The sequence below is a fragment of the Tiliqua scincoides genome, chromosome 4 (genome assembly GCF_035046505.1).
Source record: "Tiliqua scincoides isolate rTilSci1 chromosome 4, rTilSci1.hap2, whole genome shotgun sequence".
Lineage (NCBI taxonomy): Eukaryota > Metazoa > Chordata > Lepidosauria > Squamata > Scincidae > Tiliqua > Tiliqua scincoides.
The window spans coordinates 81,115-150,956 of record NC_089824.1 but is presented as its reverse complement, the minus strand read 5'-3'; the positions used below and the strand labels follow the sequence as shown (position 1 = coordinate 150,956).

Here is a 69,842-nt window from a genome sequence, read left to right as displayed (position 1 = left end):
AGCACCCAAGACACAAGACTTGGCTCACTTGTCACACTTAAGTCCAACTTCCCAGCACTGGCATAGCTGTGCCAGTGGGGCATGTGCTGCATCTTGCAGTTGGTTGGTAGTCATGGAGGCCTTCTCAGGGTAAGGAAATAATTGTTCGCTTACCTTTGAACTGCACTGCCCTTACCTTGGTGCTGGAAAGTTGGTTAAGACTGCATCCTTAGAAACCCCAGAACATGCCCCCACAGGGCTGCCAGATGGATGCGGTAGGTGGGCCTGTAGCTTGGTGGCAGAGCTTTCCCTGGCAACGTCTCCAAGTGGAAGGGCTGGGAAAGACCCCTGACCCTGGTGAGCCGCTGCCAGTCAACCTAGGCAGCTTTGGATGGACCAAGGGTCTGAGTGACTCAGGGCAGGTGTAGCCCATGAGACAGGATGAAGCGTGGGCTGGACAAAGACCGCGATCACAGAACTGCGCAGCTCACCACCAAGTGGCAAGCTGGCCAAGCTCTGAGTGGTTGCTGGTGGCCTCTGCCTGCTGGACTCCCATGAACTGTGCAGAGCCAGGCAGAGTGGGTGGCTCTCGTGCCTGTTTCTGCTCAAGACTCGCCCCGTTGTCTGGCTGCCTCTTCCTGTTGGGTCTCCAGACAGGAAGGAACAGGCCTTTCTCAGGGTCCCGATTCTCCAGCTGCTGACTCCTGCTTGGTGGTTCAGCTGCTCAAGAGCTGATTCTTGAGCAGCCACTGCTGCTGCTTCTTGCTGGGGGGCCGAAGGAGGCATTGCTCCCCACTTGTTCTGTGGCGGCGGCACTGAACCACTGGGTCACAGAAGAGGTGTGGATCCTAACAAGGATATCGATGGCCAAACTGAAATGAATCCTGTGCAGGCTTTGAGAATTTCAAAGGGAGTGCAAGGGACTGTTCCACGGGGCACAAGTTTCCTTTTTGGCCAGTAGGCCACCAGCTGTCACTGGCACATCTCAGTGCAGCATATGCCACTGGGTCTGCCTGTGCATTTGTCACTGGAGTGGTCTTACTGGACTTACTGGAGTGGTCCTGGGACAACAGATCACACTTCTACAGTTGGTTGGCAGCCTTCAGTCTCGAAAGACTATGGTGTAAGCCTACAGCACCCAGTATTCCCAGGCGGTCTCCCATCCAAGTACTAACCAGGCCTGACCCTGCTTAGCTTCCGAGACCAGGCATGTGCAGGGCAACAGTAGCCAGGAGACCTGGGAGGACTGGCCCAGGATGATGCCTGCAGCATCCCCGAGAGGTGCTCGCTCAGTTTGATTTTGCCGCCCTGCCTTGGGATTTCTCTCGGGATGTATTTGGATGTTGTGCCGTGTCCAGAAAGAGGCAATCAAATTGAGGGTAGTGGGAGAGCACATGCAAAAGCTGCCAAGTGTTCCGTATTGAAAGATTGAGTTGCCTGGGCCTGGAGGTCCAGGCCGGTGGAAAGGGAAACAAGATGGCTGCCTGTAGTGGGGACTTTCGGAGAGACAGACCGGTGGATTGATCGAGCTGGAGCAAGTGGCAGCCAGGACACCGTCCATGGAGAGTGCTTGTTCTGGTGCCTTGCTGTCACACCCAGGGAGGGAAGCAGCTCCCTGTCTATCATAAGGACCGTTTCCACTACCTCTTGCTTTGTGGCTTGGCACATTTGTCCGTGTACAGACTGGCCTTGTCAGCCGGTTGCTTTTGCCACTGTTGTTTTCCTTTCTCTGCACCCTTGACTTTAGCCTTGCCTTTCAGTTCAGAAGCAAACCAAAGCATGATCAATGCAAAGAGAATGTGGAAGCACTCATCCCAAAAAGTGTGCTATCCTCAGATTGGGAAGAGTACCGAAAGGCCCCCCCCCCCCGGGCTTTGGAGAGTGGTGCACAATTAGACAGGAATGAAGCACAGAGAGAGCTGGCCAGTCAGACTGTTGCTGAGGGGTTTGGGCAAGGGCAGGCTGCAGCAGTGCAAGGGGAAAAGGTGGCTGGACAAGCCTGCTCTTCCCTGTTGCAAGGCCAGCTCGGCAGGACGGCACTCAGCACCTGCTGGTTGCAGAGCTCTTCCCTTTCCACTCTGCTGGATCTTGGGGAGACCAGAATTTGGATCAGGAGGAAGGAGGAGCCACAATGCTCTCAAGATGGGAACGCAAGGCGATGCCAGGTGCACACGGCCCCTGGGGATGCCCTGGCTCTTGGGATATTTATGTGGGAAGCCCAATCTCCTTGGATTGCTTTGGGGTAAGGTTCCAAACAAAAAGACACAGGTCCAATGACCCGTATCTACCATGGAGCAATGTGCACCACTGTGATAAAATTTCAGCCTTTAGTGTGTTTTAATGGCTGGACTACCTTTCTCCAGCCCCCCTCCCCATCCCTAGGAGGCAAGCACGAAACAGCTGCCCTGTCCTCACCCTCTGTGATTATTCAAAAGGGATTTAAAGGCACATATAGGGGGCCTTCTATCAAAGTAGTGTTTCTCAAACTGGGTTGGGACCCACTAGGTGGGTTGCGAGCCAATTTCAAGTGTGTCCCCATTCATTTCAGTATTTTATTTTTAATATATTAGACTTGATGCTACCATGGTATGTGACTGCATTTGGGGAAATGTTACAGATTGTACTTTTAACAGGCTACTATGTCTATTCTTTTAACACTGATAGTCAATGGGACTTACTCCTGGGTAAGTGTGGGTAGGATTGTTAAAACTTTTCTTGCTCGATGACGTGACTTCTGGTCATGACATCACTTCTGGTGGGTCCTGACATTCTCATTCTAATAATTAGGTCCCGGTTTTAAATGCATGAGAACCACTGAATGGGGAGGGGAAATATCATCACTGCATTGCCAAGGTCAAAATCCAGCCCCTGCTATAAAGGTGGGGTGAGTTGGGGGCTGTCACTCTGTATTTTTTTAAAAACTTAGCGCCAAAAGATCCAATTATGGGGGACTCCCCACTGAAACCACTGGAGGTGGGGCCACTTTTGTTCTGAACTTCCATGGTGTAAGACAGATCCAGTCCCTAAATTCAAAAATATACACCTGCCTGGCCTCCTGTGTCCTAAACAAGAATTTAAGTTTGTAATTCTATCCCTGTAAGACTTACAGTGTAAGCAGACCAAGGAGCAGAAGCTTCCTTTGAGTATCATTCTCTGGCTGGGCACATCTCTCTGGACAGTGCCCTTCTCCCTTTTTCTTAGTTTTGTGGCCCAAGTGGGAAGCTTGTGCATGTGTAGCAAATGCACATACGTTCTTACTCATGATGGACTCAATGACACCCCCCCATATGGAAGAAGGTTGTCAACCCCTGATATAGGGCTTGGCTATATGCAGCCTTAACCTCTCTGCTCCAGTTCTACCCCTGCCTCTGGGTCCTAGGCATATTTCTAATTTTGAAACATTTATGTATCATATTTCCACATTAAAATATGCACGGAATGGCTGACAGTAAACACACAGAGCAACACAAAATCTAGACTCTACAGAAACTGCCAAATCCAGCAGACTAAAACCATTGCAACAAATACAACGAATGTGGTCAGCAATAAAAACACTAATCAAGAATCCATCAGATGCTGGTGAAAGAGGTACATTTTAGGGAAGACCTAAAGCTGGACATTGGGGGGGCCGGAAGAGACTTCCATGGGCAAAGCACACCACGGGCACAGCACCATCACCAAACAGTACCTCATGTACATCGATGGCAAAGCCTACGGACCCAGGAGGTTCCTATGGGCGAAGACAGGCCTTCAGACCAGCTGTCCTCCTCCTCTGCCAATGTTGCTACCTGGTGACCTTTCTGGCAAATGCTAGTTGGCCCTTTCCACTATGGCCACTGGATAAACTGGACTTGTAAGTCCTGCAGATGAATTCTGAGGACCATGAACCGGCTAGTGATCTTGCTCTTACAACCTTAAAGTAAGGTGGATGTTGGTCTTGGAGAGGCTAGCCAGGGAAAGCCAGCCCTTCCTTCGCGATGACCTCTCCACTGGCTCCTCTAGCATAAATGCTGAGGCCAAAATCTCTCCAGTGAGGACATTCTCAGGGAGTCTGGTTCTGGTTTTCAGAGTCACAATCACCAAGGATGCAGTAAATTAAGTTGTCCTTTGACCTCCCCACTCAGGTGGTTGCCATAGTGATGGACACCTTCACGGATGTGGACCTGCTGAGTGAGGTGCTGGATGCTGCTGCCCGCCGAGTCCCTGTTTACATCCTGCTGGACGAGATGAATGCCCAGCTGTTCCTGGACATGGCAGCCAAATGCAGGGTGGACCTCAACTACATAGAGGTGAGTGCAGCAGTGGGGGAGTGGCTGTGGTATGGGGGGGACAAGGGGGTTGTGTCAAGTGCAGGATGGCCTTGCAGATTTTCCAGCTGATACCCTCAGATTTTCTGTGTGTCCCTTTCTGGGTCTTGGCATTGCACATGTGCCCCCCTGCTCTGAGGCTCAGGAGTGTCCGCCCTGCTTCCCACCCCAATGTTGGAGCTCATCCAAAAGCATGAAGTCATGGTCTCTTTTGACACACCACACCCCAGAATGGTCCAGGGCAGTGACCATGAAACATGTTCTGCCCACCTGGATGGATATTTACTCTGCTGTGTTCAGTGGGGCCTGCATCCAGGCCAGTGTGCGTGGGGTCGCAGCTTGTGTGTCCAAGAGTTTGTTGGAGATAAGGAAGAGCAGTGGAACGGGGTATAGGGAGACCATTCCACAGGACAGGAAGCACTGCTGTGAGCTTCCAGCAGGCACCTCATTCCTGGACTCGGGAGGATTCTTCCTGTGGAAAAGCTGGAGTCTCTTTCTTCCACCACACCAAAAATCCTGTCCAGGACTTCCCCTTTTGCTTTTGCAAAAGCAAAGATTTTTGCTTCCTGTGGGCCTATTGGGAGGGAGGGGTAGCTTGAGCTGAAGACTCCACTCTGGGGAAGAACTCCTGGCCTCTCTGGGCAACAAAGGGAGCAGAGATAGAAGCACAGAGGCCATAGCCAGTGAAACCAGCCGCTCAGCGAGTGGCAGTGCCTACAGCCAGGTAGCAAAATGCTTGGCTGAAGGGGGGGGAAGGGCACCCCAGCCCACTGCCCTTGGGTCTCCCTGCCTGATCTTTCTGTTGCAGTTCCTGCGAGTGCGGACTGTCTCTGGCCCCACATACTACTGTCGCACCGGGATGTCCCTCAAGGGGCACGTGAAAGAGAAGTTCTTGCTGGTGGACTGCATGGTGGTCTTGAGTGGCAGCTACAGGTGAGGAGCAGAGCCTGGCGGGTGGGGTCAGTGGCGGACGTGCAACAAGTCTGCTCTGCCTTTCTTCTTTTGTAGCCTGCCTGCCTGCCTGCCTTCCATCATGGAACTCAAGGCAGTCTCCCAGCGGGCCCCCGTTCAGACCTGAGCACAGCTAGCCCTTCCCAGTGTCAACAGCATCATGTGCCCTCAGGAAGTCACATAGGATTGGGTGGAGGGAAAGCAAGAGCAAGGTGGTGAGAGGTGGTAGGGCATAGAGTAGCAATGGTTGTTTCCCCTGGTATCCCACTGAGTGTGTGCAGAAGACTGCCCATGTCTTGCACGGAGCAGGCTTCTAGTATCTGGCCGATTCCCTCTGTCCAAGGTGCGTCCTTCAGAGTGTGAGCTCCATGTTGGCCTGACCCACTGGTTAGTGAAGAGAGGCTGTGGGCCAACATCAAGGTGGCTGCCTTGGAGGCCCTGAGGGTTGCTGGGAGGAACCATCTAACCAGGCCTGCTCTTTTTCCCACTTCTTCACAGCTTTATGTGGTCATTTGAGAAGATCCACCGGAGCATTGCCCACATTTTCCAGGGGGAGTTGGTGGCCAGCTTTGACGAGGAGTTCCGCATTCTCTTTGCACAGTCAGATCCACTGGTTCCTCCAGCCAACGTCCTGATGAAAGCAGAGACCTCCATGGGGCACTTTGGCATGGGGCCCTTCGGCACCAACATGGCATTCTTCCCAAAGAAACCCCCTCACCTGCTGTTCCCTCGGGAGGATAACCTGTTCTCACCATTCATGGACAGAGTGGATCCGGATAGGTACTTCCTGTCTTCATTCAGAAGAGACGATTTGATGCGCCACACCTTGGAGGGCTCCGCTATGCGAATGTATTCCAAGAAGGTGGAGATGGAAAACTCCCAGATGGACCCCCTTCGGGGCTTTCTTCGCTCCAAGCAGCTGGAGATGGACTCCTTCAAAAGACACAGCTTTGCCGAAGGGACCTTTGACAACTTTGCCTCTTCCAAGCAGTTTTCCAGGCAGATGTTCATGAACAATCTGGATGAATTTAAAATTCAGTCCAGCCATTTTCAGAAGGACCAGTTTTATCAGTACCAGTTTGAACACCCCCCTGGTGCCAACAGGCCTCAGGGCATTTTTGAAAGAATCCGAGGAGGCAGGCTGGGACTTCATGAACCCGAGGACTCTGCAGACGGCGTCAGGTACCCTGAACTGGAATCCCACTTCACCCAGGAGGGCTACCCGCTGCGGCTGGATTACGTGCCTTCCAATTCCTCCAAGGAAGTGAGGCACGGCTCCGAGCAAGTGAATCCAGGAGGGAACGGTGTTCTGGGGCTCCCGTCCCTCCGAAGGCAAAACATGGGGCAGAAATTCATGTGCCAGACATCGCCCACACAGAAGCAGAGCCTGGAGCAAAGACTGTTCCTGCACGACCAGGACCAGGATCCCGATCAAGACAAGAAGGTGCAAGAACACCGGGTGGGCTTGCGCAACTGGAGGATCTCATCCTACCTGAGTGGCTACCAGTCTGAGCCAGGGGAGGAAGGCCTCCCTGTGCCGATGGAGTCAGAACCTTATAACGAGGGGCTTGGTCCTGCTGCAGAGCCCCTCGCCAGGTACCCCAGTGACCTCATCCCCTCCTTCAAACCCTCATCGCCCCTTGCAAGCACCAGAGAGACGGCTGGAGCTGAGAGGCTGGGCGAGGAGGCCTTGGCAGCAAAGGATCCCTTCAGGAGCAGGATAAACCCTCTGATCCAGAGGAGCTCGCGGCTCAGGTCTTCCCTTATTTTCAGTGCTGCCAAGTTAGACCAGCCAAACACGTCTGCTGAGAAAGTCCAGATGATCCACAAAGAGCAGACTTCAACAGAAACAACAAAAGACAATGGAACAATCAAGACCTCTAATGCCTCCTCCAAAGTAGCTGAGCTGCTGGAGAAGTACAAGACTGTAGGCAGAGATTCTGAAAGCACAACTGTCAGTCACACCAAAGCCATGTCCGCTTTTCTCCAGGAAGAGTCCCAGGATGCAGAGAAGAAATGCACCAAGTCCGTGCAATACAAGATCCTGGAGAGCAGGGTGTCTGAATCCAAAGACTCTTTCGGTAATTACAGGTTGCACCCAGAGCCAGAGGGGCAGTTTGCAGGGTCCCCCTTGGCCAGCCAGCTCACTGATGCTCTCAGCAAGGACCCCATCACACAGGTGAGCAGTAAAATGGACCAGTTGTCTTCTCGATTCTACCCCATAGACAACTTGCCCAATCTTCCGGAGAAGGAGAGCCTCTTATTTGTTGGAGAAACTCAGAAACAGGCACTTCCGGAGAAGAAAGAGAAACTGTCATTCAAAGGAGATGCACAGAATCCACCTGGAACAGAATTCAAGAAGCTGGCCCAAGTGCCAGCGAACCCGCCCTTAGTCCCTGAAGGTTCTCCAAAGTCCCAGGGCCCTGGCAGCTCTCTCAGTAAGCTGGAGGAGGAGGCGGCGGCAGTGGTGGCTTGTAAACAGGAACAGAGTCCAAGAGAGTTTTTAAGGAAGGGCTCCCTGAGACTCAAGCAGTTGTGGAACCCCAAAGGTGAGAAGAGGCCTGAAGAAGAACCCGTTCCTGAAAACTGGCAGCCTGACAAGCAGAACATGAACCTCAGAAGATCTTCCAAGGGAGACCACCAAGAAACTAGAGAGGAGGAGAAATCTCCAAAACTAGCTCCTGTGCCTCCTGTCCTCAAGGGTGGGAGCCAAGCACCTCCAGCTCGGTTTCCCTCATCGACAGCCAACGTCCTCTACAGCAGTAACCTCCGTGATGACACAAAGGTCATCTTGGAGCAAATTTCTGCCCACAGTCAGAAGAACCGCGCAGAGCTGGCCAGGCAACTTCCAGTAACCAGTAATGCTGAGCTATCTAAGTCCACCACTAGCTTGGACAACAAAAGTGAGGAAAGAAGCATGGGGATCATCAACCGGTCAGAGAGCTTCAGCAGTCACAAGCGGAACCTTCCGAGGGAACCTTCCGAGGACCGTGACTCCCTTCTGAAAAGGATGGAGAGCATGCGGAAAGAGAAGCGAGTCTACAGTCGCTTTGAAGTCTTTTGCAAGAAGGATGAACAAGGAGAGGAGGAAGGCCAGCCTGATGCCAAAGACAAGAAGATGGGCAAGTTCATGCCCAAACTCCTGGGCCCCTTCAAAACCAAAAAGTGATATGCCCACATCTGCCCACCTGGTTTAGAGCCGGCTGCTTGGAACAGACTTTGGCAGGAGGCACTGTTGTCAAGACAACTGTATTTACTACCAATTGCAAGGCTGAACAGGTTGGGCTGGGCTGGGCTGGGGGCTGGGAGAAAGGGGAACTGCTGGCCACCTGGAGTGTGCGACCCAAGTGCCACATGATGCAAGAGGAGGTACTGTTTCAAAAGAAGTCTCAGCTTGCTGGGGAAAGCCCAGCACAAGCACAGCCATCTCTCACAGCAGCTTTTTGTGACCATAGGTGAAAAATTCTCAGCTAATTTGGCAAGGGGGGTACGGGCTTGGCTGAGCTGTTTTCAGGGGAAGCTCCAGCCTCTGTTGCCCAAGGCAATGGCGATGCTTTGCCCGGGGGGGATGGGACCCCAGAAAGAGCTTTCTGCAGCCTGGGGTGGCAGCCTCCTGCCCAGTAACACTGTCCCTCCCTCCTTTGGAAGATGGTCTGTTCCCTTGGGCAGGGGTGCCCAAACCCCGGCCCTGGGGCCACTTGCGGCCCTTGAGGCCTCTCAACGCGGCCCTCAGGGAGCCCCCAATCTCCAATGAGCCTCTGGCCCTCTGGAGATTTATTGAAGCCCGCACTGGCCCAACGCAACTTCTCTCAGCGTGAGGGCGACTGTTTGACCTCTCGTGTGAGCTGTGGGATGAGAGCTCCCTCCACTGCTTGCTCTTTCACGTCTGTGATGCAGCAGCGGCAGCAAAGGAAAGGCCAGCCTTGCTTTGTGCAAGGCCTTTTATAGGGATTGAACTACTGCAAGACCTTCATTCGTTCATACAAGTTCATCTTTAATATATTCATTTATGTAAACTTATGTAAATTTATTCAAATTTTAAATGTAAATTAATTCTTTTTTTCCCCCGGTCCCTGACACAGTTTCAGAAAGCTGATGTGGCCCTCCTGCCAAAAACTTTGGACACCCCTGCCTTAGGGTGATGAGAACAAGGCAGCTTGGAGAGGGCGCCAAGGGGAACTTTTAATGGAGCAGCATTCAGGTGGCTGGCCAAGCTGAGAACTAATGGCCAAGTGCCACCTCCTACTGCAGGCCAGGCCTTCTTGAGACAGAACACTGGGCAGAACCACAACCCTCACCACAGGGAGGGGAAACAGCAGTGGCCCTCCCCTGAAGATGAGGCAGGATCGCTTGAGAGCAACTGGTTCCCACCCCGCCCTTTCTGCAGTGTGCTGTCCACCCTGAGCATGTCTTTGGCCTCACTGAGGCAGTTGACCTGGGCTGGGACCGCACCACTTTGAAGCGTTGGGGTGTTGACTGGGCAGCAGGAAGTTTCCTCTGCACAAGCTCTTATTCAGAATATTTGCATGCCCCAGAAGAGTTCTCAAAAGTCAAAGGCGACAGTTGGAAGGGGGGCTAAACAAGGACCACTGTTTCCCCCGCCACCCCCCTCACTGCAGAAGTGCCTCTGCTTCACAAGGTGCCTCTTTGCCCACTGAGCAGAGGGTGAATCTTCCCTCTGCAGAGAACCTGGCTGTTGGGGAGAAGGGTGCATGAGGGCCCTGTCCCTGAGCAGCTGGCTTCTTCAATGCTTTCCTGGAGATGCACCTGAGCCTCCACCTCCAACCTGCTGCCACCAAGGCTGAGCTTCTCAGTGAGACGTCAGCCTCAAACACACTAGAAACTGGACTGGGGCGAGGAAGGTGGGACCAGGTGAGCAGGCTGCAATCTGGCCTCAGCTGATGGAGCAAAACCTGCTGCTGGCCCCCGGGATCTCTAGGGCAGGGGGTGACTTGCACCGTCAGTGAAGTCCTTCAGTGCCCCGGCCATGACTCCATCTCATGAAAATGCATGCACAGAATGTCTTGCATAGGTGAATGTGGTGGTGGGGGGGGGGGCTGCTCGACTCCCCCTGCTGCTGGGAGCCCAGCCCTTTCTGTTAGGGATACCGTGGGAAGGAGAGGCCACCTTCTTTATGTCCAAATGGGGCTCCAAGGTGGGGGAGAGTGTGCTTCTCCCACCTGGATTCGAGAAGGAAGTGATTTTCAACCTTTTTTGTCTCATGGCACACTGACAAGGTACTAAAAGTGTCAAGGCACACCACTGGTTTTTTGACAACTGATAAGGCACCCCCCCATGCTGTTGGTGGGAGGCTCACATCCCCCAACAGTCCTATTAATAAATGACCCTCCCCCAAACCCTGCGGCACACCTGTGTGCCATGCCACATTGGTTGAAAATGGCTGCGCTAGAGCCGCAGCTTGCTGGTCCGCTGCTCTTTGGAGTGACTTGGAGAGAGGCCCAGACTGGTTGGGGGAGGACAGCGCCTTTCGCCCCCGCCCACGTGCCTTGAAACACCCTCCCAGGTCTGGCTGCGGCCTGCTCAGGGCCCCTGGGGTGGGGGGCTGGCACGTGCAGGCTCCGGCCAGAGGCCTCCGGGGGCTGCGGGAGGGAAGCCTGAGACGAGTGGATCGCAGCTGTACCGAAGCCCAATAAACATGAGCTGTCACGTCTGGCGTCCTGGTGGCTCCGCGCGGGGGGATTCGGGGCGCGAGGGCAGAGCCCGCCGCGGCGAGAGGCCCGCACCGCCTGCAGCTGCGGCACGGGGGGGCGCTCCAGCAGGAAGCCGAGCGAGAGCGGCCTGGCGGAGCCCGAGCGAGCGTCTCCTTTCCCGGCGTCCGTGGGAGCGGCGCCCTGCCCAGGCCGGCGTCAGGCACAGCCGGCTGCAGGCGCCCGAGCCCCCGTGGGGCGGCCGGCCGGCCGGCGAGCGCCCCCGGAGCGCGGAGGGGCTGGCGGGTCAGGCGGCCGCGCGGTGCCGCAGGGAGCTCGCCAGGCCCTTCCAGCCCCTCCGGGGGCGCCGTCCTGGGCGAGGCGTTCCGGGGCAGCCGCGGCCGGCGCAGAAACGCCGCTTGGAGGCGCGGCCCGGCCCGGCCTCGGAGGCGAGCCCTGCGCGGGCACTGCGGTCGGGCCCGCGCCGCCTGAGGGCTTCGGGAGCCGGGCGGCCGAGGGGGCGGGGCGTTGCTGTGGCGACGGCGTCAACGGCGCCGGAGTCGGTGCGCGGCGGCGAGCGAGGATGAGCGCGGAGGCGGAGGTGGAGGAGCGCGTGCGGCGCCGCTACGAGATCCGGCGGCGGCTGGGCAAGGGCGTGAGTGCGGGCGAGGGCGGCGGGGGGGTCGCGGCCCGGCCCGGCCGCGGCGCCCGACTGACCCCCCTCCCCGCAGGCGTACGGGATCGTGTGGCGCGCGGCGGAGCGGCGCACCGGGGCCTGCGTGGCCGTGAAGAAGATCTTCGACGCCTTCCGCAACCGCACCGACGCGCAGGTGGGCCCCCGGCCGCGCTCCCCCCGCCCCGCCCCGCCCCGCCGGCCGCCCCCCCCCCCGCAGCCGGCGGCGCAACCCGCGACTCGCGCTCTCTCTTCTGCCCGCAGCGCACGTTCCGCGAGGTGGCCTTCCTGCAGGTGAGCTCCGGGCCCCGAGGAGGAGCGTCACGCCCCGCTGGAGCTGCGGCGAGCGCCTCGCCGGTGCGGGCGCCCCGGACCGACGCGCTTCCCCCCGAGGAGCTGCTGCGGCTGCGGGCCCGCGGCGGCGTGTCGGCCCGCTCTCCCTCTGGGCGCGGCTGGGCTGCCCGTCCGGGCCGGGCCGAGCCGTCCTTCTGCTCGCCGAGCAGCGGTGGCTCCGCCCGCTGAGCCGCGGCCCCGCCCGGCTTTCCGCAGCCCCGCCGAGGGCCCGCCGAGGCGGAGGCGGCGGCGGCGAGAGCTCCAGCCGATCGCCGGCTGCTTCTCCGCGGGGGCTCCTCGGCCTGGCGGCGGCTCCGGCACCCGCGCGGAGTCTGCCCAGCGGCTTCCTGCTTCCGTGGGGCGGGGCGGGCTGTGGCTGGAGCGGGGCTTCTCCGCGGCCCGCCCCACGAGCTCTGTCCCCCGCGGGCGAGCCGCCCTTCTCTGTCCCCGCAGGCCTTCGGGGAGCACCCGAACATCATCCGGCTCCTGGACGTCGTGCGGGCCCAGAACGACCAGGACGTCTACCTGGTGTTCGAGTCCATGGGTGAGCGGCTCCTCCGGGACGGGCGAGAGCAGCGCAGGAAGCGGGCTCTGCAGCGCGGCTGTCCAGGCGAGCGCTGCAGTCCTCGTTCTGGGGGTCCGTCCCAGCGTGCGGGGACTTGCGTGGCCAGCGTGCTGCGAAGGGCGCCTTCAGGCTTGGGCGGCCCAGCAGCTGCTCCTGGGCTCCCCGGAGGTCGGGGTGGGGGCCTCACCTGCGGTGCAGGCACAGGGCTTCCGGCTCTGCGGGGAGGACCTCTGAGATTTGCTGCCTTCACTCAGAGCTGCAGAGCCTGAGGACCGCTCAGTGACAGGTGGCCTTCTAGGGTCAGGTGAGAGGGAGCGGTGGGGGCCAAGCAGCGACGCTCCGATGCCTCCCTGTTGCAGAGACCGACCTGCACGCCGTCATCAAGAAGGGAAACCTGCTGAAAGAGATCCATAAGTGTTACATCCTGTATCAGCTCCTGAAAGCCACCAAGTTCATCCACTCGGGAAACGTCATTCACAGGGACCAGAAGGTGCTTGTGTGCCCAGGAAGGTTCAGCCCAGTCTTCTGACCTGCGCCAGGTAGCGCTGCCCTGGGACCTGTGTTCCTCCAGCGTGCTGATTTCCTTTTTCTGCGCCTGTAGCCTTCTAACGTCCTGCTGGACGCAGACTGCTTCGTGAAGCTCTGTGACTTTGGACTTGCGCGCTCCCTGTGCCAGATCCACAGCGACCAAGGCAACCCGATGCTGACTGAGTATGTCGCCACCCGTTGGTATCGGGCCCCTGAAATTCTGCTTGCCTCTCACAGGTAAGGGAGCTGAGTAACTCGGTGGCTCCTCTGGCCACCTGTTCCTTCCATTCCTCGGGGTCCACAGTAACTCCTACCTCTAATCTACAGCTTTTTGGGGTTTGAGGGAAGAATTAGGGGCAGGATTGCACTATTCGCACAAGTTGATTGGTTGACTTGTGTCTCTTGCTTATTAAGGCAGAACTACCTGCCTTAAGTCAAGAGATGGGATGAGGGGGAAGTGGAACAGATGGAGAATCCTTTCCTTGCAAAGGCTGGTTACACAGGCCAACACACATTTTGCTTACTTAAATGTTGCACCAATTCCTGGGTATATTTGGGGTGCTGATTCCAAAAATGGCATCTGTTTTACCCTATCACGTCTAGTTTTGGAGATATAGTATAGCTTCTTTAATGAATGGTTGAAGCAGCTTCCTCATGAGGAAGCTGTTTGAACCATTCCCTAATGAGGCTATACTATATTTCCAAAACTAGATGTGATAAGGCAAAACAGATGCCATTTTTGGAATCGGCACCCGAAATTCATATCAAACCACCATAAAGTTTGGGAAAAACGTTTCTGACCCTCCGTTTTGTAGGCCTGTGTTGTTTGCTGATATGACGGCCTGAGCTGAGTTTTTCTTTCACAAGGAAAAGTCTTCCTTAATGCCTCTTCTAGCTAAAAGATCATGAGCTTCTTATCTTTTCAAACTTCATAACTGCTGTCCAATGTTTCTGGGGTTCTTTAGAGACTGCATTTTGTCTCTTGGCACTCCAAGGGTCCTTGTAAGCTGAACTCTAATGCCAGGCTTGCTTTTTCCTGTTACACTCACCTTAGAGTCATTGGGTCTGCCACCACTCTCTGAATGAGAAAGAAGTATGACTTTGCCTTTCTGATTGGGATGTGTAACCTCTGTTTAGAGATCCCTTCCCTGGGTGCTCTGCCTCTGCAACCTCTGAGTTTCTAATCATCTTGTTGTATCCAGAGCATTCGCGTGGGGCACGGTGGCCCTATTGGATGAACACATGAATTCATAAGAACATAAAAACAGCCCCACTGGATCAGGCCATAGGCCCATCTAGTCCAGCTTCCTGTATCTCACTGCGGCCCACCAAATGCCCCAGGGAGCACACCAGATAACAAGAGACCTCATCCTGGTGCCCTCCCCTACATCTGGCATTCTGACTTAACCCATTTCTAAAATCAGGAGGTTGCGCATACACATCATGGCTTGTACCCCATAATGGATTTTTTCTCCAGAAACTTGTCCAATCCCCTTTTAAAGGCGTCTAGGCTAGACGCCAGCACCACATCCTGTGGCAAGGAGTTCCACAGACCGACCACACGCTGAGTAAAGAAATATTTTCTTTTGTCTGTCCTAACCCGCCCAACACTCAATTTTAGTGGATGTCCCCTGGTTCTGGTATTATGTGAGAGTGTAAAGAGCATCTTCCTATCCACTCTGTCCATCCCCTGCATAATTTTGTATGTCTCAATCATGTTCCCCCTCAAGCGTCTCTTTTCTAGGCTGAAGAGGCCCAAACGCCAGAGCCTTTCCTCATAAGGAAGTTGCCCCAGCCTCGTAATCATCTTAGTCGCTCTCTTTTGCACCTTTTCCATTTCCACTGTGTCTTTTTTGAGATGCGGCAACCAGAACTGGACACAATACTCCAGGTGTGGCCTTACCATAGATTTGTACAACGGCATTATAATACTAGCCGTTTTGTTCTCAATACCCTTCCTAATGATCCCAAGCATAGAATTGGCCTTCTTCACTGCCGCCGCACATTGGGTCGACACTTTCATCGACCTGTCCACCACCACCCCAAGATCTCTCTCCTGATCTGTCACAGACAGCTCAGAACCCATCAGCCTATATGTGAAGTTTTGATTTTTTGCCCCAATGTGCATGACTTTACACTTACTGACATTGAAGCGCATCTGCCATTTTGCTGCCCATTCTGCCAGTCTGGAGAGATCCTTCTGGAGCTCCTCACAATCACTTCTGGTCTTTACCACTCGGAAAAGTTTGGTGTCGTCTGCAAACTTAGCCACTTCACTGCTCAACCCTGTCTCCAGGTCATTTATGAAGAGGTTGAAAAGCACCGGTCCCAGGACAGATCCTTGGGGCACACCGCTTTTCACCTCTCTCCATTGTGAAAATTGCCCATTGACACCCACTCTCTGCTTCCTGGCCTCCAACCAGTTCTCAATCCACGAGAGGACCTGTCCTCTAATTCCCTGACTGTGGAGCTTTTTCAGTAGCCTTTGGTGAGGGACTGTGTCAAACGCCTTCTGAAAGTCACCCACACTTCTTGTTGAGTGTGCAGGCTTGCAGTCAATGGCTTTCAGCTGTTGCGGGAGGCTGGGCCACTTGCCACCACTTCTTATTTGGGCTGTGTGGAGGAGATGAACAAGCTTGGGGGGTCGGGCGTTGGTGTTGCTTACTTTCTGAGTATGCCCCAGCCAGGGGTCCTGATGTCCCTTCTCCTTAATGCCTCTGCGTCTTAGTTGAGTGGATGCGCCTGTGTGTCTTGCAGTCCTGGAGGCGTATTAACCTGCCAGAGTTCAGACGCAGCTTTGTGTGTTGGCTGCCAAGGATGTAAAATTAAAATAAGGAGTTCTGATTACCATGCTACCAAACTTGATGCTGTAATTCAGCAGTGGCCAAACTCGCCACCGCTGCACAATGGGAAAGCAGTCCCTGTTCAGATCACATATTTCCCTTCTGCCCAGGCACTGTGCGTAGTCCTCCACAGTCGGGGGACAGGGCTCTGTGGGCAGTCACATCTTCTGCCCAGCATCCCAGAAGGCCACACAACAGGATGTCCGGGCAGACATTACTGCCCAGAGCATCCCCGTTCCCTCATCGTGGAGGACTACACGCTTCTCCTGTGCAGAATGGTAAGAGCCGATCCCTGGGTGGACAGATTCATCCGAACCCAAGATCCGGTCTCTGGGCTAGGGTTCAAGCAGCCCTGGCCTATTTAAATGTAATTAATATATTGCAGTTTTTACCGAAATGTAAAAAAGCCGAATGGTGCTCCAAGGCATCAGTGCAGAAGGGCTTCCCGTAGTGAGAGCAAAACGGGAAGAGAATGAGATGGAAAATATAGACCATGCCTTGAACGAATGGGCCGGAGCCAGGAACGGCAACCCCAAGGTGTTGTTATCTGTCTCTCCAGCATAAGTTTCTCTGTACCCACCTTCTTCCTTACTTGTGTCTTTTTTCTTTCTTTCTTTCTTGCAGCTACACCAAGGGGGTGGACATGTGGAGTATTGGCTGTATCTTGGGGGAGATGCTGCTGGGAAAGCCCTTATTCCCTGGCACCTCTACTGTCAACCAAATAGAGCAGATACTGCGTGTCATTCCTGCGCCCTCCTCAGAAGGTGAGGAGGCTTTGGGAAGCCCAATGGGGGCAACAAGTGGGGGAGAGCCAAGTCTTGAGTTGGGAAAAAGAGAGGAGACATAGCGAAGCCCCTGCTGGGGGGCTCCTGTGGGTGCAGCGGGGAGAGTGGCAAAAGGGTGGAGATTCTGCTTCCATAACAGTGGGAGGGGCCTGGTTGTGCACAGCTCCAGTTTCTCTATTGCAACTGTACCCCCACCTTTGTATTGGCAACCTTCAGTCTCGAAAGACTCTGGTATCGCGCTCTGAAAGGTGGTTCTGGCACAGCGTCTAGTGTGGCTGAAAAGGCCAATCCGGGAGTGACAATCCCTTCCACACCGGGAGCAAGTGCAGTCTGTCCCTGGCCTGTCTCCCTGGCTATGGGCCTTCTTTCTTTGCCTCTTAGCCTCAGTCTGTTGGCCAAGTGTCTCTTCAAACGGGGAAAGGCCATGCTGCACAGCCTGCCTCCAAGCGGGCCGCTCAGAGGCCAGGGTTTCCCACCTGTTGAGGTCCACAACTAAGGCCTTCAGATCCCTCTTGCAGATGTCCTTGTATCACAGCTGTGGTCTACCTGTAGGGCGCTTTCCTTGCACGAGTTCTCCATAGAGGAGATCCTTTGGGATCCGGCCATCATCCATTCTCACGACATGACAAGCCAACGCAGGCGTCTCTGTTTCAGCAGTGAATACATGCTAGGGATTCCAGCACGTTCCAGGACTGTGTTGTTTGGAACTTTGTCCTGCCAGGTGATGCCAAGAATGCGTCGGAGGCAGCGCATGTGGAAAGCGTTCAGTTTCCTCTCCTGTTGTGAGCGAAGAGTCCATGACTCGCTGCAGTACAGAAGTGTACTCAGGACGCAAGCTCTGTAGACCTGGATCTTGGTATGTTCCGTCAGCTTCTTGTTGGACCAGACTCTCTTTGTGAGTCTGGAAAACGTGGTAGCTGCTTTACCGATGCGCTTGTTTAGCTCGGTATCGAGAGAAAGAGTGTCGAAGATCGTTGAGCCAAGGTACACAAAGTCATGGACAACCTCCAGTTCATGCTCAGAGATTGTAATGCAGGGAGGTGAGGTACCCCCACCTCTGGTTATAATTTTGATGTACTTACACATCACATTCTGCATTAAAATCTGCAGAGTGGCTCATATTTCCGAAAGGGTAGAAATGTTGCCTGTTCCTTTTTCCATCGCAGCTCTAGGATCTTCCTCGCTAAAGTCTTCTCCAATGTGTACACTTTGTAGCTTTTTGGATAGCAAGTTAAGAGTCTGGGTTTTGCAGGTCTCTAGAGAGTCAGGCTGGTGTCCTGTAGTGGATCCAGAAGGTGCTCATCTTAAACCTCTTTCTGGGCCAACCACAGGAAGGACTTTCAGTAGGAGCAGAGTCCTGCCCTCTGGATCCAGACTCTCTTCTTGGGCTACTAAAAGCACTGGTTAGTTCTCTCTGGTGTTGTGGGAGTTTTGTCTATTCATTCTGAGTAGCTAATGTTGTGCTTTTGAAAGCAAGTCCAGAAGACTGTTCTTGATGGGTGAGGCGTTTGAGTCCAATTGCAGGATTGGAGCTTGGCTCTTCTGGTTTGCCCCAGTGGTTTAAGGAGCTTGGGTGTATTAAACTGAATGTTGACGTATATTAACGGTTACATTTTTAGAGAAGCTCTAACATTCAGGAAGCTCTGACATTCTCCCATCAATTTCAAGGCTAACTGCACAAATGCTTTTACATTTCATTGTTTCATTGTTCATTGTTACATTTCAGTGGTTACATTTCATTGTTTTGAACGTTTACCAGGAGTGGCTGGGGAATATCCAGTATTGTGAGGAAACCGCTCCTTTTCCAACATGTGCTGGTGTTGGTTCATTATTGCTCTAGAATAGGGGTCTCCAAACCCTGGCCTGGGGGCCAGATGCGGCCCGCAGCAAGCCTCTATCCAGCCCACAGCCAGCCTCATGTCCCCTGAAAGCTTCTGGCCCACTTGACTGAACATGACCAGAGCTGTGTTCTGATTGCATCTGGAGGGTGTTCTGAGGACCTGGGAGGCTGAGTGAAGGAGCCCTGTATTGGCAACCTTCAGTCTCGAAAGACTCTGGTATCGCGCTCTGAAAGGTGGTTCTGGCACAGCGTCTAGTGTGGCTGAAAAGGCCAATCCGGGAGTGACAATCCCTTCCACACTGGGAGCAAGTGCAGTCTGTCCCTGGTCTGTCTGCCTGGCTATGGGCCTTCTTTCTTTGCCTCTTAGCCTCAGACTGTTGGCAAAGTGTCTCTTCAAACTGGGAAAGGCCATGCTACACAGCCTGCCTCCAAGCGGGCCGCTCAGAGGCCAGGGTTTCCCACTTGTTGAGGTCCATCCCTAAGGCCTTCAGATCCCTCTTGCAGATGTCCTTGTATCGCAGCTGTGGTCTACCTGTAGGGCGCTTTCCTTGCATGAGTTCTCCATAGAGGAGATCCTTTGGGATCCGGTCATCATCCATTCTCACAACATGACCGCAGGCGTCTCTGTTTCAGCAGTGAATACATGCTAGGGATTCCAGCACGTTCCAGGACTGTGTTGTTTGGAACTTTGTCCTGCCAGGTGATGCCGAGGATGCGTCGGAGGCAGCGCATGTGGAAAGCATTCAGTTTCCTCTCCTGTTGTGAGCGAAGAGTCCATGACTCGCTGCAGTACAGAAGTGTACTCAGGACGCAAGCTCTGTAGACCTGGATCTTGGTCTGTTCCGTCAGCTTCTTGTTGGACCAGACTCTCTTTGTGAGTCTGGAAAATGTGGTAGCTGCTTTACCGATGCACTTGTTTAGCTCGGTATCGAGAGAAAGAGTGTCGGAGATCATTGAGCCAAGGTACACAAAGTCATGGACAACCTCCAGTTCATGCGCAGAGATTGTAATGCAGGGAGGTGAGTCCACATCCCGAACCATGACCTGTGTTTTCTTCAGGCTGATTGTCAGTCCAAAATCTTGGCAGGCCTTGCTAAAATGATCCATGAGCTGCTGGAGATCTTTGGCAGAGTGGGTAGCGATAGCTGCATCGTCGGCAAAGAGGAAGTCACGCAGACATTTCAGCTGGACTTTGGATTTTGCTCTCAGTCTGGAGATGTTGAAGAGCTTTCTGTCTGATCTGGTCCGGAGATAGATGCCTTCTGTTGCAGTTCCAAAGGCATGCTTCAGCAGGACAGCGAAGAAAATCCCAAACAAGGTTGGCGCAAGAACACAGCCCTGCTTCACTCTGCTTCGGATGTCAAAAGGGTCTGATGTGGAGCCATCGAAGACAACAGTGCCCTTCATGTCCTTGTGGAAAGATCTGATGATGCTGAGGAACCTGGGTGGACATCCGATCTTGGGGAGAATCTTGAAGAGGCCATCTCTGCTGACCAGGTCGAAAGCCTTTGTGAGATCTATGAAGGCTATAAAGAGTGGCTGTCATTGTTCCCTGCATTTCTCCTGCAGTTGTCTAAGGGAGAATACCATATCAGTGGTGGACCTGTTGGCTCGGAATCCACACTGCGATTCTGGATAGACACTCTCTGCAAGTACCTGGAGCCTCTTTAGTGCAACTCGGGCAAACAGCTTTCCTACAACGCTAAGGAGAGAGATGTCGCGGTAGTTGTTGCAGTCACCCTTGTCACCTTTGTTCTTGTACAGCGTGATGATGTTTGCATCCCTCATGTCTTGAGGTACTCCACCTTCACTCCAGCAGAGACAGAGGATTTCATGCAGCTTAGTGACGATGATCTCTTTGCAGCATTTTAGGACTTCAGCAGGGATGCTGTCTTTTCCAGGTGCCTTGCCAAAGGCAAGGGAGTCCAGGGCCACGTGAAGTTCTTCTAGGGTTGGTTCACTGTCAAGCTCTTCCAGCACAGGCAGGCACTCAATGTTGTTCAGTGCTTCTTCGGTGACTACATTTTCTCTGGAATATAGCTCAGAGTAGTGCTGCACCCAGCGTTCCATCTGCTGCGCCCGATCCTGGATGACCTTGCCTGCTGCAGACTTCAGAGGGGCAATTTTCCTCTGTGTTGGACCTAGGGCCTGCTTGATACCGTCATACATCCCCTTGATGTTGCCCATGTCACCTGCTATCTGTATCTCGGAACAGAGCTGGAGCCAGTAGTCGTTAGCACATCTCCTGGCAGTCTGTTGGACTTTGCTGCGAGCAGTTCGGAGGACCTGCAGGTTGCGCTCACTGGGACAGGCCTTGTATGCTGCTTGAGCTCTCCTCTTTTCCTCAATGACTGGTGTCAACTCCTCAGAGTGGTCTTCAAACCAGTCTGCCGCCTTGTTGGTCTTCTTGCCGAATATGGACAAGGCGGTGTTGTAAATGGTATTCTTGAAATGTTCCCATCTGTTGGATGCGTTTGCGTCGGCCGGGCCTGGAAGAGATTCCTCAAGCGCTTGTGCAAATTCCTCCACTTTTCTCTGATCCTGGGTCTTGCTGGTATCAATGCGAGGTCTTCCTTCCTTTTTCGTGTGATACAGTCGCTTTGTTTGCAGTTTCACTCTGCTGCACACCAGGGAGTGGTCAGTGTCGCAGGCAGCACCATGATAACTGCGTGTGATCTTGATGCTGGGAAGGCTGGAGCGTCTGGTGAGGATCAGGTCGAGCTGGTGCCAGTGCTTTGATCTTGGATGTCTCCAAGAGACTCTATGTTGGGGCTTTGTGTTGAAGAACGTGTTGCTGACACAGAGACCGTGATGACAGCAAAACTCTGGAATCTGGCAGCCTAGTCTCTTGAAGGGCGACGATGTCCATCTGCAGTCTGCTCAGCTCCATGTCGATGACAGCTGTTTTGCGTGCGTCGTCTATTTCTTGCAGGTCATCAGAGAAGCCAGGTGTCACTGTCCTAACGTTCCAGGTGCCCAGCTTTAGGGCAGTAGTTTTCTGTTGCATGGTGCAGAGTTGTCGATCCGCTTGTCGGTTTTCACCCTAAACCCCACGCACCCCATGAGGTTAACGGACCGTGGCGAGGCAACACCTTACTGGCTGGGGACTGCCCAGCTTAAGGCGGGCGGTAGTTGCCCAATGAGATGCAATGATCTCTCCCACCGTCGGAAGCAGCCCCTGGCGTCATGCTCTACGCCAATCGAGCAAAGACTTATAACCGGTAAACTGCTGCTTCCCGTGTTGTGCCGACGCCGTATGGCGAAGTTGGAGTGTCCTCTCCAGTGCGCGAAGCCTGGGTAAAGAAGGTATGGAGGATAGGCTGTTACCCATGCAGCAAATCTCCCCTCTCCACGTCGCTGGAATGGTCCAATGGAAAGGCAGAAGCCAATACGGTTGGTTCCAGCGGCGTCGCAGGAGTTGCCAGAGCGTGACTGTGTTCAGCCATGAACTGCCTCAGGGACTCCGGCTCCTGATTTTGCCTCGAGGTTGACTCCTGAAGCCTTTTCCACAACTGGATGTAGCCACAAGGCAGTGGAGGTTTGGGACCAGAGTTTCCTTCTCTTAGATGAGCTGCCTTCCTAGGCTGACGAGTCCCATCTACCCGTGGGTAGCCCACTCCTTCATTTATTCATTCATGCAAGTTCCATCTCTAATTCATTTATTTAAGTTTTATATTTAAATTTTTTTCCGGCCCTCAGCACTGCGCCAGATATTTCATGCGGCCTTCTGGCCAAAAAGTTTGGAGATCCCTGCTTTAGAACTAACTGCAAATAAATGAATGCATTGGTTTTTGCTAGCCAGTTAACGCAGGCGGAGAAGTGCCAAGAATGCTCCTCAGACAACTTTGGGAGAGAGGGCACAGGAGGTGAGGCACCAGGTCAGTGGCTCACTAGTCAGCCCTGTTGGCTGTTAACGTGAAGTAGCAGCCCGGGGTGCTTGCTCCCAAGTAGGACCTGTTCCTTCAGCACCTTAATACACAAGAAAACGCGAGTTCCCTCAGCGAACTGCAGAGATGCTGCCCAATACCTGCAAGAACCTGTGAAGAGCAGCGACTTCTTTAAAGGAGTTTCCCAGCCTGTCTTGGTTGCTGACAACACGGGAGCGAGAACGGAAAGGGATCTTGTCCTGAAAGTGCAGGGTGACTCTTGGAGGTGTTTTGCTAATGGTCAGAGTTGTGGCAAGATGACAAATGTTTCCCATGGCCTAGATGCTTTATCAATGGACGATGGAAATGAAGGTCACCATTGCCTGAGGGGTGTGCACATTCACTTTGTGAGAAGGGCAAGAGAAACTTGTGGGGGGCAAACAGGTCTCTCTGTTGGGTTCACGCAGGGAGAGCAAGCTGTTGGGCTACTTTGCCCCGGCATCTTCAACTTCAGTCTCATTCTTGTGTGAGAGAGAGAATGACAGAGAGAGCGCGTGTGCACGTGATAAAACTTGGAATGTTTTTTGGGAATTTGTTTCATCTTGGAGCACTGTCTGGATAAGAACCACAAAGCTGAAATTAGACCTGGACAAAACAGAGATCCTCCTGGTCAGGAAATTCATGGTGCAGCTACCGAGATATTTGCCCATATTGAATGGGGTTGCCTTCCCCTGCAGGAATGGATATGCACTTTGGGAGTGCTCCCAGACTTACTGTTCTTCCTGAAGAGCCAGGTGGCAACAGTGGCCAGGTGGGCCTCAGCTTTGGTTGGTGTGCTCGTTGTGACTACTTGAGTCCATTGGTCCTGGCCGTGGTAAGAATATAAGAACAGCCCTGCTGGATCAGGCCATAGGCCCATCTAGTCCAGCTTCTTGTATCTCACAGTGTCCCACCAAATGCCCCAGGGAGCATAGAAGACAACAAGAAACCTCCATCCTGGTGCCGTCCCTTGCACCTGGCATTCTGACATAGCCCATTTCTAAAATCAGGCGGTTGCACATACTCATCATGGCTCATAACCCAGGATGGATTTTTCATCTGGAAATTTGTCCAATCCCCTCTTAAAGGCATCTAGGCCAGATGCCATCACCACATCCTGTGGCAAGGAGTTCCACAGATTAACTACACAGTGAGTAAAGAACTATTGTCTTTTGTTTGTCCTAACAATCCCAGCACTGAATGTTGGTGGATGTCCCCTGGTTCTGGTTTGGTGTGAGAGGGAAAAGAGCATCTCTCTATCCACTCTATCCTTCCTGTGCATAATTTTGTATGTCTCAATCATGTTCTCCCTCAGGCGCCTCTTTTCTAGACTGAAAAGCCTCAAATGCTGTAACTTTTCCTCACAAGGAAGGTGCCCCAGCCCAGTAATCATTTTGGTTGTTCTCTTTTGCACCTTTTCCATCTCCACTATGTCCTTTTTGAGATGTGGCGACCAGAACTGGACACAATACTCTAGGTGTGACCTTACCATCAACTTGTGTAACGGCATTATAATATTAGGTGTTTTGTTCTCAATACCTTTTCTAATGATCCCAAGCATAGAATTGGCCTTCTTCACTGCCGCCACCACTGCCGCCAAGGTGTCCACCACCACCCAAGATCTGATCTGTCACAGACAGCTCAGAACTCATTAGCCTATATGTGAAGTTTTGACTTTTTGCCCCAATGTGCATGACTTTACACTTACAATGAAATGCATCTGCCGTTTTGCTGCCCATTCTGCCAGTCTGGAGAGATCCTTCTGGAGCTCCTCACAATCACGTCTGGTCTTCACCACTCGGAAAAGTTTGGTTTCGTCTGCAAACTTAGCCACCTCACTGCTCAACCCTGTCTCCAGGTCATTTTTGAAGAGGTTGATGAGCTCCGGTCCCAGGACAGATCCTTGGGGCACACCGCTTTTCACCTCTCTCCATTGTGAAAATTGACCATTGGCACCTACTCTCTGCTTCCTGGTCCTCAGCCAGTTCCCAATCCATGAGAGGACTTACCCTCTAATTCCCTGACTGTGGAGTTTTCTCAGCAGCCTTTGGTGAGGGACCATGTCAAACGCCTTCAGAAACTCCAGATATATAATATCCATGGGTTTTCCCGCATCCACATGCCTGTTGACCTTTTCAAAGAATTCTATAAGGTTCGTGAGGCAAGACTTACCCTTACAGAAGCCAGGCTGATTCTCCCTCAGCAAGGCCTGTTCGTCTTTGTGTCTTGAGATTCTATCTTTGATGAGGCATTCTGCCATCTTACCTAGTATAGATGTTAGGCTGACTGGCCTATAGTTTCCCGGGTCCCTCCTCTTTCCCTTTTTAAAGATAGGGGTGACATTTGCTATCCTCCAATCCTCTGGCACCGTGGCCGTTTTGAGGGACCAGTTGCATATTTTAGTCAAGAGATCAGCAACTGCTTTCTTCAGGTCCATGCTTGAGTGACATCACAGTTGGATTACTGTAATGTACTTTACCTGGGGCTGCTCTTGAAGGCAGTCTGCATGTTGCAACTACTGCAGAATGTGGCAGCCCATGTGGTTAGCGGAGCTTGGCAGTTCACTGCTATTGGACCGCTGCTCTGGTGGCTGCAGTGTCTGCCCATTAAATTCTGGACCCACTTCAGTGTGCTGGTGTTGACCTTAGAGGTGCTCAGGGTTTGGGACCAGGTTACTGGAGGACTGTCTGCTGCCCTACATGCTGGCCCTTAGGTGCTTTGAGGGGGCTCTCCTGCAAGGGCCTCCTCCCACTCAGGTTAGGGTGTGGTGGTGTGAGGGCAAGCCTCATCTGCAGTAGCTCCACAGGGAATATGGGACTTTCTTAGGTAGTGTGGAATTCAGCAGAGCTGAGAACCATCACTGACAGTTTTTGGGCAAGAGCTCCAACGTTTTTATTTTTTCTGGTGGTGGGGTGGTGGTGGTGGTTGTACACCAACACCTCCTCTGCACACTGTTTTTTGATTTCCACAGACAGGTTTTGACTCCTAGGTTGCTGCTGACCCCCAACAGTTTCTATTAATTGCATTTTTTTTTTACTGTTTTCTGTTTTTATGAAAAACTGTGTAAGCACCTTGGGTGTTCGCCTCAGCAAGGGAAAGGCGGGGTAGAAATGTTTGAAATCAATGAAAGGGTTTGTGGCATCTTTTGGCTGAAGCGAAGGGCAGAAGGTGTGGTCTGGAGTTTGAACTGTGGTCTTGCCTGGAAAAGCTGGCCGGGAGCAGCTGTGGTCTTGATTTTGAAAGGGTGACCAGAAAACCGCTGGCAGTGGAGTGTGGAGTTGGGAAGGAGTCAGCTGGCAAGAAATGGATCACGTCTTGAGAACCTCATCTGAGGCACGTTTTGTGGCTTCCTATGAAAATGTGGGAGGCAAGAGCTAGCGCCAGAATGCCGACTGCCCCATGGAGGGAAACATCTGGAGAAATGGAGGGTTCTGAGTTTCTCTCCTTGAATCAGACTTGTAGTAATCCCTGTTGATGAGAGAGGCAGTATTGAAATATGGGAGTAAATCAAGAAAGCGGCACGCTTTCTTCCTGGAGAGCATAGAATCTGAGAGTTGGAAGGGGACCCACAAGGCCACCGAGTCCAACCCCTGCCTGGCGCAGGAAATCCTCCTGGAGCATCTCCAGCAGGTGCCTATCAAGCCTGTGCTTGAAGATCTCCACCCCCTCCCTTGGCAGCTGTCCAGTGGTGGATCTTCTGCCCTTCTGGTGTTGAACAGGTGACTTTTTCTTGCAGATGTTGCAGCCTTCCGTTCAGACTACAGAGCCTCCATCATCAACCGCCTGAGCTGCCAGTGAGTGTCCTGCTGTGGTCTTCAGTGAGGCTTTTGGGCAGACCTGGAAGTGGCCTGGAACGGCTGTGTATGTTGTGTCTGACTGTAGGCAGCAAGTGACCTTGGAGGACCTCTTGCCTGTCTCCACCCCACCAGAGGCCCTGGACCTTCTGAAAAGGCTCTTGGTGTTCAATCCTGAGAAGCGACTAACTGCGGAAGAAGCGCTGGAGCATCCCTATGTGCGCAGGTGAGAGGAGCCTGGGGGGCCGTGCACAAGCTCCCAGGTCAGGTGCTGGCCACCTGCCAGTCAGGGCGCTTCATGCTTTGGACTGTGCTTTTGAGTGAGCAGCTGGGAGATGAATTTGTTGAGCAGGCGCCTGGACAAGTTCTAGTGCGTGGGTGCTGGGGGGGGTGCAGCTCTGACACCCACATGCAATGCCATGCTTTGGTGGAGGTGCCTGAATATCTCACGCCTGTGTTTCAGCCTTGTTTCCTGCAGTAGAATCTCATCTCATTCCATGCTTTTGTGGCAGGTTCCATTGTCCTGCCAAAGAACCAGCTCTCAACTACAATGTGATCCTTCCTCTGGACGACGATGTTCAGCTCTCTGTGGCTGAGTACCGCAATAAACTGTACGAGGTAATGCCTCTGTCTTCTTGAGCAGAGTCTGCCAAGGAAGTGCATCCTTGGCCCTAAAGTTGTTCACTGCGGTTGGTCGGCTTAGTGGTCTTCCCACCTCTCCAGGCACTTGGGTTGGGTAATGGCACACTGATGAGGAGACGGTTCTGTTCCTGGCGACAAGCCATTGGGATTCAAACATTGTATGCTGTTTTCAGAAAAGATGCAGGCTCACACTTTATTAGGCTGTCCAGGGAGAAAACTCCCAGTTGACCGAGCCAAGAGAGAGGTTGCCAGCAATCACCTGCTGATCTAGGGTAGTAGCACCTTTTGTTTAGCATGCCTGCTCCCTTCCTGTTCTCTTTTCTTCCCTGCTTGAACGTGTAGTGTACCAGGGAAAAGCCTTGGTAGATTGATCTACCACCAGCCCAGATGATCAGGCTAGCCTGGGGGGGGGTGGTGACTCCTTGGGCAGAGCCTCCCTCCTAGAACAGCACTGAAACGTGGGCGTCTCTGTTAAAATAGTGCCTGCAGAGCAAGGAGACGTGACAATCTTCTGAATTTCTAAGAACCAGGAATCAGGCAAACTTAACTGTAAAAAGTTTATTCAAAGCCCAATAGAAGCAACAGAACAAAGAAAAAAGGGAAAGAGCACAATCTGGCCAAAAAGGCTTTTATGCTGCAGTCATACAAGTGACCAGCAGATGGGGCTGAGGCACTGCGGTGTCTCACATGTGCTTTCACCTCTGAGCTTTGCTGCGAGGTTTGAGCTTATAATGCGACAGCACGGCAGAAAGGAGACGAACCCCCAAACAACATAAAAACCAACCATTCCTGATTAATAAACTGTTCCCTGTCTGGTTGTACCTGCGTGACGGAACCCCAGATGCAGCCAGATACCCTGTCATCCCACTTGCCTTCTCTTTGAGTGGGTTGGTGGGCTCTCCCCTGGCCAGCTGGAGAAAGGAGAGAGTGAACTTCCAACCTGGAACTGTGTGTGTTTCTTGGCTGGAAAGATGTCACGTGTTACCTGATCTCCACCATCACCACCACCCCCATGCTTGGGAGGGGGGTGGCAAGAACATGAACCAACGTGGCAGCTCGTACCTTAACTGAGCATTCTGAATTCTGGCAGGAAAAGTCATGCAAATGCAGTTCAGACAACCAGGGCTCCACGGAGTGCTCATAGCGAGCAAGGGAGCTGAAATACCCACCCTCTGGAAACAGAGTGACACAGGCAAAGCCCCGCAGGAAGGAATAAAACAGGCATAAGACGAAACGAGAAACCTTTATGGGCATATTTAAAATACAACTTTTAGTTGAAAAGCGGTATATAAATACTGTTAATAATAATAATAATAATACAAACCGAGTAAGACAACAGATTGGAGGGAGGGAGACATGAATCCAACGATTCAACTCCAACCATGACCATCCTGCCCTTGCTATATAGACTCAGCCGCTTGTGACCACCATAGAAAAATAAAACATACGTAACGTGTAGCATTTATGCTGCTGCTGTTGAGGAGTAGCCACTGAGGACGCCTCTCTGTTCCTTTAGAGATCCTATTTGGTGCATTGATGGTGTGCTGAAGGGGTCATGTGTGGAAGGTTAGAAGGCTGGGTGCTGAGGTGTGCTGAGCACACACTCTTTGGGACTTGTCCTGAACATAAGAACCCCATGGATTAGGCCAAAGGCCCATCCAGTCCGGCTTCCTGTATCTCATAGTGGCCCACCAGGTGCTTCAGAGAGCACACAAGAGACCTGCATCCTGGTACCCTCCCTTGCATCTGGCACTGAGAGCCTACTTCTAGCACCAGGAGGTTGCACATACCCATTGTGGCTTGCACCTGTGATGGACTTTCCCTCCAGAAATCTGTCCAATTCACTTTTAAAGGCATCTAGGCGAGATGCCATCACCACATCTTGTGGCCAGGAGTTCCACAGACTGACAAGCTGCGCAAAGAAATGTTTTCTTTTGTCTGTCCTAACTCTCCCGACACTCCATTTTGGGGGCTGCCCCTGGTTCTTGTGTGGTGTGAGAGGGAAAAGAACAGCTCTCTTGGGTTTCATTTAGAAAGCCACAGGGAGCCTGGTGGTGGCAGCTTTTCTGAATGACAGTTGTCTGCAGCTGTGAGGAAGGGCGGCCTCTTTCTCATCCTCATCGTTGTTTCAAGTGCATCTGGTCTTGCATCTCTGCTTCGCCATTGCCTGTCGCTTGCTTGCTTGTCAGTTGGCATCACTGGGGAGGGGATAGAGGGAGGTTGTGGGGAGTTCATGGCTTAATTTTGCAGCATGGCTTTCCTGCCTTGCACTTAGAATAAGAGCATGAGGCCACAACCAGGGCAGGAGGTGGTGCAGCCATGTCAAGCGACTTGACCACTTGTTTTGGATGCGTTTCAGCCTGGGCAGTCCGAGGATGCGAGTGAGATCCTTCTCCAGCGCTCGTGGGGCCCTGCCTTGGTGATGATAGCTGCCCGGGAGGGTCAATTAAGTTGGTGGGTGATAGCAAAAGCTTCACTGAGAGGGGATGCTCCAGGGGTGAGGCTGCTGTTTGTGTGGCTTGCATAGAAATGTATACTCTGCCTTTTAGTAGCAGAAGGGCTCCCAAGGCATCCAGCACCACAGAAATTAAATCATGTATCAGTTATTTTAAAAACTCCTTTAAACAATTCACAGTAAATTTAAGAGACATATTGAGCAGCAGGGCAAAAAATCCAATCCAACAACTCAACAAGGCATAAGGAACGTGACTAAAATAACTGGTGGAGCATGAAATTTTGGCAGGTGCCGAAAAGCCAGTGGGGAGGAGTTCCAGGATCAGGGATTCTGGGCTGCGGCAGAGCAGGCTCCGCCCCCGTCACCCCAGCCGAAGCTCCTTGTGGAAATCGGGCCAAGTTCAGACCTCAGGTCCTGTAAGGCATCCAAGGCACTGTATGAACTGCCTGGGCAAGATTCAGTTGTTACTGACAGGCAGTGCCACAGAGTGCATGTTCCTTAGTAGCCGAGGCTTGGCGGAAAGCATCCAAGCCACTCACTCCTTTAGCCTGCTTGACTTAAAGCAGCAGTTCTCAAACTCGCAGGGAGTTTGAGGACCGCAGTAAGTCCTTGCGGGAGAGCAGGGCAGGCAGCGAGGGTGGGGGGAAGGCAGCTAAGGGAGGGTGTAGGGACTGGCATGCACTTACCAGTCCCTGCTGCAGCCTCCCAGGGCTCCCCCACTTTCAGAAAGTGAAAGTGGAGCAATTGCGCTCTGCCCCGGTTTGCAATCACAAACCGGAAGCAGAGCGCGATTGCTCCGCTTTACCTTCTACGACAGGGGGAGCCCTGCAGAGGGTTGTGCAGGGCTCCCCGACCCCTGCGTGGCTGCAGCAGGGACTGGCAAGTGCCCCCCTTAGAGATGCGATCTTGGGGATCGTGTTGCTGCCTTCCCCCTGCCCCTGCAGGGGGCAGAGTCTAGGGCCCACAGGCTGGGGCATCAACACTCTGGTTTGAGAAGCCCTGTCTTAGAGCAATAGGCACATGTTGTTGGGGGCTTTTGACCCTTGGAATTAGTTTATGCCATCAGCTGGAGTTTTATGACCAGACTTGAAGAGCCCCCAGGAACTGAAACAGGTAATGACTTGCTTTGCAGGCTCATAATTGGTCCTAATTGACAGGGACCCAGCCAAGCTATAAACTTAACCAGAGTAGTGTTTAGAGAGGCCAAGCAGGATTTTAGGGTCACGCAGGTCACAGGTTTCCCCCAGTACTCACTCAAATAGCTTTAGTGACTTTATTAAAAGAACATAAATAGATACGGTTATCTCTCTTTAAGGAAAGACAGATTTAACAAAGGCAGCACATTCAAATAATAAATCTAACACTCCTGCTTCTGACTTGACCTGTCTCTTACAAGGTGATGGTCCTCTACGCGTAGCAAGAGGACCTGTTTTACCTGTTCTCCCAAGTTTGGCGAAAAGGCACATCCATGGAGATGCTCTCTAAGGTTTCCAAAAGTGCTGGCAAAACCCCGTCTCTCAGGTGTCTCTTACACTTCTTGAGCTGCGCCCACCCAATCATGAGGCCATCTCCTGGAAGGGTGATGCAGTACCTGAGGTTACTAGAAGTCAGACGCACTGCATGGCTAAGTGGCTCTTCCTCAGCTGTGCTAAATCTTTGGTGATTGTAGTGTCCTTAGGACCAGGCTAGGAGGGTCACTCCCCTCAGCAGTCTTTTGGCTAAAAGCAAAGCTGGGAAGAGTAAAAGCCTCCCTGTCCCTTAAATCAGGATGCTTTCCCACAGTGGGTTCCTAGCAGTTTCAGCTCTCCCCAAAATGGATTCAACTGCACAAAATGGAGTCAAACCATCGGCTTAGTTTTGCCTTGCTCTTTACATTCCTTCTATGGAGAGAATGTAGAACAGAGCTTCGGACGATGGATGAGGCTGGTGGGCAGATGGGTACAGAATGAGTTGGTCCTGCAGATAACCTGGTCCCGAACTGCGGAGGGCTTCAGAAGGTCCATACCGACAACTTGATTTTGAGCCTGGAAACAGATTGTTGGTCTGTGTGGGTGGAACAGAGGTGAGAGATGGAAGTGGCTGGTACCCAAGCCTGGGTATCTACAAGAGCCTGTGCCACCACATTTCGGCTGCTCAAAGTTTCCAAACACTTCAAGGGGAGCCTCCTGCAGAGCGTTTCACCTCACCCTCATCCTAGTGCGACAAGGGCGTGAGTTACGTTAGCCAAATCTGCTTTAGCTAGAAAGGAGCACAGTTTGAAACAGCTGGAGCCCTGCCAAGGCCTGGCTGCTCCCACCAAGAGGGGTGCAGTGGTGGTTGGAGAGAAGGAAGCTTCCTGGTGTGCCAACCTGACCAGAGGCTGTGTGAGAGGTGCGCTATCTCCACAGGGCTGAAATTGGGGATTTGATGGCGAGGCTGCTGGGGCTCATCCAGCTTGACGATGACTGCCCTTCCTTGCAGTTCACGCGGAGCAAAGGCCACTGCCAGGCATGGCCTTGAACACATCTTGACTGTGAGGCTCTTGGCCGGAAGGGGAAAGGGCTTAGCTGGAAGGTTGTATTTTTGTCCGTACTTCGGGGGGGGGGGGGGATTGTAGCTTGCAGGGGGAACCCAAGTAATCCTGGAGGTCTGTGAATGGCCACACAGGCTTTGTTGATGAGCAGGATTTGGCTTCCTTGGCCATGTGCTCTGCTTCCCTGATGAGCGTGTGTTTGGGAAGAGGCTTGCCGGCCTGCTCTGGGGGGCTTTAAACTAATCTGCAGGTGGGAGGAAGGTGAATGGAATCTGCGTCCTGGAGTAACTGCATCCCACTGGCCCTCTGTTCCACCAGGCTCCCCTCAGGCACACAAGGTCTGTGTTCTCATTGCTCCCCATCTTGGCTTGGAGGCCTCCAACATGTGTACGGCGTGCCTTCCTTCCAGGGTGGCTGTTGGCCTGTGCCTTGTTCCCTGCAACTGTTCCTCTCTTGGGCCTGGTGTCCTTCCCTGCCGTATGCTCTTCTCCTGATTGCACCCTTTCTCCTCCTGAAGACCTGTAACGTTTGCATCCTCCTCCCTTTGGCTGAACCCAGATGCAGCTCAGCTGTTTTCGGCTGCCCTCAGGCCTGTGTCAAAGATGCTCTGACACCTTTAGGATGTGAGCTGCCCGCATCTGGTTCCGTCTTGGTTCAAGTGCAGCCTGGCTGGTTTGTACAGGCTTGCCTTGTCCTAAAGTGGTACGCAGTGTCAAATGCAGTCCTCAGCCGTGCCTGGAGATCCCTTGTTAGCTGCCTGCCCCTTGAGTGCAAGAGGGAGCACTTCTGAAATGGCACAGAGTCCTCCAGCTGGCCAGGCTGCAGGGAGTGCTGTCCAAAGCGACTGTTGCTCCAATGGGGACAGAGCACTCCGGCTCCAGATTTGCTTCGGGGTGCCAGTCAGGGTGCGTAAATGGTGCATTTTAAGGGTGCCGCCTTAAACAATTTGGGGCTGGGGATCTGAAGGATTGCTGCTTCTGGGGGATTCTGCCCACTGAAGAAGCTATTTGGTGAGGGCAGGCTGCTCCACGTGCCACTGCCGGCTGAAGCTCTGGCGTTATTCAGGACCTTTTTAAGCTTGCCCCAGGTTGCAGAGTTCCTTCTTGGTGTCCCTGCGCTCCTGATGGTCCAGGTGCTCCTGTGGATCAGCCTGTCTGTCCAGGCCTTTGGAGGGTGAGGGGGCTGCAGTTTGGGGATTTGTTGATACTTGTGTGATTTGGGCTCAGGATTGTTTTCTGCTTGATCTTGTAAACTGCCTTAGGAGCCAAGGAGCTCAAACTCCCTTTAAAAAACGAGAGGCAGCCAACCAAACACTGGCCACCTGGAGCTCTGCTCATCGGAGATCCCCACAAACTAGCAGGTTTCCAGCCTGGTGATGGGGACTGTGTCTTGTGGGCCCTTGGCTCTTGCAGGGCAGCTGTGGGGGGGGGGGGCTGGAGTACTGCTGGAATAACAACTGGTTGAGGCAAGAGCCTCCTTCCTCTCCCCTCCACTGGTCACTTCTGCTGGCTGTTTGCTCAGCAGGCAGACTCTGTATACAATTTTTTTAAAAGCCCTTTTTGTTCTGAGCTCCTCTTGCCGAAACGCTGGAGGCAAACCTCTAACTCAGCTGGCTTTGTTCCTTCCTGTTCTGCATGCACACAGATGATCATAGAAAGGAAGGCAAAAAGCTGGCATCAGAAGCCGCAGCTGCAGCGAGAGAACCTCCCAGCCAGTGCCAGCGCCCCCCTCAGACCCCAAAGTGAGGTGCAGCGAGACGAAGCAAGGCCCCTTTCACCCAGCAGCTCCCCCCTGCTCTCGGGCGCAGTGGTGCCTGCCACAGCTCCCCACTGGAGAGGCCACGAGGCAAGAAGACCCTGCTCAAGACCCACGAGGAGTTCTGTGGGGTGCAGACCCACGGACCACACAGCTGTTCACCGTATGTTCCTCCTTTTGTGGGGAGGGGTGGGTTGGAAGGGGGGAAGAGGTGATGGAGAAGGGCTTCGGAGCGCCCTTTCTGTGAGCTGGTGATGCCAGGAATCATCACGTCTGCTGCGGAGGTGCAGGAGATGGAGGGCTCATGCATGGCTCTGATTTCCCAGCCTGCCCAGGGTGGCATTGGAGTCGAGTGGGTGCCCAGGATGTGATGCCTTGCTGGTTTTCCCCCCTGACTCTGCGCCCTGTTCTCTTTCTGCAGCCAGCCTGGCCTCTGGCCACATGTCAAGGAATCCCTCTTCCCCAGTCTGCCAGCACCAGGCAGCCTCCCTCACCAAGGGAGCAGGAAGGCCAGCAGCCTGGGTGTCAGCAGCCCCCCTGGCCCCTGCAGCAGGCCTGCATCACTCCTGTAGTGTAAGTAGCAAATAATGTGGAACCTTCCATGCTGCCGGTCAGCATCTGGCTGGAGGGTGGGCAGGTGGTGACCTTGTGCTAGCTGCCGGTTCTCTTCAGGTTGGCTGGAAAGGCCTTGCGTGGAGCGGCAGCTAGATCCTTGTGTGAGGGGTCTGAGACGCCCCAGCCCCTCTGGATGCTTGCCTGCACAAGCCTTTTGGGTTCTATTGCGTCATCCAAGCCTCCCCTGAACACAAAACACTCCAAAATCAGAGTAAATATGTTTTATTTATAACTGAGGTTAGTAAGTAGGTAGCTGCCAGCCATATCAATGGGCTCCTCAAGGGCAGCTATACACGTCAGTACATTCATAGCTACAAAATAAGAAAGTTAGCTAGTAAGTTCTACACTACTTACTCACATGCCTGTATACAGGTTGCAGGAATACATCTTCGTGTTCAGGGCAGCAGTTTCCCCATGGCATATGCCAACCCTGAGGGGACCTAGAGCAAAGACCCAGCCCAAATTTAAGGCACAGCCTGCCAGTCATAATTCCCTAATTCTGCTGAGTCATGCCCGGCCCGCTTGTACTGTTGGACCAATCAGATACCCAGGCCCGCTTTGACCATTGGGCCAATCAGAACCTTTGCACGTACTTCTTGCTTGTGGCGTGATCTTATCATTTGCACCTGTGTGTGATCTTCCTGGCTCTGTTGCTATCCTGCTCAAGGCCCTCTGGCCTTCTGGAGTTCTTCAGACTCTTTACTTCAAAGTTAACTCTTAACACCTCTACACCATCATTCTGCCAAGCTATCTGGTCTAACTTCAAAAGACATTTCCTTTCACAACCCATAGACATCTGAATACTTCTCCCATCACCTTGATATATTTCAGATATTCCCTTATAACTCCAAAAACCCCTTAAAATCCCTTACGCCTCCTTCACACCTTGCAGTAGCACTGGGTCATTTCTTGGCTGTGCAGATCATCACCTTAAACCAGAGAAACCTCCAAGTTTCGGTCTTCAGAAATGGGGGTAGGGCACATTAGATGACTTTTTGAGAGCCTGCTGGTGTGTCTTCAGACATCTTTAGTCTCTGGGTATCTTCACCATCAGTAAGGATGTGGGTTTATCTTGGGGGGGGGGCTGCATTTTGCTTCAGGTTTGGAATGTGTTATGATGCCTCTTCTTGTTCAGGCGGAAGCCTCTTCTGGCCTGACTTGAGGAGGCACCCAAGTCCCATTCAGTCTCTGGGTAAGCTCAAGGGCACTCCTGAGAGATGACTGCTCTGGTTTGGCCCCCAAGTGTTTCCCTGCCCCTGGCTCCCTCTGCTGGCAGTATCAGTCATAAGAACATAAGAACAGCCCTGCTGGATCAGGCCAAAGGCCCATCTAGTCCAGCTTCCTGCATCTCACAGTGGCCCACCAAATGCTTCAGGGAGCACACAAGACAACAGACACAACCTGTGTCCTGGTATCCTCCCCTGCATCTGGCAATCAGAAGCAGCCTACCTCTAAAACTGGCTGCCGGTTCTGTTCCGGGCCCAATTCAAGGTGCTAGTTTTGACTTTTAAAGCCCTCTACGGCTCGGGTCTGGGGTATTTGAGGGACCGCCTCCTTCCCTACAATCCTGCCCGTGCTCTTAGATCATCTGGGGGGCCCTTTTGACTGTGCCGCCACTAAAAGATGTGAGAGGGGTGGCAGCCAGGAAGAGGGCCTTCTCGGTGGTGGCCCCCGAACTGTGGAATACCCTCCCCTTAGAACTGAGAACTGCTCCCTGGTTGCTAACGTTTCGGCGTGGACTGAAGACCTTTTTATTTCAAAAAGCTTTTAATTGTTGACAGGCTGGCTGGCGTTCTTGCTTTTATATGAAAAGCCACGGGGTTTGTTTGTTTTTAGATTTTTTAATTATGTAAATTGCTATTAATTGTTTTTAATGTTGTATTTTTTAAAAAATGATGTAAGCCGCCTTGTGTGCCCGTTGGGCAAAAAGGCGGGGTACAAATTAATAAAATAATAATAAAACCAGGAGATTGCACGTAGCTACCATGACTTGAAAGTGATGAACTTTTCCGCCAGAAATTTGTCCCATCCCCTCTTAAAGGCAGCTAGGCAAGATACCATCACTACTTCCTGTGGCAAGGAGTTCCACAGACTAGTTACATACTGGGTAAAGAAATATTTTCTTTTTTCTGTCCTAACTCTCTTAACACGCAGCTTTAGGGGATGTCCCCTGGTTCTGGTATTGTGTGAGAGGGAAAAGAGGGTCTCTCTATCCATCCCCTGCATAATTTTGTATGTCTCAATCATGTCCCCCCTCAAGCACCACTTTTCTAGACTGAAAAGCCCCAAACGCTGTAAGGGAGATACCCCAGCCCAGTAATCATTTTGGTTGCTCTTTTCTGCACCTTTTCCATCTCCACTATGTCCTTTTTGAGATGTGGCAACCAGAACTGGACGCAATACTCCAGGTGTGGCCTTACCCTCAATTTGTACAATGGCCTTATAATATTAGCCTTTTTGTTCTCATGTTAGGCTGACTGGCCTATAGTTTCCTGGGTACCCCCTCCTTCCTTTTTTAAAAATCGGTGTGACATTTGCTATCCTCCAATTCTCTGGCATTGTGGCTGTTTTGAGGGTCAAGTTGCATATTTTAGTCAAGAGATCTGCAACTTCATTCTTCAGTTCCTTAATAACTGGATGCTATCAGGGCCCAGTGACTTATTGATCTTTAATTTGTCGATTAGATCTGAAACATCTTCTCTCTTAACCTCTCTCTGACTTAATTCCTTGGTCAGGGGGCCATTCAGGCAGCAGTATCTGCCCAAGGTCTTCCACCGTGAAGACAGATGGAAAGAACTCATTTAATTTCTCTGTCATCTCTAAGTCTCCTTTTATCTCCCCTTTCCCTCCCTCACCATCCAGAGGGCCAAGCGCTTCTCTGGCATGTTCCCTGCTTTTGAAGAAGCTTTTATTACTCCCCTTAATGCTGCTGGCCATGCGTTCCTCAGAGTCTCGCTTGGCCTCCCGTATCACCTTCTTACATTTCTTTTGCCACAGTTTATGTTCCTCTTTGTTTTCCTCATTCGGGCAAGAATTCCATTTACGGAAGGAAGCTTCCTTGCCCTTTACGGCCTCTCTAACTTTGCACATTAGCCGTGCCGGCATCCTCCCAATCGAACTGTTCCTCCTTTGCAGTACACACTTCCACTGGGCTTCTATTGCTGTTGTTTTAAACAGCTTCCACGCATTGTGAAGAGCCAAGTTAGAGAGGCTGTGAAGGGCAAGGAAGCTTCCTTCCGTAAATGGAAGTCTTGCCCTAATGAAGAGAATAAAAAGGAACATAAACTGTGGCAAAAGAAATGTAAGAAGGTGATAGGGGAGGCCAAGCAAGACTATGAGGAACGCATGGCCAGCAACATTAAGGGGAATAATAAAAGCTTCTTCAAATATGTTAGAAGCAGGAAACCCGCCAGAGAAGCGGTTGGCCCTCTGGATGGTGAGGGAGGGAAAGGGGAGATAAAAGGAGACTTAGAGATGGCAGAGAAATTAAATGAGTTCTTTGCATCTGTCTTCACGGCGGAAGACCTTGGGCAGATACTGCTGCCTGAATGGCCCCCTGACCAAGGAGTTAAGTCAGATAGAGGTTAAGAGAGAAGATGTTTCAGATCTAATCGACAAATTAAAGATCAATAAGTCACCGGGCCCTGATGGCATACACCCAAGGGTTATTAAGGAATTGAAGAATGAAGTTGCAGATCTCTTGACTAAGGTATGCAACTTGTCCCTCAAAACAGCCATGGTGCCAGAAGATTGGAGGATAGCAAATGTCACGCCTATTTTTAAAAAGGGAAAGAGGGGGGACCCGGGAAACTATAGGCCGGTCAGCCTAACATCTATACCGGGTAAGATGGTGGAATGCCTCATCAAAGATAGGATCTCAAAACACATAGACGAACAGGCCTTGCTGAGGGAGAGTCAGCATGGCTTCTGTAAAGGTAAGTCTTGCCTCACGAACCTTATAGAATTCTTTGAAAAGGTCAACAGGCATGTGGATGCGGGAGAACCCGTGGACATTATATATCTGGACTTTCAGAAGGCGTTTGACACGGTCCCTCACCAAAGGCTACTGAAAAAACTCCACAGTCAGGGAATTAGAGGACAGGTCCTCTCGTGGATTGAGAACTGGTTGGAGGCCAGGAAGCAGAGAGTGGGTGTCAATGGGCAATTTTCACAATGGAGAGAGGTGAAAAGCGGTGTGCCCCAAGGATCTGTCCTGGGACCGGTGCTTTTCAACCTCTTCATAAATGACCTGGAGACAGGGTTGAGCAGTGAAGTGGCTAAGTTTGCAGACGACACCAAACTTTTCCGAGTGGTAAAGACCAGAAGCGATTGTGAGGAGCTCCAGAAGGATCTCTCCAGACTGGCAGAATGGGCAGCAAAATGGCAGATGCGCTTCAATGTCAGTAAGTGTAAAGTCATGCACATTGGGGCAAAAAATCAAAACTTTAGATATAGGCTGATGGGTTCTGAGCTGTCTGTGACAGATCAGGAGAGAGATCTTGGGGTGGTGGTGGACAGGTCGATGAAAGTGTCGACCCAGTGTGCGACAGCAGTGAAGAAGGCCAATTCTATGCTTGGGATCATTAGGAAGGGTATTGAGAACAAAACGGTTAGTATTATAATGCCGTTGTACAAATCGATGGTAAGGCCACACCTGGAGTATTGTGTCCAGTTCTGGTCGCCGCATCTCAAAAAAGACATAGTGGAAATGGAAAAGGTGCAAAAGAGAGCGACTAAGATGATTACGGGGCTGGGGCACCTTCCTTATGAGGAAAGGCTACGGCGTTTGGGCCTCTTCAGCCTAGAAAAGAGACGCTTGAGGGGGGACATGATTGAGACATACAAAATTATGCAGGGGATGGACAGAGTGGATAGGGAGATGCTCTTTACACTCTCACATAATACCAGAACCAGGGGACATCCGCTAAAATTGAGTGTTGGGCGGGTTAGGACAGACAAAAGAAAATATTTCTTTACTCAGCGCGTGGTCGGTCTGTGGAACTCCTTGCCACAGGATGTGGTGCTGGCGTCTAGCCTAGACGCCTTTAAAAGGGGATTGGACGAGTTTCTGGAGGAAAAATCCATTATGGGGTACAAGCCATGATGTGTATGCGCAACCTCCTGATTATAGGAATGGGTTAAGTCAGAATGCCAGATGTAGAGGAGGGCACCAGGATGAGGTCTCTTGTTATCTGGTGTGCTCCCTGGGGCATTTGGTGGGCCGCTGTGAGATACAGGAAGCTGGACTAGATGGGCCTATGGCCTGATCCAGTGGGGCTGTTCTTATGTTCTTATGTTCTTATGTTAAGAGGTTGTACCCTCTTTACTTTCCCTTTCAGCTTCCTCCCTACTAGTTTCTTCATTTGAGGGAAGTCTGCCCTTCGGAAGTCAAGAGTTTTTGTGTCAGATTTGTTTGGCACTCTTCCCCTGACATGCATGGTGAAACTAATTGCAGCCTGGTCACTGTTCCCCAAAGTCCCAGTAACACTGACATCTGTAACCAAGTTCTGAGTACCATTCAATATTAAATCCAGAGTCACCTGTCCTCTGGTGGGCTCCATGACTAGTTATTCCAAGGCACAGTCATTTAGCAAGTCAAGAAATCTGGTCTCTCTTTCAGACCAGAGCATGAATTGACTCATTCAGTGTGAGGATAATTGAAGTCCCCTTCAATTACAACCCTGTCCCTTCTTAACACTTCCCTGATCTGTTTTCTCATGTCAAGGTCCCCTTCAGGTTTCTGGTCCAGAGGACGATAGCATGCCCCCAGTTTTACATCTCTCCTTGAACCTGGTAATTTAAACCACAGCAATTCTATGGTGGAGTCGGACTCGCCTCCAATATCTACTTTGCAGGATTCCACCCCTTCTTTAACATAGATGGGTGTCTCATGCCAACACGCCCCTCCCTGTCGCTCCTGTAGAGTTTATAGCTCGGGATTGTGGTATCCCACTGATTTTCTGCATTCCACCACGTTTCCGTTATGCCCAGTACATCAAAGTTTTCCCTAGTCACCAAACGTTCCAGTTCTCCCATCTTCACTCGGAGACTTTGGGCATTTGCATAAAAGCATTTGTGCCTGAAATCCTCCAGGATGGGCTGCTTATTGGCTCCTTCATCCCTGCAATCTCTCATTGTGCCAAAAATGGTTGGCAACCTTCAGTCTCGAAAGACTATGGTATAAGCCTACAGCACCCAGTATTCCCAGGTGGTCTCCCATCCAAGTACTAACCAGGCCTGACCCTGCTTAGCTTCTGAGATCAGACGAGATCAGGCATGTGCAGGGTAACAGTTGCTGCCAAACCGTCTATCACTTCCCATCATGATTCCATTCCCAATTCCTATTCTTACTCTGTCCCTGCCTTGTTGTTCTCTAACCTCCCCATCCTTGTCCTATAGGGATAAGGAGTCCCGAACCAGATGCCCCTGGGCTCCTTTCGGCTTTCCCCCAGGAGTCAGTTTAAAAACTGCTCTGCCACCTTTTTAATGTTATGCGCCAGCAGTCTGGTTCCATTCTGGTTCAAGTGGAGCCCGTCCCTCTTGTACAGGCCCCGCTTGTCCCAAAATGTTCCCCAGTAGCTAACGAATTTAAACCCCTCCTCCCCAGTGTCATCCACGCATTGAGACCCCTGATCGCCACCTGCCTAGCTGGCCCTGTGCATGGAACAGGCAGCACTTCTGAGAATGCTACCTTTTGGGTCCTGGCTTTAAGCTTCCTACATAGCAGCCTACATTTGGCCTCCAGGACCTCCCGGCTGCTTTCCCCACATCATTGGTGCCGACATGCACCACAACCGCTACCTTTTCCCCAGCACTCTACCAGCCTATCTACATGAGATGTGATGTCCGCAACCTTCACGCCAGGCAGGCAAGTCGCCCTGCAGTCCTCACATCTGTCACAGACCGCCCCTCTATATTCTTGATAATGGAACGGCCAGGCGTGCTCCCCAGCTGTGGTTCTGACGTCCACTCTTAGAAAGCTGGTGTGGATCTTGGCAAGGGAGCTGGAAGAGCGTTGTGGCCAAGATGGGATGTCCTGTGTGCCCCCTAAGTGCTTCCCCCCTAGCTGTGATGTGGGCCCGAGGCTTACCTTGCAGGTGGGCGGCTGGGGTTGGTGGGTCCTGGGAGGTGCCATGCAGAAAATGCTCACTGGTCAGTAGAGGCCTGGCTAGAAAGCAGTGCCTGCCAGGTGCCTGGCCGCTCACCTTCACTCCCTGGCTTTGTGCAGGTGGACTGTGTCATGCCAAAGGCCCCTCTTGGGCAGGTGAGGGGAGTTTCTCTTGAGCCGATGGGGCGGCTCCTCCCCTTCCTGGGGGCTGAGACTGGTTTTGTGCTTGGATTTGCCAGGTTCCCAAAGGACCTGAGGGGCAGAGTCAGTCCGTGGCACACGCAAACTCCCCTTCGCTCTCCAGCCAGGCCCAGGAGGCTGCCCTCAACCACCCCTTGGTGCGGAAGGAGTCGTCTTCCAGCAAGGCTGTGGCTGGGCTGGTGAGTGAACCTGCCCCCCCCAAATGCCTGTTGCAATTCCTAGCCCCCTCTTGGCTGTTGCTGCATCTCCTTGGACAAGACTGCTGAGCACAGGGCTGGGGCTGTTCCTGCTCCCAGTGCCTGCAGCGCCTGCTGTGCCACAGGTGGCGTTCTCCTTCCTCTCGCGCAGAACCCCAGGAATGCTGAGTCCCACGGCCGAGAAGCCCATCCCGGTGCAAGGCCTGGCAAAAAGAGGTTCCCAGTTATGGCCAACGTGGGCACAGCCGGTGATGCCAAGGCCTGCCTGGGCAGTTACTCCCAGGCCTATGGGACCATCTGCAAATCTGCGCTCCAGAGCCTGCTCATGCCGAGGGGGGGCCAGCAGGCACTTGCCCCAAGAGCCCAGCAGCTCTGACCTGCCTGGCCCCAGCAGCAGCTCTGGAAAGAAGCGGGGTGGAAGGGGCTGCTCTGCCCATCGGCACCTGGGCAGGACCTCAGAAACTCTCTCCGGAGGGCTGCTCCAGGGCTGGGTGCGGTGAGGCCCTTTTGCACACCTACCTGGCCTGTGTCTGCTTCCTCCCATGTGACCAGCCCTGCTGGGTGTTTTTCTAAAGATTTTAATAAAATAAGCTTTGTTTTTAAAAGGAACCACCAGGAAAAAAGGGTCCATTCTTGACTATCAGAAAGAGTGACAAAATGGCCTCCAAGTAGCCAGGCCTGGTTCCTGTCCACGCTTGGGCCACGCCTGTGAGAGGGGCGTCCTCCTGTCTAGGCAGCTGCTTGGCCCACATCCCCCACACCCTTTGTCTTTGCTGGCTCCACTGCCCGGATCACTCCTTTCTCTGGAGAAGCCAGGAATGGGGGCTTGTGGTGCTAGCTACGGCCTATTCCCTGTCTTGTTCTGGGCACCCCTTCAGAGCTGGACATTCTCACTTGCGCACAGAAGAATGGTGGCAACTCACCTGAGCTTTGTGGGGAGTAGAGAGAAGCATGTCTGATAATGGCGTCAAACTTGTTCCTGTGTCTAGTGCAGGAGTGGCCGCTGAAACTACTTGAGCTAGAGTGCGACATGCCTCGAGAATGGTATTGGAACCTGGGAGGGACCAAGGATGGCATCTGCCCGCTAAAAGGAAGAGCCTGGGACTTTAGGAGTGGAGTCTGATGGGGCAGCAGCAGCAGAAGCTTCCAAGCATGGCAGAAAACGGCTGCTTCCCCTCTTGCTGCCCTGCCTTGCTTTCCCTGCTTCCCCCACCCGACCTTGACAGCTGGCGAGCTGAGCTTGGAACACTTTGTTGTGACGCCCCCCCCCCGCTTCCAGAATTGGCACGGACTACATAACCATGTGCACCTGCACATGCATACTCATCCCTCAGGTGTGTCCTCTGGGGGGGACGGGACACGGGACACATCAGCACAACTCTGCTCAGGGCTTAGACTCTGCCTGCCTGCTCAGCTGGAGTTTGGCTCTCTTTTCCTTGGCTCCAGCCAGCCACCTGGCACAGGACGTCTTCCTCTGAGCCAGGTTTGGCAGAACTTGGTACCCCACAGTGCTGTGTTTTCACTGACCCTCTGGCATGTGCAGAGGATGCTGGGAGGGGAACGGTGTTTAGCACTTGGTTCCCGAGAGGCAGAAGAAATGAGAGGAGATTTCAGGTGGTGTGTGACAGTCCTTTCCGTGCAGGCCTGAGGAAAGCGCAGGGGAATGGCCAGCCCAACAACAGAGTGGGGTCTGTCTTTGCAGCACGCGGAGCCCAGAGCGGCCCTGCTGGGAATTTCTTAGATGAGGTGCTCTTCTGACACAGTGCCCAATAGCTGAGGAAGTAGAAGAGACTTTTGCGAAACCTTTGAAAGGCTTTATGCCAAATTGCAAATGAGAATCTTTTACAGAGAATAGATCTGAGCTCCAGCAGTGTGCCAGAAACGTCTTCAAGGCCCCGCCCCCAATCAAGGGTGATTATAGGAAACTGAACAACCTTACACTCGCGTCACAGTTTGTGTCATTTCCATCTCATTTCGCCTCTCCATCCGCATCCCCATATGACTTCCACAAAACCTGTGATGAAAGCTTTTGGCTACTGCAAACTTTCTGGTTCGGTGGGGGCAGGTCCCTTGTCCCATCAGGTCCCAACAGGTCAACATCACCCAAGACATCTGTAACCAGTATGAAGACCCCCTCGTCTTTTTGGAATGTCCGTGGAATTGATGCTGTCCCCGAATGAACACACACACGGTTCTTTGGATTTTGGAGAGGCAATCAAACAGGCGACAGGAGAATTCAAAGAACTTCTTAACGTTTACTGTTTGCAAACGGGACCTCCACACCCTTGGAGGACCCAGAAGGATTGCAATCATGCAGGTTTTATAGGGAAAAATAACATACAGGCAGACACCTAAAACAACATTTGGCATGTTATCAGTACAGGATGTTGATCTGAGGATGGCAATTCAATACACATCGGCAGTTTGTTTACAGAGATATCCGTTAGAGGGGATCTGGCACTCTGACTCATCCCTTTTACCCTAACCTTTTTATCCTCGTTTGTTGATTGCCCTTGTCTAGGACCTTTCTGTTCACCCTTGGAGGCATAATATCACAGTTAACTGGTTCTCTGAGAGGGATAGCTTTTTGGTCAGGGAAGAGCCTTATGGGCATCTTGGGATATTTCCATATTGTGAGCTGGGCATATTGTTATCAGTTTTCCCCCCTGAAAACAGAAAGGAGAAAGGGGGACAGAAAAGAGGTGGAATTTTAGCAAATTAGTGAAAGTTAAGGTATGAATGGAGGGAATTTCCTTCCCAGGAAATTCAGGATGCAGGGCCAGCAGTGTCAGCTAAAATGCATATTAGCTCCTTGGTGCCAGAGCCTGTCTAGCAATTTTCAAGTGAAGTTTACCTAAGTTAATGCTAAATACAGGTATAATCCAGAGTTTTGGTACAAAATACAGAAGTTACTGGAATTACATTCAGGAAAGCAAACACAAACTGAAGATAAAATGGAAAATAATAGAATGAATAGGAAATAAAAATGCTACACTAAAACAACTTCATCCAAAGAAATCATGCATGCTCATAACAGCTCATTATTCATCGGCCGTGAGTCCCCTCAGCAGGTCCAACTCCAACATATTCTTCAGCATCAGGTGAGCAAGGTGTTCTTCATCTTCCAGCAGCTGTCTTCTAGGTGACGTAGTGTATAGTCAGTGACCTGACAAGCTTGTACCTCCCATGTTGAATCTCCATCTGTTTATCTGGGGGCATGTGGCGAGGGACCGGTGTAACCTCTATCTTGCCATCTCTTTCTTCAGTGAGTGTACATAGGTTGAGGAAAAGAGGTCTGGTCGCCTTCGCAGCCAAGTTGCCTCCACCATTTGTCTCAGTTCAGAGGAGCACAGGCAGGAGCCGTATTTAGGTCTGAACCAGCATTGGTTGGAAGTTAGGTCCATGTAGCTCTGGACTTGCCTGAGCTTGTCCAGTGGATGTGTTGGTTGGAGTTAGCTGCACTGACCCTGCTTTGGGAGCTCACTGCAGATGATAATGGTAAAGCCCTCATGATTTCTGAGTATAAAGCAGAAAAGAAAAGTTAGCAAAGCAAAACACATACTCAAGGGGTCAATGTGGTTTCTTAAGCAGTGTATTTCAGGGTACACTTTCTCTGCGTTGGAACACATTCGAGACATCTCAAAAGGAGATATTGGAAATAGAAAAAGTACAAAAGAGAGCAACTAAGGTGATTGCTGGGCTGGGGCACCTCCCCTATGAGGAAAGGCCACAGCGCCTGAGCTCCCTTAGCCCAGAAAAGAGACACCTGAGGGGGAACATGATTGAGACATAGAAAATCATGCATGGGGAGAACACAGTGGACAGAGAGATGCTCTCCGTGCACTCTCACATAACACCAAAACCAGGGGACATTCACTCAAAATTGAGTGTGGGGAGAGATGAGTTAGGACAGACAAAAGAAAATATTTGTTCACTCCTTGTGTGGTAGGTCTGTGGAACTCCTTGCCATAGGATGTGATGGCGGCATCTGGCCTGGATGCCTTCAAAAGGGGATTGGACAAGTCTCTGGAGGAAAAATCCACCACTGGCCACAAGTGATCATGTGTATGTGCACCCCCCTGATTCTAGAAATGGGCTATGTCAGATGCAAGGGAGGGCACCAGGGTGCAGGTCTCTTGTGCCCCTACATTCAAACAGTTAAACACAACTAGCATAGCTATTAGCACTTGGAATAAATTAAAGGTTAAAGTTATTTTTGACCCTTGTTACCAAAACTTTTTAGTGAACTTGATCTTAGATGTTCAGATGTCCTTTCTTTGTTTTCTCACCGTCCTTTGCCTAGACACTCTTGTTGATATCTAACGTTCAGATACTGCACATACTTCAGACTCTTTTAGCTGCTTTAGTTTCAAACAAAGATAAGATGGAACAATTTACTAAACATAGGAAACTTAAAACATTGTGAGAATAGCAGTTCAGGGAGTGCAATATTGGAATAGAGGCAATCTGCTAGCTTTAAACCTGCACACAGACATTGATTTACAGCAGACAATAAACAATAATAATACATATTGTGACTTCTGCCAAAACACCATGAAGGCACTCTGTACATGTATGGTTCTTCTGGAGAAGGTGACAGGCCAAGCTTTGTCTCATAGCCTATTACTGTAGGAGTCCTCTTTAGATTTGAGAAAATACAATCAATTGTTTTGAGAGAGATATGTCAGTTGCTTGGCTATGTCTGGTACTCCGAGTCAGTTTCTCTTAGCTCAAAGTTCCTTTGGTCAGACCACATGGCCCTTAATTCTATTTTCCCTCTCTCTCTTTTTCTTGGACTGTTCAACCTTAAAGGGCTGGTGTTGTTACAGAACTCTGTACGTGGCCTGCTTGTTGGCTGGTTTGCTGTAGGAACTAGAGAAGAGGTAATAACAGTACAGAAATACAAATACAGTACAAATACAGTAGGGGAAAGACACTGTGCTGACTTTGCTTACATTCTTGTTGAGCACAGAAGGTTAGGTGTTTTAACACATTCTCCACAGAGAAAGTAAACAGGTTGTCCAGGGCTACCTCTGATTGAGTGCAATTTCTTATCATTAAGAGAGAGGAAAACTGGAACACATCATGAACTTTACATACTACAGTCAGCCAAATCTGACCTTTTTTTTTCCTTTTCTTTTCTTTTCTTATTCAGAATTCTTTTGATTCCCTGGGGGCTGGAGAGAACCTGGGTTTTTCCTTCAAGGAGGACACAAGTTGGTCCTGCAAATACTTGCACAGTTCATTCCTCTTCTATTTTCTCTCTCTTCCCCCCCTTTTTTTTCTTAACATATAAGTAGAATTAAGAGAATGCAAAATTCTAATTGCACCACAATACTTTTTACAATGGGGTGAAAGCTTAACATTAAGAGATTATTTGCTGAGGGACTGTAACCCTTGAAAATATCCATCATCGATGGAACAAAACATTTTGTCCAATTATCTTAGGGTTATTCTTCATGTTCCCTCCCTCTTGGATTGGGGGGGGGGGTTTGTGTGAAAATAAAGCACATTTGATAAGAGTACTCTTACATGTTTAAAAACAGAAAAAAAGGAACCATGGTACCAAAAATGGTAATGAGCTCAATATACAAAAATAATAAAAATTGTTGCAACGAATATCAGGCCTATTACAGAAAGGAAGTCATGTGGACTTAAGATAGACTTCACTATAAGTCAAAAACAAACAAGAACAAAGATAGACAAAGCGCTTCTTTCATACCACACACACACACATCCAACGAACATATAGAACATTTTAGTATTTATATGTCTATAAGCGGAGAACATAAGTAGAATTAAAAGAATTTGTCATGACAATCTTTCCATTAGAAAAAGAAATACTTCATTAGTATTAAACCAAACTGAAATATATACAGATATAGGCATCAGGGCTTAGTTTCTGTAAAGGAAATGAGATTACGTAAATTTGTCCTCTGGAGGGCAAATGCTGTTTTCTTTGTCTTTACTTGTTGCTGAAACAAAAAAGGGTTAAAACAAAAGATAGCCATTGCAAAGTTAGGCATTTAGAGGCTTTTTCCTTGTTCCCTAGGAACAGTGCTTCTTAGTTGCTGGAACACACACACAAAAAAGGGTTAAAACAAAAGATTGCTACTAGTTTGCACTCTGTGCATGCCTTGAGGCACAAAGGCTAGGAGGGTTTCTCTAGCTTTCCTTTCTCTTGGAGGGGAGGAAACAGAAAGCACAGACTTCCTGCATTTCATACCTGTGAAATCCAAAAGTTATTAAGAATGATTAAAGGTTGTATTTAAAGAGAAACACACTTTTGACAACTGTCTAGGTTGGTTGCAGCTGCAATTAGTCTTTTTTAGTTACCTAAATAGGTAGGAAGCAAATCATGGTTATTATTGTAGCTGGAAACTATACTTTAGGGTCTCTCTAAATCATTCTGAGCATTTTTAGCTCGTATTCTGACCCCTAGGGTCTCACTGACTCAGTTTTGCTGATCTATATAATGGGCACCTATATTGTCTTGCAGGCTGTGTTTCTTAAGCAAACATGCAGTTTGTTCTTACGTAAGTGCATTAAAAAACACTAAGTTCAAATGAGCCTGATCCTGAGCACCCATGAACAAGACAGCGAATTGTATCTTGTCTCTCAGACAAGGGAAGACATAACACATCATATGAAATTGCCAAGCAGATAAAAGGGAGGGATGTCAGGAACACTGAGGGGAAGGGGCAGGCAAGCAGAACACTGAGTACTTTGGAGGAGAGAAGGGAGGGGGCCTTGTTGAAACTCAGGAAAGATTCAATGTCTAATGCCTTCCTGAGACTAAGGAGACCTGGTTAACAACATATGGAAATTACCTTTTGCTGAAAGGTACTGAGCTGGTCAGTAATGTGCCCATTCAGAAGGGTGGGGTTTCCCCTTCCCAGAGACTCAAAGTTACCCAATATGCATTTCAAAAGGTTTCTTCCTTCAGGCCCAGGCTCTGAGTGCCTCATCTTAATTGTCACAGGGGCTGGCCTCCTGCCTGGGAGCCTCCTGCCTGGGGTCTCAACTGGACCGGCTGCCCAAAACAGTGACTCACTCATGGCCAATCCTTCAAAACCTTGGGGTTTGCTGCCTTGACACACACACACACACACTCATATTCTCATTCATATCTCAGTCACACAACACTCAGTCAGGCAGAGAACCACGTGGCCTTGCTCTGAAGCCACGGAGATGGGCAAACACACACAACACAGCAAAATGTACAGTAATACAAACACAATCACCCTCCCCACTGAGGTTTCCCACTAAAACCTCCCTTCAAACTTCAGGATCCCCACCCTGGGAACCCACAGAGAATTCTCACATAAGCGCGCTGTACCTTCCCGCGGGTGAAGTTCCGTTCTCCTGGGCTCTTTCTTGCGCAGAAGGAGACAGTTAGATTCAGAGACAACCCAGCGCCAGGACACACACAAGGGGTGTGGGAGCCGACTCATTTTATCTTCTGGCGGTGCGCTGTCCCCTACAGTGACTTTGTCTCGATCCTTGCAGAGCCTTGCCTTCCAATCCCAGTCACGGCACCATAAACTGAGCCCGAATGAACACACACACAGTTCTTTGGATTTTGGAGAGGCAATCAAACAGGCGACAGGAGAATTCAAAGAACTTCTTAACGTTTACTGTTTGCAAACGGGACCTCCACACCCTTGGAGGACCCAGAAGGATTGCAATCATGCAGGTTTTATAGGGAAAAATAACATACAGGCAGACACCTAAAACAACATTTGGCATGTTATCAGTACAGGATGTTGATCTGAGGATGGCAATTCAATACACATCGGCAGTTTGTTTACAGAGATATCCGTTAGAGGGGATCTGGCACTCTGACTCATCCCTTTTACCCTAACCTTTTTATCCTCGTTTGTTGATTGCCCTTGTCTAGGACCTTTCTGTTCACCCTTGGAGGCATAATATCACAGTTAACTGGTTCTCTGAGAGGGATAGCTTTTTGGTCAGGGAAGAGCCTTATGGGTGAACTGGGCATCTTGGGATATTTCCATATTGTGAGCTGGGCATATTGTTATCAATGCAAACAGACCTTTTGGCATTTGTTTGTCCTTATTTTTCTCAATTTCAGCAAAAGCGTCACCTAGATACTTGCCTAGAGTATGGAAACTTTTTGCTTAAATCAAGCTTAAGTTGTCACCTTGCCTTATCTTAGGTTGATCAGAGGGCAGAGCTTTTCAACTCTGAAAAGTTGTTTCTTGCTCATTAGAAGCAATGCAGAGATCATTAGTTTCTATGGTAACCTCTCTGGGAAATTCCAGTTAACCTTTTATTCTCCTCCAGAGGAAAGGGCTCAGGGCTTCGATTGAAGTCAGCCTCCTTCTGTTTTGCAAATGCTTGCATTTGGTAGAGGTCTGTTTTTTCTAACACCAGGATGTCGTCCTCCTTCCCATTTGAAACAAAGTCCCTGGCTACAATTCAGTGCACTATTACTTAAGAATAACACCCATGGAAAGCAGGGGGTCTACTTCTGAGGAAAAAGGGTTGCAACTATATGCAGCTGCACTTGCTCATCTCTGCTGTGAACTGAATTGCATACTTTCAGTTATGTGTTATAAGGTGTATGTTTTTTGTAGAACTTCTGGATTAACACACCAGACACTTTAAAGGTGGATTTGATGCATGGTTCTCCTGCAGTGGTTCCCAATCTTTTTCACTTGCATATCCCTTGGCAGCCCATTTCCATAAATTGTACCCTTCGTATTAGCTAATGTTTGTAATTAATAATACAAGTCATCATCTCCTCTCTATGAAGACCCAGACTTCATGTATTCATCACAGTATCTTCTCTTTTTGAAGAAGACTCTGCCTTTGCACTGTTTTGCACCAGAAGGGACCTGAGACATTCTGGGTGATAGATCAATTATGTTTCAGCTTTTTTGTTGTGCTGGTTTTCAATCACTGGTTCATACATGAATTGATGACCAAAAACTAGCTATTGGTGGGGCTTTCACAGCCAACTAGCTACCTCCCTTCCTGTCTTGCTGGCCCTGCAAGGCATTCTGGAGCACTACCTGCCTTTTTCTGCCATTATTCCATTCTTTTTCCTCCCTAAAGGTCCTTTTGAGTGCCCCTGGGGGTACTCGAATCCCAGGTTGGGAACCACTGTTTTACTGGTATGTTGTTTACAGTGCACTTACTCTGATGGTGTTTGCAAAAAGGAGGTGAAGAGCAGAATTTAAAAAGAATAAAAATGTATCTTATGATCTTAGACACTGTACAGTTCTTAGGTAACAATTACTGGTATGTTATTTTTCAGGATCTGGCATCTGGTGAAATCAGACAAAACTATAGTCAGACACCCCCCTAAGTTTAACCCCCAACTTATCTGAGGGTCATAGAAAATTCCATAATTTTGGGCGCAGAACCTGTCCTTGACTTACCTGTAAGATTGACTTGTGGGCAGGTGTCTGCAGTGACTGCTTAGAGCCTCATCTTGAAGTCTGAACTACTGTGTAGACAACAATATTTAATTCTGCTACCTAGTACAAGTAGCTCAATTTACTTCCAACACCACCTCTCATGTTAAGCAGAAGGACAGTCATCATTCCTGCCCCCCTGCAGATGTTGCTGCTGGCTCCAGTGTGATTCTCGTGAGAGGGTGGTGATCTTCATTTTTACTATTATTAAACAGTGATGATGCAAATGCATCTGGGGCCTTGTATTAGGAGAGGAGGGGTGTTCCTGCTCCAAGTGAGGGACTTACAAGGAGGAAAGCAGACAACTGGGAGGGTGCATACTTGATACACTGCACACACAGACTGAGGCTGTAGTTGCCTCCCTTCCCTGGACCAGGGGCATTCCTAGCCATTGTGGCAGCCTGGGCCACGCCTCCATGGGGGCCGCCCCCCTCTGGAGATGCCACACTTACTGCCTTCCCCCCCCAGAGGTGTTCTGAGGGCTGGAGAAGGCACCCATCAGAATACCTCTAGGGTGGCCTTAAGCACACAAGAAGAGCCCTGCTGGATCAGGCCAGCTTTCTGTATCTCACAGTGGCCCACCAAAGGCCTCAAGGAGCATACAAGAGACCTGCACCCTGGTGCCCTTGGCTTTCTGAGGTAACCCACTTCTAAAATCAGGAGGTTGCACATACACATCATGGCTTGTAACCCGTGATGATTTTTTGTCCAGAAATTTGTCCAGTTTGCTTTTAAAAGTATCTAGGTCAGAGGCCATCGCTACATCTTGTGGCAAGGAGTTCCACAGACTAACTACATGCTGAGTAAATAAACATTTTCTTTTGTCCTAATTCTCCCAACACTCAATTTTAATGGATATCCCCTGGTTCTGGTGTTGTGTGTGAGAGAAAAGAGCATCACTCTATCCTTCCTGTGCATTCTGTCCTTCCTTTCTTCCTCAAACTGAGTGCTGCACGGGGAGTGCTCCCCCAAGCCTGGCACCCAGGGCATTTGTCACCTTTGCCCCCCTCAGGTATGCCACTGCCTGGGCTACTTAGAACAGAGGAGGGATTGATAGATATTAAGGAAAGTGGCAAGAGAAAAGAAGAATCACAGCACAGTGACAGCTGCCCTCCAGAAGACAAGTTTGCCAGGCATTGGTGCAGAGTGCTTTGGAGACCTGAGAAGGAAGCAAAGACACGGTGCCTCTGCCCCACTCCAGGAGTCTCAAAGAACCTTAGACTGGCCCCCCAATGTTTGTTGGATTCTGGGATGATGCCTACATCTCAATCAGGGCATGGCAAACTGGGGGATCCTAATGAGATGTGTTTCTGGGATTAGGATTGATCAGGAGATTCCAGTCAGTTCTTGCTACCCACTAGGGTTAGGTTCCTGGAAAGCCTCATGGATATCGAATTAGCAAAGGAGCCTGAGGGAGAAATGGGGTTAGGTTCCATTGGACCCTCTTCGCCATACACTCGATGAACCTGGATCTTAACATAGTCTGTGGAGCTGGATGATAGTGAGGGCTCATTAACATCTCCAACATCTGATGCTTCTTCCTCTGTGCTGGAGAGCCCTCAATGGGTTGAAGCTTGTGGCAGTGCCAGTTTCTCTGTGCTGGCTATCCTCCAACTTGTTGGCTGGCCCAACCACTAGGCTTCACAGTGGGGGGGGGGGTGCCTGATCCCCAGAGCATCCCTCAGGTAGCCTTCCAGAGACCTCTCATCATCAGGGCTTTAAGCGTTCAGCTGGAGTCCCTAAAATGGGGGGGGGGCAGTCTGGAAGTGGACAAAATGTGTCTTGACTCTCCATGGGCCCATTTGATGAAAACCAACCCCCGCCTGGCTCCACCCCTTCCTGCTTGGATGGGGTAAAAGGGGCTGGCCTGCAGCCTTGGCCTAGGCCTGCATAGAGAGAGTTTGAGGAGGGTGCGGGGAGAGGCTCCCAGCTTATCTCTCCCCTGGCTGCACCTTGCTGTGTCCCTGGGGCTCTTGGGCTGTGACCTTCCCCCCGAGGTGTATAGGAGCTCCCATCGGCAGGCGTTGCACCACTCGCCGGATGGCTGGGCATCTCGGGGGCAGTGAGTTCTCCCATTCAGTCGGGAGGGGTGGGCAGCTGATCACCAGCCCGTCCTGGTGGGTCTCTGCCTGTCTCCTTGTTCCAGCTGCTGCCAGGGGTGTGTCTCCTGCCTGTCCAGTATTTGGCAAGGCCAGGCAAGCACGGGTAGGGGGCCAACGAGGGCTTTCCCCACTCAGGGGGTTCACTGGGGTCTGGACCAGGGGGTTGTTTCCCTGCGAAGGTAAGTCAATGGCCCTGGGGGAGGTCGCCCCCTGACAAGAGCTAAGAAAAAAGAGATGGGCATGGCGCAGAGACTCATGCCCAGCCAGCGAATGATGCTCAAAGGAAGTTTCTGCCCCTTGGGCTGCATGCACCAGCGTTTCTCAAACTGTGGGTTGTGAACTGATTGTTGGTGGGTCGCAAAGCTTCAGCTGATAAAACTGATCGCTGAGAAGGCAAATGCATGGAGCCCTATGGAAAGTGAAACTGAGCCAAAGCATGTGTTTAGGCACAAGAGATTGCCCCACTTTCACTTCTGCTGGCCTGGGGAGCCCTGCAGAGGCTTGGGCAGGGCACCCCAGGACGGCTGCTGCAGGAACTGGTGAGGGCATCACAGTCCCTGCAGCCCCATTAGAAGTGAAAGTGGAGCGATCGGGCTCCACTTCCAGTTTAACAGAGGTGGGGCACAATCGCTCACTTTCACTTCTAAAGCTTTGGGGAGCCTGCAGACGGTCGCGCAGGGCTCCCCACACCCCAGGAGGCTGCAGGAGGCTCTGGTAAGTGCAGCCAAGCCCCTGCAGCCCCCTGAGTGGCACAATCCTGGGGTGTGATCCTGCCTCCTGGCTGCCCCCGCCGCTTAAGGGGAAAGAGGCCAGGGCCCACAGGCTGGGCACGAATCCAATGCTACCAGAATGGCCCTGATCCTATGAATGCAGTCCCCAGAAAGCACCCGAGAAGGAAATCCCTCCAAGCTAATGAATGTACTGAGTCCTATGGAAAGAGAAACTCAGGGCTCAGTCCTAACCCACTTTCCAGCACCGACATAAGGGCGAAGCAGCTCTGAGGTAAGGGAACAAAGATTCCCTCACTTTGAGGAGGCCTCCCTGAGTGCCACCCAACTGCAGCACACATCCCATTGGCACTGCTATGCCAGTGCTGGAAAGTTGCTTAGGATTTGGGCCTAAGCAACACATTTGCGTTTACTCATGAATAAGCAAACGTGGCTTGGGTTGTGGTCAGGCCAGGCAAAGAGAATGCAATGCCACCAGAATGATTCTGATTTGATGAAAGTGAAATGCTACGGAAGGAAACCCCCCTTCCTGGTTGTTAGTGGTAAGGTGAATTTTTTCCCCCTTTTTTAAACTTGTAAAGCCAGGTGGGTCCTGATAGTGATATGGTTTAAATAAATGAACTTGAATTGAACTGTGCAGTGGGTAGGGCTGAAAATCTTTCTGATTTTTTTTGTATGGAGGGATGTTATTTCAGGCAGGCTACAGAGAAAATTCACTTGGTGGAACAGGGCTGGCTTCCCCTTATTTGTTTTACTTTAATTTAGTTATTTATAATTATTTAATTTGCTTGATGATGTCACTTCCGGCCATGACATCACTTCCGGCGGGTCCCGGACAGATTGTTATTCTAAAAAGTGGGTTTGAGAACCAGTGGCATACACTGTAAGCCTTATAGGCAAAGGTTGTCGAACTGGGGCATTGTGACGACCCAGCCAGGGGCAAAGCCCCCTTAAAAGATGGGGTGAAGGCAAAGGCAGCAATACAATTGCCACTATTGCACTGCTGCTGGGGACAAAAGAGTATTTTTTAAACTTACTATTAGCAGCACCAGCCTTCCAGGGGTGCAGGGAGCCCACAGGCCACTCTGATGGGCTTCCCATGCCTCAGAACAACTAAAAATAGTGATTGTGACCAAGGGCGGGTTCAGGGGGGGCATGGGTGTGTGAACAAACTGCCAGCAGGCAAGGGCGCCTGCTGAACTGGGGTGCAAAATCAGGCACCAGGGGAACGCCCACTTGGTGGGCACCAGTGAGATTGCCTGAAATGGCAGCTCAGGTCTTGGAGGCCAGGCAGGAGCCCAGATCTATCCAACCAGTAGACTTGGGCTCCAAGGCCAGGTGGGAGCCCAGGTGTGCCAAGCAAACCTTGGCCACAGAGGCCATCAAGTCCAACCCGAAGCCCAGGTCTACCTGCCTGGTTGACCGGGGCTCTGGAGTTGGTAGTGCTGATGGCCCCCCCAACACAAATACTGTGATGGCGATGCCCCCTTAAGGGCCCACCTCCGGTTTCACAAACGCAAACTGGAAGTGGGTCACAATTGCTATTTTTATTTGTTCTGAAGTGCAGGGAGCTCAGCAGAGGGGTTTGTGGGCTCCCCGCACCCCTTGCTGGTTCTGCTAATAGTAAATTGTAATAGTATCCCCAGCAGCAGCACAATCATGTCGATTGTGTCAGTGTCTTTGCCCCCCCCCCCACTTACTCCAGTTCCTACGCTGACCTTAACTCTTGTTAGGACCACCATGGGCTTGGTGGGTATATCTTTTTGGGACTATGGCTTGGTTATTTTGAGTGGTGGGCTGGATTCAGTCCATGGGCAGTAGGTTGCTGACCCCTGTATTAAAGGAATCAATGTCACTGATAAGGCTGGTCTGGCAGACCAGACTGTACCACCACCTTGCACCCACAAGCTGGTGTTTTATAGCCTTGTCTTCTTCCTCTGGATATATGATTTCTGAAGTAACAGCAGAGATCAGGGGCTTGAATGTCTGACCCAGTTTCAGAGTATGACGATTACCACAGACCAGTCTCTCATTGATGTTTCCCATCACCACAGTCCCAGCTGCTTCTACATCACCTGCAGTCCCTTCTTCAACCTTCAGCTTTGACTGTGGCGCCCATCTCCTCTGCCCTGCCCCTCAGTTTAAAGCCCTCCTGATCAGGCTCACATGCTTCTTCCGGAATACATTTCTCCTGGCTGTCATGAGGTTCAGCCCATCTTTAGCCAGAAGATGCTTATTTCAGAAGCATAGCTGGGTAAGGAAACCAAGCCCCTCTTGTTATCTGCATAGCCATTTATTCACTACCAGAATCTTTTGTTTCCTTTGCACACCATGAATCTCCACGATGACACCAAGATCTTTCATTATTTGTCTGAGGCTTTGCCTGGCAGTGTTGCTTGTCCCCATGTGAATCAGCACAAATAGTAATGGTCTTTGGGCTAGAGAAGCCTCAGCAACCCATCTGTTGGATCCTGGATTTTCACTCCAGGGGGACAGCACATCTCTCATGAAGTGTGGGCCACTATGGTGCAGCTTCATGCTTCAATGTGGGAGTGGGAGATAGGATTGGGTGGTAACAGACTGAGGGCCTAATCCTAGCCAACTTTCCAGCACTGATGCAGCTGTGCCAATGGGGCATGCGCTGCATCTTGCATTGGGGGGGGGGCAGTCACTGAGGACTCCTTAGTGTGTTGGGGCTGCATTGGCATGGCATTGCGGCTGCACCAGTGCTGGAAAGGAACTGGAAAGGCAGGATTTGAAGCTGGGAGTCCTGCTTGGCAACTGAGGGCCCGATCCTTTCCAACTTTCAAGCACCAGTGCCACCACAAGGTAAAGGAACAAATGTTTTCTTATTTATTTATTTATTTATTTATTTAGTTAGTTAGTTAGTTAGTTAGTTAGTTAGTTAGTTAGTTATATCTCACCTTTCTCCCTGAAGGGACCCAAGGCGGCTCTCACACTGAGGAGGCCTCCCCCACACAGCAGGATGCAGTGTGTGCCCCATTGGCACAGATGCGTCAGTACTGGCAAGTTGGATAGGACTGGCCCTCAGCTGCCAGGCAGGACTACCGACTTCACATCCTGCCTCTGCCTTGAACCCTCTCCTGCCTCAGTTCCCCAGCTGCAGTGTGGGAATAGCAGCACATTCACACACTGCAGGGTTGCTGTTAGAGCTCAAAGCTGACATTCAACAAGCCTGCAACTACCCAAACAGAGCAATGCAAATGCTGAATATTGTTGACAAAGGTTGGAGCCCAGAATGTTCTGATTGGATTGCAAACTTTATTCTCTCTCTCTCTCTCTCTCTCTCTCTCTCTCTCTCTCTCAACTGCACACTTAAATCTGCTCCCCCCCCCATTTAATTAGCAGCTCAGGTAGAGAAAGCAGAATGCATTTGATGATTTGGCCTCAGCCCTGGTTAGAGCTGGTTTTCAGTGAGCTTTGCACTGCTTGAGGGCTGCTGCCCCTCCTGACTGGTGCTTCTCTGCACACCAGCGGCATTCCAGCCCTTGCCACCTTCCCTGCCTCTGCTGCCGTTCACACGGACTGTGCTCTGGAGGCTCCCCACAAGAAGACACAGCTGGCTCCCTACCACAGATTTGGGGTACAGGCCTTGTCTGCCTGCTGGGCACTTGTGGGCGATCCTGGGTCCTTGCCTTCCGGCAGCTGGCTGTTTGTGCCCTGAGGGGAGCTCAGCCTGCTGTTGGACAGTGGAATGCACCGAAAGCTGCTGTCAGACGGGATGAACAGCTGTGCCTTGCGAGGCCTGAGCCAGTGGCGCATGTGTGCAAGGTCTTCGCTGTGGCAGTGCTCCCGCAGGAGCTGTTGCTGCTGCCTTCGGAGCTGGAGGCGGAAGGTGTTCAGTGTTTGGGCTTGTCTGATGAGGTTCAGCAGCTCTTGGCGCAGTCGCCAGTACTCAGCTTTCACCTGCTTGGTGTGCTGGATGAGGCTGCGCACAGCTTCCTTCTCTGCCAGTTTGGCCAACGCTTGGATTTTATGCTGAGACTCCATCTCATATTCTGCCTTCTGCTGCAAGAACCGGCTCTTGACCTTGTGCATCTGTTCCATGTACTGCACTTTCATGACCAGCAGCTCCTTCTCCAGTTCCCGAATCCGGGTCAGCTGCTGGAACTGCAAGTCCTTCCAGGGCTGCATTGCTTCAACTTCCCTGTTCAGGACTAAGAACTTGGACTCCAGCAAAAACAGCTGGCTTTGCAGCCCTTTCTCCTGGGCCGCATACTGGGAGGTCAGTTCTGCCTTTTCCTTCCGTATCTGTGCCAAGTCTGCGCGGTTCTGGTCGTTCAGCGAGATGATGGTGTTCTGGCAGCGGAGGCTGCGCTTGAGCAAGTAGGAGAGGTAGGCTTTGCTGATCTCTCGAATCTGCTGAGCTTCCTTGTCCAGGTGCTCGTTGTCCCACTGGAAGTGCCTCACACGCTGTGTGTAGGTGTTGATGTGCTCTGTTAGGACAGCGTATTCCTTCTGCAGGAATATCTCCCTCTCACTGACAAAGGGCGCAGGGCTGATTTCACTCTTCTTTGCATCCTTGGCCTTGCCTTTTTTACCCTTTGGGGTCTTTTGGGGGGTCTTTTTCTTTGGCCCCATTTTGTGCTATGGGTTGTGTTCTCAGGCACTGTCTAAAGAGAAGAAAACGCAAAGACCACAATGGCCATCCTCCATACTTGGAGGCAAGCCACTACCACCTTTTTCATCTCACAGCGCACTGACAAGGTGCTAAAATGTCAAGGCACACTGTCAGTTGTCTTACAAATGACAAGGCACACTGCACTGCCATTAGGGGCTCACATCCCCCACGGCCCTATTAATAGACGATCCTCCCCCAAATATGGCACACCAGGGGATTGTTTGCAGCACACCAATATGTCATGGCGCAGTGGCTGAAAATCACTGTGCTAGAGGGTTGAGGTTCTGTCCAGTTGGAACTCATTCTGGGAGGAGGGAGGGAAGTCACAGAAGTCATAGAGGAGGCCCTTCCTATGAGGGATAAGGTGGGGCAGTGAACTAATGGCGCACCCTCCCTACACACAAGCTTCCAATCCTCTTCCGGTTGTGCTGCACCAACCGCCAGTTGTCCACTCCATTCAACCAAACCTGCACTGAAGTGGAGAGGACATGGGTGGTCCTGCTGTTTCCACTTTATTGACTGCTTGTCTTTAAAATCAGTTTCCAAAGTTTGGGAGCTTTTGCCCTGACCTCGTGTTTGGAGACTGGGTTACAGCACAATCTGAAGCACTCCATGTGCTGGTGCAGTGACCTCTGTGCTGTGTGTGCTGTCGCAAACATGCCATAAAGCACATTGCAACAGTGCAGAAGGGCGGGGGCTCCGCAGGAAGCCTGTGCTGGTGCCAATGCAAGCAGGAATGCTCACTGGAGCAGGTCAGAGCTGCTCCAGGTAGTGCAGGGATGTAGGAAGGGCAGGGAGAGGGCTGGGCAGATTGTGTCCAGGGAGGAGGCAACAGCTGCACAGTCCTATCTTAGCCTCCACCTGGGCTTGGACCAGAATTAGCAGTCGCAGGTCTGAGTAGATTTCTTGGCAAGAGACTCTTGCCCAGGCTCGGACTTTCCCTGGGGCAAGTGGACAAATGCCCCTTACCTTGAGGAGTCTTCTTGGCCTTCAAATATTCTTCAAGATTCCTCTTGCCTCATCCCTTTTTCAACTGTCCCCTCTTGAGTATTTTGGGCATACAAGCTAAATCATGTTCTATCCTTTATCAACATGCTTGTTCCCTTTTCCCTAAGCAGAAATTCACTGCCTTGAGCTACTGTGGCTGTAGCTCTGTGGAGGAATAATATGTGTTCTGTAGCCCTGGCGTCAACTCCAGGTGAGACTGAATGGGAACCCTGCCCGGAAGCCCTGGAGAACCACGGCACTGCTGAGCTGAACCCGTGTTCTGATTCACAACAAGGCAGCTTCCTATGGGTCAAAAACCAGTCAGGAGTCCTCACTCATATGGTGAAAAAGCAAACTGCGAGTCCATATGATTTCAGAGGAATTATGACAAAGAACATTCCTTAAAAACAGCAACACTTGAACACAAGTTCGTACAAAAAGCAACCCCATAAGTCATTCCAGGATTTGGAATTTGTTCTGACTAAGCATTCCGCGAACAGCTGAAGCCCCCCTTCTGGAGCAGTGCTGTGTCCATTTCGCTCTGAATTGCCTGCTCAGACTGGCAGCAGCTCTCTAGACTTCCAGGCGGGGGGGGGGGCCTGCGCAGCCCCACCTGGAGGTGATGCTGGGCCCTGAACCCTCCAGCTTCTGCATGGGATGCAGGGGCAGCTCTACAGGGCGGCCTTGGACCAGGAACCAGGAACCAAGGACTGCCCAAAAGTGTTTTGTGGGGCTTGAGGTTTTTCCCCCCCTCTGGCAGCAGCACTGACCCTTTCAGGCTACCTGATAAACTATTTCTGATTCTGAGGGGAGCCTCAGAAAGGAAAAAGGGCAAATCTCATGGGGACAGATCAAATTGTTGCCGTTTTCTCAAAGCAGAGCCAGACCTTTTACTGTGTTATTCACTGCCTGACAACTTATTAGAGCTGTAATATTAGAGTTTTACAAACACATAAAAACACAAAACGCCACATTTTGTGTGTAAAATATATGAATAAAAACACAAAACACCACTTTTTGGTGTTCAAGATATTTCACAGAAATTTACTTTTCCAGTTAGAAGTGGCTGCATCCACTGACACAATGTCGCCTGTGTCACCTCCCTGGACACTTCTAAAATGTTTAAAATGATCACACCACTTTCTACTTTTCCACATCATAAAATCAGCAAAAAATAAAGCCGTTTCCCAACGCCCCTACTTATGAGGCATATGTTTTATTATGCTATAATTCAGTGTTCTTCAGTCCATGGGTCACAACACCCCAGGAATCATGACACCTCTTACGGAGTTTCATTTATGTGAGTCCATGAAAACCATTCTGTGTGCACCTGTAGACTAAACTCAGCGGGAGATGTTCTGAATTTCCGAAATTGTGTGAGCTCTTTTGGAAATGTTTACTTTTACTTTCAGTTTCAGGAATGTCTGTTTTATTAGTGCCAGGTTTTTAAAAGCTTTGCTATGAGGTTAATGTCCAGGGATCCCATTGAGAGTGGCACCTACTTGCAAGTTTGATGGTGTCATTGTGAACAGAAAGATAGCCTGCCTCTAAAACCAGAAGCTTGCACATACCTGCCATGTCTTGTCACCCGTGATATAGGAGGCTGCAAGGCACGGGAGGTTGGGGAGGGTGCTGGGAACCCCTTTTCATGGTCTTGGGTTGAGCTGCCAGAGTGCAGGGCTGGGGGGCAGGACAGAGCCCAAGTGTCACAGTGTGGATGGGACTCCCCAGTCTCCCAGGTCCCAGCCTTCTCACCAGCTCAGGTTTTGTGGCTCCTTTCCTCAGCCGTCAGCAGTCCCCTGACTCCTCTGCAGCAGACTTCAACCAGCTGGAAGAAAATCCTCAGAAGATGGGGGACGGTTTTTCCCCAAGTTCCGGGCATCTTTGGAAAACTGGGTGCTTCCACGGCAACGGAATGCCTGGACATCTTCATCATGCAGCCATCATGACATGGCTGCACTTTTATATATATAAATATAAATATAGCTCATGACGGGAAAGGACAGCTGCTAAGTCAGGTGATCCATGCTCAGAGCAGATTGTTTTATATATATGTATACAAAAACTTATATAGAAAAACTGGTCCTGGGATCTTAGCATCACAGTTGCCCAGGCCCGTCTCTACCGCTGCCTCAGGCAATGGGTGGGGTGATCCCCTCCAGCCAAGCTGACCTCCTCTGTCACTTGTCCTTCGGCAGCCCCTCCCCCTTCTCAAAGAGCACCACGCCGTGTGCCCAGGAGACCACAAAGCGGCATCCGTAGGCGGCTGACTCTGCATCTCCTTTCTGTGTTGAATGGAGAGCGCAAGCAGCACAAAAAGATTCACAAGGCGTACAACTGGCCACGGGACTGCTCCCCACTGCACCCTCCCCGTGCGGTCATCGACTGAGGCCCTTGGCCCCCCTCCATGTGCCCTGCGTGGGCTCTTGCCCCGACACCGCCGTCTCTCAGTCCTGCTCCGCCAAGTTGGGCCAGGTGAGTGTGCCCGTGACCGCCCTCCACAACCACTTGGCCGGAGCACACTCTGCCACAAAGTGCCGGATGGTCTCTGTGGCCATCTGAGAAGCAGACGCTGGCCTCTGGCATGTCTGATTTGCCAACGCCAGCCAGGACATGGTCACCCCACCTGCAGGACCTGGTGGGAAGCCTGCCAATGTAACCCCCACAAACAGAAGGGGATCAGGTGGTCTGAAAACGTGCCCTTGGCCACCTCCTCTCATAAGAGGTACCCCGGAGATCCAGGCCCTCTTCAGTTGCTGATGAGCGGGCGACCTCTCCTGGAGCCCCTGGACTGCCGTGCTGTAGATGGCTCACTTCGGGGACCCCTGCCGCACACCCCGCCCTCGCTCGCCTCCACGCCACACTCCCACACCCATCTCGCCACCTCCTGCCAGAAATCCGGTAGCCCGTTCTTAAGGGCTGGCGTGAGGTGGAAGCCCACCTTTTCCCCAGTGGCGGCCCCACAGCGTGCGGCCCAAGAGCCCGTGTAGATGTACTCACACTGCCTGTCCAGCGGTTTCAAGGCCTCTTCCTCCTGCTGCTGATCTTCACCTCTCTGATCCTGCTCCTCCTGCCAGTGCCCCACACTCCCACAGGCAGCCGCCGAGAAGATGGCCAGGAACGGTGGGCCCAGAGCCCATGCCCCTAGGCCACCTCCACCCTCATTTGTATGCAGTAGTTCGCACTAGTGGGAAAAATTTTGTTCCCCATACAAAGTGGAAGAAACGCCCTGTAACTCAGTCAAGCAGGGGGTTAGGCCGGGGGTACACTGCCGCCAAGCCAGTGCCCATGGGCACGCAATAGGTCTAAAAGTAATGGACCCGTTGGTATACGTTCATTGTCCAGGGCCGCCACAACTGGCAATTCACCTCCACCCTCATTTCCCACTCAGTCCAGTTCCTCTCCCACCCGCAGCTCTGCAAACTGCAGGGGACTCCCAAGACAGCGCTGCACCTCGTTCGAGGTCTCCGAACGGTCCTCCTCCTGCTCCGTCCACAACAAAGCCATTGACCGCACGCAGCTCCCCTCTGCCCAGGGATGGAGAACAAAGGCCTTTGACTTGATGTCATTAATCACCACCCCTAACGCCTCTGCTTACGTGACTAGCTGCTCTTGTGCCGCCCTCCACTCCACCTCCAATCGCACCAGCAGTGAGCCATCGTATGCATGAACAATGATCTTGACCGCTGTCATTCCCCCCACAGACAGCCGTACACCCTGCAGTCAACATCTCTTTGGACCCGGACCAACAGAGGGTCCAGGACATCAGAACACAAGTACAGCCCCACTGGATCAGGCCATAGGCCCATCTAGTCCAGCTTCCCAGCAGCAGCCCACCAAATGCCCCAGGGAGCACACCAGATAACAAGAGACCCCATCAATCTGGTGCCCTCCCTTGCATCTGACATAGCCCATTTCTAAGATCAGGAGGTTGCACATACACATCATGGCTTGTAACCCGTAATGGATTTTTCCTCCAGAAACTTGTCCAATCCCCTTTTAAAGGCATCTAGGCTAGACGCCATCACCACATCCTGTGGCAAGGAGTTCCACAGACCGACCACACGCTGAGTAAAGAAATATTTTATTTTGTCTGTCCTAACTCTCCCAACACTCAATTTTAGTGGATGTCCCCTGGTTCTGGTATTATGTGAGAGTGTAAAAAGCATCTCCCTATCCACTCTTTCCATCCCCTGCCTAATTTTGTATGTCTCAATCATGTCCCCCCTCAGGCGTCTCTTTTCTAGGCTGAAGAGGCCCAAATGCCGTAGCCTTTCCTCATAAGGAAGGTGGCCCAGCCCTGGCATCATCTTAGGGTGCAATCCTAACCCCTTATGTCAGTGCTTTCCAGCACTGACATAAGGGCAATGAAGCTCAAGCATTCCCTTACTTTGAGGAGGCCTCCATGAGTGACACCCAACTGCAAGATGCAGCACATGTCCCATTGGTACCGCTATGCCAGTGCTGGAAATCACTGACATAAGGGGTTAGGTTTGCGCCCTTAGTCGCTCTCTTTTGCACCTTTTCCATTTCCACTATGACCTTTTTGAGATGTGGTGACCAGAACTAGGCACAATACTCCAGGTGTGGCCTTACCATCAATTTGTACAATGGCATTATAACATTAGCCGTCTTATTCTCAATACCTTTTCTGATTATCCCAAGCATAGAATTGGCCTTCTTCACTGCCACTGTACTTTGGGTCAACACTTTCATCGAGCTATCCACCAGGACCTCAAGATCCCTCTCCTGATCTGTCACAGACAGCTCAGAACCTATTAGCCTATATGCAAAGTTTGGATTTTTTGCCCCAATGTGCATAACTTTACACTTACTTACATTGAAACACATCTGCCATTTTGCTGCCCATTCTGCCAGTTTGGAGAGATCCTTCTGGAGCTCCTCAATAACTTCTGGTCTTCACCACTTGGAAAAGTTTGGTGTCGTCTGCAAACTTAGCCACTTCACTGCTCAACCCTGTCTCCAGGTCATTTATGAAGAGGTTGAAAAGCACCGGTCATGGGTCAGATCCTTGGGGCGCACCACTTTTCACCTCTCTCCATTGTGAAAATTGTCCATTGACACCTATTCTCTGTTTCCTGGTTAGGGTTGGGAAAATAATTTTTTTTTAGAAAAATAAATTTTTATTTGGTTTAAAACCGCCATTCTACAATAAATATATGGAGATAGTCATTACAAAGTCACGAGCATACCTCCGTTACAAAAGGTATAACACATAACTTGTTTTACAATTATACAGCTTCCAACTTACAGTGGCATAAGCACTATGACAGTCACAACCACAGTTACAAATATTGTTACAACATGACATGTTAAGCTCATGTATACAGAACACAACATACCCTCCCCGATGCAAAATTTTCCAGGTAAAACCATAAAACATATAACATAAAAGCTTATCGGAATTTAAATACAAGTTACAGTATTTTACAGATATTTACAAGAATTTACAAGTGTTGTCAGGTGTTCGTCTTGTCTTTTGTTGTCATATGGGTGCAGATGCTGGTAAAAATTCTTGGTGTCACTGATACAGGTAAGTGCTCCTCAAGTGATGGGTGGGTGCACCCCCTGCAACCAACCCCATCTCCTCTTCCACTTGTCTTTCACCATCTTTCCTTTATCATAGCTAGCATTGTTTTAAAGTCTAGAGACAACAAAGTGTGTCCACGCCTCTGTGTCTGTAGACTTCCTGCCTCTCAGTTCTATTCCTCTCTGGTTAGACAGGGCCTGAATGACATAGAGATTTACCAGCCTCACCACTTCCCACGGGACTTTAGTAAAGTACACTTGCCCCGTGTCGTGACTGATGCTAGCTCGTGGCCCTCTCCACCCCTGTTCAGGCTCCCTTCTGGAAACAATAGTCTCCCACTCTTGGTCTGCGAGACTTGGCCACCCAAGGGCCCCTGCAACTCCCTTCCAGAGATGTTTGGCTGGAGTACATTCTGTTACAAAATGTGCAACGGTCTCTAATTGTTGGGGCTAGTCGCACTCTGGTCGTTTGCACCATTTTTGAGCCTCCGACAACCAAGGGTTTGTGGCACCTACGTGTAACACTTGGTGAAAAGCTCGCCACCTGAGTTCCCACAAACTATACGGTATCAACCGGTCTCCAAAGGTGTTCTTGGTTGCCCCCTCTTGCAACAGCTATCTGGAGATGTGAGTTCTCTTAGATCATTTATACATTCAAGCTTTCTCCAGTAGCCCCAGGTTAGGGTTAGGGTTAGGGTTAGGAAAATTGAATTATTATTTTTTTTAGGAAAATTGAATTTTTATTGGGATAAAATCACTGTTCTACAAAAAACAATGAGGGGAGATGCCCATTACAGCGACACCCAGTCCTGCTCCCCGGCCCTGTTGTTAAAATTCCTGGCCACTGATGTTAGGTAGAAACCTGGGTATGTCCTGTTGTAGAGCAGGGTGCATATGAAGTACGTAGCTGACACAGCAGAGTCTTTGAATAGCTGTTGTATTTTGAGCAAGGAGTTACACACAGAGTATTCAAAGCAGTCCAGGTCATACACATAGATTATAACAGTCCAGAGTTACCTTATCCTAGTCAGTATCCACAAATCACAGTCAGTCAGTCCAAGTTCATATACAGTAATTGTCAGTCAAAGTCTCCAGCAGCAGCTTCACAGTTTACATCCACTGCCCTGGTGGAGCTGCCTAGTGAGGCTTAAGTGGACTGAGCACCCAATCAGAGTCTGCCCAGTTAATTAGGGTGTGGCAATCACAGGTGCAGTGTAATCCAGCTGACTCAGCTGCTTGCAACTTTCCTTGAACCAATTGTTTGCTATGCCCCTGGCTATGCCTGAGCAAAGAGCTCACAACCAGCAGCAACCGCCGGGTCACCACCGCGTGGTCCCGCAGGTGCGCCCACAGGCTCTTGCAGAGCCCGGTCCGCTGGGGGCCGTAGACAGCGCAGAGCCAAAAACGCCACTCCTCCAGCTCGCTGGACTTGGAGAGTCCCGTCAGGTTGAAGTCGAGCAGGGCCAGGTGCCCCGGCGTCATCTCCACCCAGCGCTTGATGCTCAGGCCCTTCCGGGCCCGCACCAGGACCGCCACCCCACCCGTCCCATCCAGGGCGAAGGACCAGAAGGATGGGCCGCCCCGCCACCACCGCTAAGTGCTGCTGCGCTCCTCCTCCCCCTGGAAGTGCAGCTCCTGTAGCATGATCAGGTCCAGGTCCAGGTCCAGGTGGTCAAGCGCCACCAGGATCTCCCGCCGCCTCTCCTCCTGCCTCAGGCCCCTGGCATTCCAGGTGGCGAGATGAAGCCTCCAGGCTAGACCCCCTTGGCTCTTCATCATGGGCGCTCTTAAGTGGTGTGCGGTCACTAACCAAGGAACCAAGGAACAAACAAAAAGTGCTTGACTCAGCTTCAACGAGTAACAACGAAAAACACACAGCAAACAAAAACATAAACAGGCTTCACTCAGCCACTGCCCAGTCTCGGGTTGCACCTTAGGGTTAGGGTTAGGGTTAGGGTTAAGGGTTTAGGGTTTAGGGTTAAGGGTTTAGGGTTTAGGGTTTAGGGTTAAGGGTTTAGGGTTTAGGGTTAGGAATATATATATATAGGAATATATATATAGGAATATATTTTTATTAATTATTTTTCATACTACTCCTAATGTTCACAATCCCGAACGCGAAAGTCCATAACAATGCGGTATGCTTTCATTGTTTTTCTAATACATTAATCTTTTCTAACTAACCTACCTCTAATACACTTTTGTTACTACTACTGTTACTATTTCAAGTAAATGTTTTCTTCTGATCCATCTTCATGTAATTGGAGAAGTGGAACCTTGGTCCCAAGGCCAAAATTTTTCCCATTTTGCTTTTGACATTCTTTCTTTCTCATATAAACTAAACATTTTTACCTTAAACAAAATGTATTCAACTGAATTGCTTACTTTAAATCCTTTGCCTGTTCTTATTTCCCTACTTCTTTGTATTGTTAAAGCCAATAAAACAAAAAGATTTATTAATCGTACAGTGGACCAAGGAACCATCCAATTACTTCTAATGGGGATCTTTTCTTCTTCTTGTGTCCTCTTTCTGCTAATCTTCTTCCGTGGACCTTGTAGGTATTCTGCATCACAGGTTCCCGATACTATGTTCTCCCATTGTTGTTTTGCCAACTCAGTCCAGTCCAGTTTTTGTGCGAGTTTCCGCCACGTTGCTTTGCATGGAGGACACTCGCTCACAAAATGTTCTAGTGTCTCTTTTATGCTCTCGCCTGTTCTCGCCATCTTCCGACGACAAGCGATGCGAACACGCATTTGTTCGCCTTCAGCCAGCCACGGCCTTGCTACTTGAATACCATAAACCTGGTGGTATAGACGCCATCTCAAATCCCATAAATAAAAAGGCACCCGTTTATCTTTAAAATATTCAATAGGAAAAACGGGTTCTTTTAGGTAATTACACAAAGTAAACTTTAGTTTCTTTTTTTCCAGATCTGGTACAAAATAACACTTTTCTAATACTTGATAATACAATCTCTTTTTAATTTCCTTGACACTGACTCCTTCCTGTTTAAACACTTCAGATTCTATCTTCCATCTTTTCACTGAGCCATAGATTTCACATAAATAATCTGGTCCTGTACACTTCATGGAGTGGGTCACCTTATAAGAAAGGCTACCTGATTCCCACCAACAGTCTCCCCATGTTTTCCCTTTCCATCCCATAGCGAATGCTACTAACCAAAACTTGATATCATTTACTCTATTTCCTTCAAATTCCATTTTTGCCCATCTCCCGAAATTAAAAGATAAAAAATTTGTCAAGAAATGTGGTCCAATTGCTGGGAGTTCCAACCCCCCATCCTTGATAGATCTATAAGCTGTGGTTCTGGCAAGCGGAAAATGAACTGTGCCCCATAAAAAAGTAAAAACTAATGTTTCTACTTCCTTAACCACCCATTGTGGTGGAGGATAAATTGTTGCTATATTAGTTGTTACAGGCAAAAGATAGGTCTTAACATATACGGATTTTTGATAAACAGATAAACTCCAGTTTTTCCATAATTTAAATTTCTCCCTTACTTTTTCAATCCAATTTTTCCAATTAATATGCCATCCATTACTCTTTACTGAAAAATAAATCCCCAAAAGTTTAACAAAATCTACTTTTTGAGACTCTTGGACTCCTAAATTCAAACTAATCACATCTTGCATTTGAATAACTATAATGTCATCACTTTTTGCAGTAAGAGAAATTAAAAAACTTTTCTGAATATTCAAGTTTGCTCCTGAACATTTTTCATAGCTCTTAAACAACAAGATAAGTCTTTTAATTTCATCCCCATTTTTCACTAGAACAGAAACATCGTCAGCATGAGCTACAAGTTTAACCACCACATAACCTTGATCCTTTTTTCCATCTGCTAATTCTGTACCATTTTCTAGATTTGAACACTCTTTAGAAATCAGACCTAATTTTTGGCATATCGGTAACCGGATCCCAGTAATGTATTTATCTAAATGGACCTTTGCTAAAATAGGATCTAGAGCTAAAACATACAACAAAGGACATAAAGGACATCCTTGCCTAACTCCAGATAACAAAGGGATCTGACCTCCTCGCCAACCATTTAGTTGGGGTGTCACAGTTGCTCCTTCATATAGCCATTTGATCTTATTAACAAACTCATAAGGCACTCCTTTCCACAAGAGGACTTCCCATAGGTATTCATGGTGTACATTATCAAAAGCTTTGACTTGGTCTAACTGTGCCAAATTTCCACTCCATTTTCCCTTATTTACCAATTGAAATATTTCTCTAAATAAGCACAATGAATCTGCCATAAATCTGCCCGGAATTCCATTTGTCTGACAACCAATTACAATTTTGTTTGCCACTTTTGCCAAACGTTCATTAAGAATTTTAGCCAAAATTCTATAATCAACATTTGTTAGTGCTATTGGTCTCCAATTTTGTGGAAGTGTTAGATCACCCTGTTTGGGGAAAAAGATCAAAACTCCTTCATAAAAGGACTTATTCAACTTATGTTGAGTTAGAGAAAAATTAAGAACCTCTGTAAGAGGTTTCACTAACAAATCACTAAAGACTTTATAAAATTTCCATCCGAGTCCATCTGGACCTGGGGCAGATTTTCCTTTACCACCCACGATTACTTTTTTGACTTCATGTTCTGAAATTGGGCAGAGAAGTATTTGCAAATCATTTTCATCTAACCCTTCATACAGAAGACCCAAATCTTGCTTTGACAAATCTGATAAAAATGTTACAATACTTTCTCTCTCAATATGCTTTA

At 50.6% G+C, this 69,842-nt stretch overlaps 3 protein-coding genes and 1 pseudogene across 4 annotated transcripts in view; 2 read left to right on the top strand and 2 right to left on the bottom strand.

Moving 5' to 3' along the window:
• The window catches only part of FAM83H (family with sequence similarity 83 member H), an 18,420-nt gene extending 9,926 nt beyond the window's left edge, over positions 1 to 8,494 (top strand). Inside the window, exons 2-4 of the mRNA XM_066626483.1 lie at positions 4,104 to 4,268; positions 5,095 to 5,219; positions 5,736 to 8,494. Coding sequence (XP_066482580.1) covers positions 4,104 to 4,268; positions 5,095 to 5,219; positions 5,736 to 8,406 — 2,961 coding nt within the window. The 3' untranslated portion in view covers positions 8,407 to 8,494. The remainder of the gene's footprint in view (positions 1 to 4,103; positions 4,269 to 5,094; positions 5,220 to 5,735) is intronic.
• A 2,908-nt stretch (positions 8,495 to 11,402) lies between these two features.
• MAPK15 (mitogen-activated protein kinase 15) lies at positions 11,403 to 42,223 on the top strand. 2 transcript variants are annotated; one of them, XM_066626484.1, is made up of 14 exons: positions 11,403 to 11,540; positions 11,617 to 11,715; positions 11,823 to 11,852; positions 12,345 to 12,435; positions 12,816 to 12,946; positions 13,058 to 13,221; positions 16,452 to 16,591; positions 26,094 to 26,151; positions 26,240 to 26,377; positions 26,664 to 26,769; positions 33,405 to 33,678; positions 33,937 to 34,088; positions 41,478 to 41,618; positions 41,762 to 42,223. In XM_066626484.1, the coding sequence occupies exons 1-14, from the start codon at positions 11,469 to 11,471 to the stop codon at positions 42,134 to 42,136; spliced, it is 1,971 nt and encodes a 656-aa protein (XP_066482581.1). In that variant the 5' UTR covers positions 11,403 to 11,468; the 3' UTR covers positions 42,137 to 42,223. The 2 variants fall into 2 exon arrangements, with proteins under 2 accessions (XP_066482581.1, XP_066482582.1); XM_066626485.1 differs by having other exon boundaries at positions 41,788 to 42,090.
• On the bottom strand, positions 40,314 to 40,430 carry LOC136650481 (5S ribosomal RNA; annotated as a pseudogene).
• A 15,274-nt stretch (positions 42,224 to 57,497) lies between the features above and the next one.
• CCDC166 (coiled-coil domain containing 166) lies at positions 57,498 to 58,511 on the bottom strand. The gene has a single exon (XM_066623033.1). The coding sequence runs from the start codon at positions 58,509 to 58,511 to the stop codon at positions 57,498 to 57,500; it is 1,014 nt and encodes a 337-aa protein (XP_066479130.1).
• Positions 58,512 to 69,842: the final 11,331 nt, after the last annotated feature.

Bases quoted from the DNA above. Each gene is read 5' to 3' on its own strand.
- MAPK15 (XM_066626484.1), top strand. From the start codon at position 11,469: ATGAGCGCGGAGGCGGAGGTGGAGGAGCGCGTGCGGCGCCGCTACGAG. The intron at 11,716-11,822 runs GTGGGCCCCCGG...TTCTGCCCGCAG, and splicing joins GCAACCGCACCGACGCGCAG to CGCACGTTCCGCGAGGTGGC. The intron at 13,222-16,451 runs GTAAGGGAGCTG...TCTTTCTTGCAG, and splicing joins ATTCTGCTTGCCTCTCACAG to CTACACCAAGGGGGTGGACA.
- CCDC166 (XM_066623033.1), bottom strand. From the start codon at position 58,511: ATGGGGCCAAAGAAAAAGACCCCCCAAAAGACCCCAAAGGGTAAAAAA.